Below are 72089 nucleotides of genomic sequence, written 5' to 3' on the forward strand. Positions count from 1 at the left end.
AAAGTTTCAAGCAGATAGCTTTAAAACTGAGGGACTAGTTTGCGTAGAAACGGACGGACGGATAGACGGACAGACGGACGGACAGACGGACGGACAGACGGACATGGCTTGATCGACTCTCCTGGTGATGCTCATCAAGAATATATATACTTTATAGGGTCGGAAATGTCTCCTTCAGTGCGTTGCAAACTTTTGACTGAAATTATAATACCCTCTGCAAGGGTATAAAAATGTTAAAAACTTGAAAAATTAAACTTAAGCATTTGGGCCATAGAATAACTATTGAGCGAAAAATCATCTTGATCGGAGCAGCGGTTTAGATTTTTTAAATCGAAAAGTTAATTTTAAATGTAGCCCCCAAATTATGGGGGATATCGAAATTTCTTTTAGATTTCTAATTAGGCCTTTTCAAAACCTAAAATTCGGAAAAAACCAAATATCGAAATTCCAACCACTTTAGAAGTTAAGCTTAAATACATCAACTTTTTTTTGCTCAGAATAATGGATGTTGGAGCTGTTTGGGGCCACTGGGGGGACATATAGGATCTTAGTGGGCGCCCACGCCCCCAATGGAATACTGTGAAAAAATTTGGCTGCTCTTGCTCTTACGGTTTGGGCTGTGGCCATATCCCCTTAAAAATCGGTCTTTCATTTTATAATCTTTAGGGATTAATTATTTTCGTTTCGATTTTCTACTTGGAGTCCGAACAGGGACTACCGAAAATTTTTGTTCAAGGACCGCTTAGCTGCTTGCGAATTTTGGGGCCAAGACTTGGTATTTTTTTTGCCTTTTGTATTTGCAATTTTCGGCGCCAACAATTGGAATTTTTCGGAAGTGGAAGTGGAACTGGAGCCAACATCTATGGACCGCAACCCCAACTAGAGGGAAGTGGACTCATCTGATGACCAGGTAACAGTGTCAAATCAATAGCTTATCGCTGCAAAAATAATAGTTGCAACTATTGCCTTGGCATTGGTCAAATAATAATAATAATTGGAAGCAAAACAATTTTCGTGCCTATATATTCCTAATAACCACAAATAAAAACCGCTACAAAATTGTGAGATAACCAATACAAAATTAATAAAACAAAAAATCAATAAATAAATTAAAGTGAACAACCACATAGTTTTGGCGCCGCCCTCGCGAAAGAGAATAACAAGCGTAACAGCGTCAGTGTCGGTGGAAAGTAACAGTTAGTTATCTCTGTGTCTGCCTTTTCGTTTCGATTTTGTTTTAGCTGTTTTAACTTCGGTATTTTGCAGACCGCTAAGCGCCAGGGCAACGAACTGCAACTGCTTGTGTTTTCTCTTTCGGGTGTTGGTGCACTCTCTTAATTACGTTCTCGTCTCTCATTTCTTTTGTTACGCCAACAAATTTATTCGAGCCACCCAGAAATAACTATTGTAAATAAATTAAATAATTTTTAATTAAAATGGCACCTACAAAAACCAAAAAGAATGATAGCGCATCGGAGACAGAAGGGGAGATGGAAGATAGCTGCTCCTCGGTGCAATTAACGAAATTATTTTCGCAGGTTGACAGGGTTACGATCACATCAGTGGGAGAATCAAATTCCATTGCCAGAAGCGAAGTCACAACTACGTTATATTCGCGGCTCAATGGACACGTTTTTACGTCTGAATTTTGGGTACTGGGAACCAAACTAGCAATCAGCCAGATAATATGCTTCCTGCAAGGCAGTGGAAAATTCCGGCCGGCGTAGACTTAGCCGATCCAGAGTTCCACAGGCCGCAAAGAATGGATATTTTGCTCGGAGCAGACTCCTTCTTTGATTTGTTGTGCAGTGGTCAAATCAAACTCACCAATGGAGGTCCATTGCTACAAAAAACACTATTTGGATGTGTTGTTTCTGAACGGTGTAAGCAACCACAAAAAGAAGCTACTTCTTGTATCGCCTTGTCGAAGGAAGACATGGTTTTAGGAGGACTTGTTGAAAGGCTTTGGGAGTTAGATACCGTCCCAGAAAATAAAGCACTTGCTAAATTTTCACCAGAACAAATTGCCTGCGAGGATCACTTCGTGAAAAACGTAGCCAATTCTAATTGTGGTCGTTTTTTAGTCCGTTTACCTTTTAAATCTGATCCGCTCGTGCTTGGATCCTCGTTCGATGTCGCTTAACGTAGATTTTTATCGTTAGAGCGTAGAAGCCTAAAAGACAGCTCACTTCGAGAAATGTACATCGCTTTTATGAAAGAATATTTGGAGCTGGGTCATATGTCTCCAACATGCAATAAGATTCCACCAGGACCGCACTACTTCATACCACATCAATGCGTTCTGAGGCCTGATAGTACCTCAACCAAACTTCGAGTCGTGTTTGATGCGTCTGCAAAGACAACTTCAGCGCAGTCATTAAATGACATTTTAATGGTGGGGCCCACTGTTCAGAGGGAACTGTTATTATCACTTGTAAGATTTCGTTTAAATCGATTCGCTTTAACAGCAGATATATCGAAAATGTATAGGCAAGTAAGTCTCGCTTGGAGTGCGTAATAGGGATAAGCATGAAATTGGTTCATACAAGTTATTTAGATTTGGTATTTGGTATTTAATTAATCCCTATTTCTTTATTATTTATTACTCCTAAACCTGTTAAGGTAGAGGATAAACAAGACTTGATTTACAAAACACAGCTAAGGCTGCGGAGTACAAATTTAGACTAACTTAAGGTCCCGGTCCGGCCGCGGCTCGAGGCTTTTGCCTGGTCGCAGCGCTGCCGCTAAAGTGCCGGGTCAGCACTTGGTAGCCGGCCGGTGGCGATCATCCGCTGAGTAAGTGTTCCCAGCGCCAGAAGTAAAGCGCCAGGTCAGCAGCAGATATCCGGCCGGTGGCGATCACTCGCTCCGCGAGTGCTCTGACCGGGCTCCGGGCAACTGCCCTCGGAGTGCAGAGTCGGCGGTTTCTTTACTGCGCGTGTTGGCCACCGGATATGGCCTGCAACTTGACAATTTGTCTTTGTGGGAACTGGGTGTGTTAACTTCTCCCTCTTTTAAGTGGTCGCCGTCCCGGTGACCTGCTGCTTCTACGTCACCGTTAGCCCCTGATTTGACGGGGCTCCTGGTCTTCAGATGGTGGTACCCGAGCCAAACAGTGGAACACAGTAGGAAGGAGGCGAGTAGGGTGATGGAGTAGCTGAGGAGGGAGCCCAAGGTAAGCTCCTCTCTAAGGGTCCCGATGTGGTGAAGGTTTCTCAGGCTCAGCTCGTGGAGAAATGGGAGACTTAGCCGGTTTTGGTGTGCCGTGATGTTGACAACGGCCATGGTCGATACGGCGGGTTTTTTCATCGAGTTTCCCAGCTGATTTATGAACCAAGTTCCGTTGAGACTTATTCTGTCGGAATAGGTTACCAGGTAGGTCCCAGATATTTTTTGGTCCCGTCCTTGGTCGTCGGTTATGGTCATGTTGGCCTCGTTCACTATGAGGGTGCCGTGATCTACTACCGTAACTGGATCCAGATGCCCTGGAAGCGTGGAGCAGTGCGCAGTGGCTCCGGAAACTAGTTGCTGGGCACAAGTACCATTTTGCAGCTCCCTGCAGAAGGTGGCGCCAACCGTCGTCTTGCAGTATCCGATGTTGAGATTTCGCCCTGGGCACTCGCGACTAGGTTTTCTTTTTCAAAGTCCAGTATTTTTTTGTTGTGCTGGACCGGGTAGACCATTATCTTTTTACATACGAACTTAGGATTAGGAAATTTAATAAGAAAATGGAGGATATCAAAATTTTGAAAAACACTTATACTAGATACTTCTAATATTTCTATTAAACTAATGTTAATAGGCTGCTTGTCCCTAAATTCGCCAATGTCGGAGCTATCTAGAATTGCCGGACATACAATATTTAATTTTGCTAGGGTTAAGCTCATTAGGATATTTTCCAGATCTGTAATAACGATTCTATTTTTTGCCAAAATGATTTCCAAGAGGTGTGTTTCTTTATTGGTTTCAAACTTCTGAATTTGATTCATTGCGCTCGCGAGTTCGTTCAAACGTTCCTGAAATTTAATATTTAATTCAGTTTGCCCCTCGTCTGCGTTCATTAGTTGCTCTTGATTGAATTTTATCTGTTCCCAATCATTGAAGTCGGGAGTGCCTGCAATGACCTTTAAAGCTGTCCCAATTAAGTTTATACTTCTAGCGGACCTATGATGGATTTTTAGGGTAGCTACCAACTTGCGAATGTGCTTAAGGTCTGTTGTTATAACCGGTATTATATGGTCGTCAGTAAAAGTCCTCGACAATGTTTCAGTCTGGTCGGCGTAGTCTTCGTAGGTCGTCATGTTCGTTGCGTGCTGTAAGTATCCGTAAGATTCCCAAACTACTCTGCTACCGTCCTCTATTAGGATATAGTCTGCGTTCGTATAGTCGTTCAGTTTTACTGTCGCGTCCGTCCTAACAGCCGTTAGTGCCAAAAGTAAAATGCACCTTCCTAACCTAGAGAAATATAAAGTTGTAAAAAAGGAATATAAGAATAAAAAGTAAAAAATATAAAAAGTATAAAAATGGGTCGGGAATCTAGCGAAGATGATTAGCGCAGATTGTCCTTGTGGACCACCCTCCCACTAATTAGGACCGTTGTCCCCAGGTCTGCTTCAATAACTTCTTCCGAACATAGCGGTGAGAGTTTATTTCCTAGGCGCTTGTTTGCTTTAAGAAAAACTTTTTCGCCGACCTGATAGTCCTTATAAGTCCTACCCTTGTTTGCGTGGTCAAGGCTCCTTTCTTGGGCTTGTTGAATTTTCCTACTAATTCCTCTCTCGAATTCTGTGGACTTTGAGTGAACTATTTCCATTGGTTTCCTGTCGGTTACTGAGTGAATTGAATTGTTATATTTGTTAGCTGCCAAAAGGATTAATTCGATAGTGTCGTTTAGTTTGTTTTCCAGTTTCAGGCATCTGGCTATTTCTGCCAGAGTACCATGAAACCTCTCCACTTGCCCGTTTGAGGTGCTATGTAGGGGTGGAGCATTGGAAATGGTTATATTGAAGTGGTTTAGAAAAATTGATTTAATGGTTTCAGAGTTTAGTGATCTTTCATTATCGCAATAGATCTTTTTTGTTTTTGGGAAAAAATTTATAACATGTAGTAAGTGGGCTTTAATGTCCACAATTGCCCTCGATGCGATGGCTTGCACTGTGGCGAATTTCGAGAATTTATCTACGCAAGTGAGGAAAAGTTTTCCGTCTGTTCCGATGTGTAGGATTTCTCCCACGGAAAAAGGAATAGGTGTTTTCGCTATCGCCTGCTTAGATGGATGGCGTTTGTATTTTGCCATAGAGCAGGTTCTGCAGTTTGAGGTGATTTCCGTTGCTAGCCGAAGCATTTTTGGGAAAAAGTAATCTCTAAGGATTTGCTTCACGTTTTCCTGTGCAGCTCGGTGAGCCCTGTTGTGTTCTGTTATGACGATCTCCCTCTGTTCGGTTGTGTCCGTTATGTCCTGAACAAAGCTCTTCGCGTACTTGAAGAAAGTGCTTGGGAACGACTCGACCAGCTGATGTTGAATAAATGCCAATGTTGGTAGGGAGCAGTGAATTGCGTTTACTACCTCAGGGTTTACGACATCTTGAAGGGCGTTTAGAAGGTTTTCCCGATTAGGTGTTCTAATTGTATGCCTCACCTTACTCTTAAACAAGATAAATGTGTCTACCGAGAAGCTGTTTCCGTCCTCAATTATTATTTGATTTCGGAAACAGTTTACTGGGTTGTCAGTTGTATCAATCGTGTACGTAAGCGACTGTTCGCTGTGTATTGTGGCTGCATCTGATTCCTGTCCGTCTTCTAAGGCGTTTATGTTCTGGCGGGATGATGCGTCCGCCACAAGGTTTTCCTTGCCTGGCTTATAAACTAGTTTTGCGCCATGATCATCAATAATCTCCTTCCAACGTTTTAGCTTCGCGTTGGGATTTTTGTCCGAGACAGCAAAGGTTAGTGGCTGGTGATCGGTAAAAATCAGTAAGCCTTTTACTCCGTAATGGTAATTCCGGAGGTTTTTTAGTGACCAAACAATGGCGAGGAGTTCCGTTCATTGGTCGCATAATTTTTTTCGCAATCACGTAGGGCACGTGAAATCATTGTGATTGGGCGGCCATCTTGGGATAGCACCGCCCCTAAGCCAAAGCCCGATGCATCCGTTGTTAAATCGAATGGTTTCTTAAAATCTGGATACGAGAGCAGAACATCTTCTGACGCCAAGATTTCCCTTAGTCTGTCAAAAGTTTCTCTCTGTTCTTTGGTGAAATCTATGTCAATTTTCCTTGAGTGGTATTTGCTGGCTTTCCCATTTTCTCCCTTTAGGATGTTTGTCAGGGGTCTTGCGATTGTCGCGAAGTTTTTCATAAAGCACCTGTAGTAGCTTTCTAACCCCAGGAAGGATCTGAGGTCGAAAAGTGTTTTTGGTTGGGGAAATTCCTTTATGGCTTTTACCTTTCCAGGTGAAGTTCTAAGCCCCCCTTGTGACACAATGAACCCCAAGTACTCAACGCTCTTTTTAAAGAACTTTGATTTTTCCTGGGATACTCTCATGCCTGCTTCCAGGAGTTTGGTTAGTACCCAATCCACGTCTTTAACGTGGTCCTCTTTTGTCTTAGAAAATATTATGACGTCATCTACGTACACGTAGCATAACTTCCTTCTCTAAGCACGTCGTCGATGGCCCTTTGAAATATGCTTGGGGCGTTTTTGAGTCCGAATGGCAATCTACAGAATTCGTACTTACCGTTGTTTATAGAGAAGGCAGTCTTTTCCCTGTCCTTCTCCGCCAGCTCTATCTGGTGAAAACCTGATTTGAGGTCGAGTGTCGTAAAGAATTGTGACTCGCCCATGTTCGACAGTATTGTCGAAATTGTAGGGATAGGGTATCTATCATCAACGGTTCCTTCATTCAACTTCCTAAAGTCGATAACCAATCGCTTCTTCTTAACGCCATTTTGGTCTGTGCCTTTTTTGTCTACAACCCAGGTAGGGTTGTTATATGGGGACTTGGATGGCCTTATTACGCGGTCCGCAAGAAGTTGTTTAACCTCTGCATTGACGAATTCGGTTACACCCATGGGATGCGGGTACGACTTGGAGTACACCGGCTCCCCGTCAGTTTTAATCGTGGCGATCGTGTTTATATTAAACGGCAATGCTTCGTCTGGGTCGGCGAAGGCCCTATGATTTTTTACAATCATTTTGTCAAAGGTGGCTTTAATTGCCAGGGGAACATCCTCATCATCGATTTTTATAAAGTTAACGTTTTCTGCTTTAGTAAACTGGATCTTTTCAGTTCCATTGTTTGTATGGGAGACTTAGCCGGTTTTGGTGTGCCGTGATGTTGACAACGGCCATGGTCGATACGGCGGGTTTTTTCATCGAGTTTCCCAGCTGATTTATGAACCAAGTTCCGTTGAGACTTATTCTGTCGGAATAGGTTACCAGGTAGGTCCCGGATATTTTTTGGTCCCGTCCTTGGTCGTCGGTTATGGTCATGTTGGCCTCGTTCACTATGAGGGTGCCGTGATCTACTACCGTAACTGGATCCAGATGCCCTGGAAGCGTGGAGCAGTGCGCAGTGGCTCCGGAAACTAGTTGCTGGGCACAAGTACCATTTTGCAGCTCCCTGCAGAAGGTGGCGCCAACCGTCGTCTTGCAGTATCCGATGTTGAGATTTCGCCCTGGGCACTCGCGACTAGGTTTTCTTTTTCAAAGTCCAGTATTTTTTTGTTGTGCTGGACCGGGTAGACCGTTATCTTTTTACATACGAACTTAGGATTAGGAAATTTAATAAGAAAATGGAGGATATCAAAATTTTGAAAAACACTTATACTAGATACTTCTAATATTTCTATTAAACTAATGTTAATAGGCTGCTTGTCCCTAAATTCGCCAATGTCGGAGCTATCTAGAATTGCCGGACATACAATATTTAATTTTGCTAGGGTTAAGCCCATTAGGATATTTTCCAGATCTGTAATAACGATTCTATTTTTTGCCAAAATGATTTCCAAGAGGTGTGTTTCTTTATTGGTTTCAAACTTCTGAATTTGATTCATTTCGCTCGCGAGTTCGTTCAAACGTTCCTGAAATTTAATATTTAATTCAGTTTGCCCCTCGTCTGCGTTCATTAGTTGCTCTTGATTGAATTTTATCTGTTCCCAATCATTGAAGTCGGGAGTGCCTGCAATGACCTTTAAAGCTGTCCCAATTAAGTTTATACTTCTAGCGGACCTATGATGGATTTTTAGGGTAGCTACCAACTTGCGAATGTGCTTAAGGTCTGTTGTTATAACCGGTATTCTATGGTCGTCAGTAAAAGTCCTCGACAATGTTTCAGTCTGGTCGGCGTAGTCTTCGTAGGTCATCATGTTCGTTGCGTGCTGTAAGTATCCGTAAGATTCCCAAACTACTATGCTACCGTCCTCTATTGGGATATAGTCTGCGTTCGTATAGTCGTTCAGTTTTACTGTCGCGTCCGTCCTTACAGCCGTTAGTGCCAAAAGTAAAATGCACCTTCCTAACCTAGAGAAATATAAAGTTGTAAAAAAGGAATATAAGAATAAAAAGTAAAAAATATAAAAAGTATAAAAATGGGTCGGGAATCTAGCGAAGATGATTAGCGCAGATTGTCCTTGTGGACCACCCTCCCACTAATTAGGACCGTTGTCCCCAGGTCTGCTTCAATAACTTCTTCCGAACATAGCGGTGAGAGTTTATTTCCTAGGCGCTTGTTTGCTTTAAGAAAAACTTTTTCGCCGACCTGATAGTCCTTATAAGTCCTACCCTTGTTTGCGTGGTCAAGGCTCCTTTCTTGGGCTTGTTGAATTTTCCTACTAATTCCTCTCTCGAATTCTGTGGACTTTGAGTGAACTATTTCCATTGGTTTCCTGTCGGTTACTGAGTGAATTGAATTGTTATATTTGTTAGCTGCCAAAAGGATTAATTCGATAGTGTCGTTTAGTTTGTTTTCCAGTTTCAGGCATCTGGCTATTTCTGCCAGAGTACCATGAAACCTCTCCACTTGCCCGTTTGAGGTGCTATGTAGGGGTGGAGCATTGGAAATGGTTATATTGAAGTGGTTTAGAAACATTTGATTTAATGGTTTCAGAGTTTAGTGATCTTTCATTATCGCAATAGATTGTTTTTGTTTTTGGGAAAAAATTTATAACATGTAGTAAGTGGGCTTTAATGTCCACAATTGCCCTCGATGCGATGGCTTGCACTGTGGCGAATTTCGAGAATTTATCTACGCAAGTGAGGAAAAGTTTTCCGTCTGTTCCGATGTGTAGGATTTCTCCCACGGAAAAAGGAATAGGTGTTTTCGCTATCGCCTGCTTAGATGGATGGCGTTTGTATTTTGCCATAGAGCAGGTTCTGCAGTTTGAGGTGATTTCCGTTGCTAGCCGAAGCATTTTTGGGAAAAAGTAATCTCTAAGGATTTGCTTCACGTTTTCCTGTGCAGCTCGGTGAGCCCTGTTGTGTTCTGTTATGACGATCTCCCTCTGTTCGGTTGTGTCCGTTATGTCCTGAACAAAGCTCTTCGCGTACTTGAAGGAAGTGCTTGGGAACGACTCGACCAGCTGATGTTGAATAAATGCCAATGTTGGTAGGGAGCAGTGAATTGCGTTTACTACCTCAGGGTTTACGACATCTTGTAGGGCGTTTAGAAGGTTTTCCCGATTAGGTGTTCTAATTGTATGCCTCACCTTACTCTTAAACAAGATAAATGTGTCTACCGAGAAGCTGTTTCCGTCCTCAATTATTATTTGATTTCGGAAACAGTTTACTGGGTTGTCAGTTGTATCAATCGTGTACGTAAGCGACTGTTCGCTGTGTATTGTGGCTGCATCTGATTCCTGTCCGTCTTCTAAGGCGTTTATGTTCTGGCGGGATAATGCGTCCGCCACAAGGTTTTCCTTGCCTGGCTTATAAACTAGTTTTGCGCCATGATCATCAATAATCTCCTTCCAACGTTTTAGCTTCGCGTTGGGATTTTTGTCCGAGACAGCAAAGGTTAGTGGCTGGTGATCGGTAAAAATCAGTAAGCCTTTACTCCGTAATGGTAATTCCGGAGGTTTTTTAGTGACCAAACAATGGCGAGGAGTTCCGTTCATTGGTCGCATAATTTTTTTCGCAATCACGTAGGGCACGTGAAATCATTGTGATTGGGCGGCCATCTTGGGATAGCACCGCCCCTAAGCCAAAGCCCGATGCATCCGTTGTTAAATCGAATGGTTTCTTAAAATCTGGATACGAGAGCAGAACATCTTCTGACGCCAAGATTTCCCTTAGTCTGTCAAAAGTTTCTCTCTGTTCTTTGGTGAAATCTATGTCAATTTTCCTTGACTGGTATTTGCTGGCTTTCCCATTTTCTCCCTTTAGGATGTTTGTCAGGGGTCTTGCGATTGTCGCGAAGTTTTTCATAAAGCACCTGTAGTAGCTTGCTAACCCCAGGAAGGATCTGAGGTCGAAAAGTGTTTTTGGTTGGGGAAATTCCTTTATGGCTTTTACCTTTTCAGGTGAAGTTCTAAGCCCCCCTTGTGACACAATGAACCCCAAGTACTCAACGCTCTTTTTAAAGAACTTTGATTTATCCTGGGATACTCTCATGCCTGCTTCCAGGAGTTTGGTTAGTACCCAATCCACGTCTTTAACGTGGTCCTCTTTTGTCTTAGAAAATATTATGACGTCATCTACGTACACGTAGCATAACTTCCTTCTCTAAGCACGTCGTCGATGGCCCTTTGAAATATGCTTGGGGCGTTTTTGAGTCCGAATGGCAATCTACAGAATTCGTACTTACCGTTGTTTATAGAGAAGGCAGTCTTTTCCCTGTCCTTCTCCGCCAGCTCTATCTGGTGAAAACCTGATTTGAGGTCGAGTGTCGTAAAGAATTGTGACTCGCCCATGCTCGACAGTATTGTCGAAATTGTAGGGATAGGGTATCTATCATCTACGGTTCTTTCATTCAACTTCCTAAAGTCGATAACCAATCGCTTCTTCTTAACGCCATTTTGGTCTGTGCCTTTTTTTGTCTACAACCCAGGTAGGGTTGTTATATGGGGACTTGGATGGCCTTATTACGCGGTCCGCAAGAAGTTGTTTAACCTCTGCATTGACGAATTCGGTTACACCCATGGGATGCGGGTACGACTTGGAGTACACCGGCTCCCCGTCAGTTTTAATCGTGGCGATCGTGTTTATATTAAACGGCAATGCTTCGTCTGGGTCGGCGAAGGCCCTATGATTTTTTACAATCATTTTGTCAAAGGTGGCTTTAATTGCCAGGGGAACATCCTCATCATCGATTTTTATAAAGTTAACGTTTTCTGCTTTAGTAAACTGGATCTTTTCAGTTCCATTGTTTGTAAGCAGGATATTGCCAGTAAAATCGAGTTTCGCATTCACTTGTTTAAGCAAGTCGAGCCCGATAATACCGTGAAAGTCTTTAAGGTTATTTAATATAAAAAAGGGTGTTTTTACGTTAAAAACTGAAACTAGACATTTTTTGTCCATTTTGGTGAAGCCATGTATTGATTTCACTATGAAAGGTTTCTCCGCCGCCACGATGCCTTTTAGCCCCGGGAGTGGAGTGATATAATTATTGGAAGTGCCTGTATCTAGTAGTAATTTTATTTCACTTCCAGCTACCTTACGCGTAATGTAGGGGAGCAGGGACTTTACCCTAAAAAATTACTCTGCGTCTAACTCGTCTTCCATCTCAGTAGCGCAGGCCTGGGCAATGGAGTCATAATCTTCGTCGTCGGGTTTTTCCTCCGGCATGAAGTTTATTTTTTGTTGAAACCGTGCCGACTGCCCGTTGTGGGCTGCCTAAATCTGGAGGAGGTATCAACCTCCATTGGCTCTGGTGTTGGCTGGCCCTGATTAATCCCTGTGCTATTATATGGCTTCTGACGGAAAGAACCATTTTGGTTGTTGGCTCCTTTCTGGGTCCTAACGAAGTGGGGGTTTTTTTTTATTTCCCCTTGATTTTGGTTCTGCTCATAATTTTTCAAACCTGCTTGTCGCTGGTTGCTCGGCTTAAATGATTTTTCTTCACTGTGCCGGGCGAAGGTAGCCGCAAATATGCTCCTTTCGTTACTTGATTCAGCCTCTTGCGCTAACGCTAATGCTGACGGCAAGTCCCGTGGCTGTGCCGGAAAAACGGCTATTTTCAGTGATTTTTTTAACCCAGATATGAACGCATGCAAAGCGTCTTCTCTGTGTTGTTCATTTAGGACGGCCGCTGCGGCTGCGTCGTGTGTCATGATAGTTTTTTTAGTTAGAAGCGTTAGCTTCCGTTCTATTTCATCGTAATACTTGAGCAGAGGTAGTTCCCCCTGCCTCGACAAGCTTAATTCTTGTTTAATTACGTGTGTCGGAGTTTTGTCCGCATACGTGAAGTCTAGGCGTGCCAGTATGGCATGAAAATTTAATACCGTGTTGAAAGAGGATAGCGCAGCAGCCGCTGTTCCCCTTACTTTGTTTTTCAGTATTCCGACAGCCTGATAATGTCGGCTGCTGCCTTCATAGCCCTCAAATACTTTGTAGGCTGCGGTGGCAGCTTGTCTCCACCAAACATAATTTTCTTGTTTACCGTCGAATTCTGGGACTGACTTGACCATGTCAAGAGGTTCATCACAACGTACTCTTTGTGGTTCTAATTTAATTTCTTCGAATGTTTGGATTCGTGAGACATTATCTTTAACTTTTAATGAGTTTAACTCCCCTACAATTGCGGCTAATTTTTCATCAAATAGCTGCTGTTGTTTTTGGAGTGCGCCAGCTATGGCGGCCTCCATATTTGCAATCTGTTCTGCTTGCATATCTTGTGCTTCTTGCTGGGTTTCTGGGTTTGTGACGTTGAGAACGCTGTCTCGAATGAATACTGCCCTACTGGCAGATGGGCAATCTGCTTTGGAATGTTGGTAATTTTTATTTTTTACGTTTGTATTTAAGAGTTTCCTATATTCCTCGAGAACCTCCTCGTCCCCTCGTTAACCCTATACATAGGTCCGTATTTCGAAATATTTCATGAGAATAATTTATTTTCAATATTTATTTTTTTCCACAACGACAGTAGAAGAGAGAAAAAAATTCAAATAAAAAGGTGTAGCACCAATTTCTATGGGTGCGACGAAATCCGATCAAGAGCTTTCTTGAATATTGTGTAAATGAGTTTTAATGTTTTCCTACTCCGACAATTAGATGTGAGAATGGTAATTTTTATTATAAGAAATCAATTCAAAAAAAAATTTTGAAATATATTATTTGTTTCAATTAATAATTCATTTTATTAATTGAAATAAATATTTAATGCACGGGGAATAGTAATGTTCCCACCGTTAAAAGATTTTATTATAATTTTAATATTTTCAAAAAAAACACTCCTTGTTTCACTTGGCAATTAATAATTAATTTGTTCAAAAATTACAAAAATTTGTGTGGGGAAAATAATAATGTGCGCCCACTGTACCGGAAATTCTACTTCTCCGAATACTTTATTATTTATTTATTAATTAAAAACAAGAGAGAACGCTATAGTCGGGTGCCCCGACTATCAGATACCCGTTACTCAGGTAAAGGGAGTGCGAGGGAAATGGAGATAGAAACTTTTATCACGCATAACTTTTTAACGAATGGTCCGATTTGAAAAATTGCTTCTACATTTCGATAGGTATTGATAAACACAATAAAACTGCATTTTTACTTTTCCGAAATATTTAAATTTTTAAAATCGTATATAAGCGATTGTGGGCGTTAAAGGGGGCGTGGAACCTTTTTGAAACAAACTTGCGCTGCGTAGGAACTCCTAGAATCTGCATGCAAAATGCCAATCTTCTAGCTTTTATAGTTTCCGAGATCTCAGCGCTCATACGGACAGACAGACGGACAGACAGACGGACAGACGGACATGGCTATATCGACTCGGCTATTGACCCTGATCAAGAATATATATACTTTATAGGGTCGGAAACGCTTCCTTCTAGCTGTTACATACTTTTGCACGAATACAATATACCCTTTTACTCTACGAGTAACGGGTATAATAAAAAAATTTGTGTGGGGAAAATAAAAATGTGTCCACTGTACCGGCAATTTTACTTCTCCGAATACTTTATTTATTGGCGAGCGAAAAAAAAGACAAGAAGCCTACTTACATTTCTTATGGTTACTCCGCCGTCGAGATTTTTTATTTGTTGGCTCTGAACGCGCAGCCTTCTCTGCCGCCTTTTCTGCTGCAGTCGTCTCTGCCGCCGCTGCAGTCGTCTCTGCCGCCGCTGCAGTTGTCTCTGCCGCCGCTGCAGTTGTCTGTGCCGTCGTTGTCGTTTCTCGGGTGGCGGGTGAGGGGTCTTGCGTTTCCCTTTATTTCTGAATTGCATATTTGAATTTATATTTGAATTGCAAATTACTTAAGGTCCCGGTCCGGCCGCGGCTCGAGGCTTTTGCCTGATCGCAGCGCTGCCGCTAAAGTGCCGGGCCAGCACTTGGTATCCGGCCGGTGGCGATCATCCGCTGAGTAAGTGTTCCCAGCTCCAGAAGTAAAGCGCCAGGTCAGCAGCAGATATCCGGCCGGTGGCGATCACTCGCTCCGCGAGTGCTCTGACTGGGCTCCGGGCAACTGCCATCGGAGTGCAGAGTCGGCGGTTTCTTTACTGCGCGTGTTGGCCACCGGATATGGCTTGCAACTTGACAATTTGTCATTGTGGGAACTGGGTGTGTTAACTTACATAATTTGCAACGACTTTTATGTGGATGACATGCTTACTGGAGCCGATGAAATTGACACCTTGAACGTGATGTGTAATCAAGTGTCAGAAATTCTCAATAGTGGCGGTTTCCAGCTGTCTAAATGGTTTTCAAACCATCCACAACTAGAAAAAGGGAACAACACTGAAAAATCCCTAAATTTCAATGATACCGATTCGACCAAAGTCTTGGGTATGCGGTGGACGCCACATCTTTCGATTTCATTTAGATGAGAGCTTAACAAAATTGACTCCCACAAAACGTACAATTCTTTCAGTAAGCGCGCGGCTTTTTGATTTCTTGGGATTGCTGTGCCCCATTGGGCTTACATCTAAAATTCTTCTTCAAAGCCTTTGTCAACTTCAACTGGAATGGGATAAATCCATTCCGATGTCGTTACATACGAGTTGGGAAAGGTTAAAGAAGAATCTACTTAATCTTCACGCAGTCACCATTCCTAGGTACACGTTTGCCAGTGGGTGCTCAGCCGTTTAAGTTCACGGTTTCGCAGATGCATCCAGCCAAGCTAACAGATGTTGCATTTACATTCGAGCAATCGAAAACGGTCAGGTTGATTGTCGATTGCTAGCAGCGAAATCGTGAGTGGCTCCACTAAAAACGAAAACCATACCAAGGCTTGAATTATGCGCCGCCACACTTTTGGCACAATTTTGGTGCTACGTCAAACAAGTTCTTGACAAATGTGAAATCGAGAGTGTTTATTTCTGGACAGACTCAGAAATAACCTTACATTGGATAAAGTCTCAACCTTCGTCACTTGCAGTTTTTGTTTCAAACAGGGTAGCCACAATTCAAGAGCTATCAGAAAATATATCCTGGCGACATGTCCCTTCGCAGTTTAATCCAGCAGACATTGCGTCCCGTGGCTGCGATGTAGGTGAATTGACTGAGTCCATCTGGTTCGAAGGTCCGAAATTTCTGTATGAAAATGAGTCATCATGGCCAGAAAACTCGAATTTTTCTATACCTTCCGAATTAAAAAACTCAGAGTTAAAAAGAGCTGCCCAAGTGTGTACAGCCGTCAAGCTATCAACTCCGTTTGAATTCATTACTCGTATGTCATCGTTTCCCAAACTCATTAGAATTCTTGGATACGTTTACAGATTTCTAAACCTAGCTAAATCACGAGAAAGATCAGTAAGTCTGACTGCTAGAGAGTTACAACTATCATTTTTTAAACTGATGGAAATCATCCAAAAACAAGAGAGAACGCTATAGTCGAGTGCCTCGACTATTAGATACCCGTTACTCAGCTAAACAACTTTAGATTTTGCATTAACATAATGTGAATTAGAATGACCACAGGAAAAAAGGACAAAAGGTTCAAATTATCAATTTGAATTAGGCGATCTCTTAGAGCTGGCAGCTTTACAGCACGAGCATCAGCACCAGCGCTGCTTTAGCGCAGGCAGCTTTTGTCCTGCACCAGCATACACACATAGGCCATTGTTTGACTCAGACCTCCAATTTGGCTAACTTGATTTGATTTGCATAGTTCTTGGGATATAGTTCGGTATTGACAAATGAAAACCATCGCAATTTCCTTTAATATAAATCCTTATCGAGAATTAACGTTGACTCTGTTGAGCACCTTGGCCAGCTGTTCCAAAGTCATCCGTTAGATGGCGCCATGAAAGGCGGAAATGTAGGCGCTAGCCAGGCTTAAGCGTTTAATGGGTTTTTGGGCGTTAGAGTGGGCGTGACAAAGTTTTATTAAGCCAATCGATAGGTATTGACGAAACAAATACATATCAATTAAAATTTTCATAATAGCATCAAAACTGTGGCCACAGCTTGTGGCTTGTGGGCGTCAGAGGGGGTGTGGCACCATTTTGAAACAAACTTGCGCTGCGTAGGAACTCCTAAAATCTACATGCAAAATGCCAATCTTCTAGCTTTTATAGTTTCCGAGATCTCAGCGTTCATACGGATAGACAGACGGACAGACAGACGGACAGGCGGACAGACGGACAGGCGGACAGACGGACAGGCGGACAGACGGACATGGCTAGATCGACTCGGCTAGTGATCCTGAACAAGAATATATATACTTTATAGGGTCGGGAACGCTTCCTTCTACCTGTTACATACTTTTGCACAAATACAATATACCCTTTTACTCTACGAGTAACGGGTATAAAAATATCATTTGAATAAATGTTTGGAAAAAAATGATGACCCCCTTATTTTAATCAAAAACCTTGGATATAGTGGTCAAATGTTCGAATGGCATACCTCGTTGAATTCGTTACAAAATTTCCAAGAAAGTGGCATTTACAGAAAAAAAATATCATTTGAACAAATTTTTGGGATGTAGTGGAAAAATCACCTCGATTTTCGGTATTTTAATCAAAACCCTTGGATATAGTGGTCGAATGTTCGAATGGCATACCTCGTTGAATTCGTTTCAAAATTTCCAACAAAGTGTCATTTACAGAAAAAATGGAGTGGCATACCTCGTTGAATGCGTTACCAAAATTTCAAACCAAGAGTCATTTACAGAAAAAAACAAGAGAGAACGCTATAGTCGAGTGCCTCGACTATTAGATACCCGTTACTCAGCTAAAAAAGTTCAAATTATCAATTTGAATTCGGCGATCTCTTAGAGCTGGCAGCTTTACAGCACGAGCATCAGCACCAGTGCTGCTTTAGCGCAGGCAGCTTTTGTCCCGCACCAGCAGCTGTGTTTATATTTATGTTTTTGAGTGCAATAAATTGACTAGAAATATTAAACATACATACTTATATTGGCTAAACACATACATTCTTAAATAGTATTATGTATATTAAAGTCTAAATGTTTGCACAACACGACTAACGGGTATAGCGAATAGCTTTCTTTAAAAGGAGTTATCTTTGCCGGGCAATTACAACTGTGTACAATATAAATACATGCATATGTATATGCTTACATACATACACACATGCGCCATTGTTTGACTCAGACCTCCAATTTGGCTAACTTGATTTGATTTGCATAGCTCTTGGGATATAGTTCGGTATTGACAAATGAAAACCATCGTAATTTCATTTAATAGAAATCCTTATCGAGAATTAACTTTGACTCTGTTGAGCACCTTGGCCAGCTGTTCCAAAGTCCTCCGTTAGACGGACATGGCTAGATCGACTCGGCTAGTGATCCTGAAGAAGAATATATATACTTTATAGGGTCGGAAACACTTCCTTCTACCTGTTACATACTTTTTCACGAATACAATATACCTTTTACTCTACGAGTAACGGGTATAAATATCATTTGAACACATTTTTGGAAAAAGAGTGTGACCCCCTTAGGACAACGCCAAAATCCGAAGAAAATCACCTCGATTTTCGGTATTTTAAGCAAAACCCTTGGATATATTGGTCGAGTGTTCGAATGGAATACCTCGTTGAATTCGTTACAAAACTACCAACAAAGTGGCATTTACAGAAAAAAAATATCATTTGAAAAATTTTTTCGAAAAGAAATCATCTCGCCCACCCCATTATAACAAGGCCCAAATCCGGATAATATCAGCTCGATTTTTCGGTTTTTTAATCAAAACCCTGGGAAATAGTTGTCGAATGTTGGAATGGCATACCTCGTTGAATTCGATACAAAACTTCCAACAAAGTGGCATTTACAGAAAAAAAATATCATTTGAACAAATTTTTGGAAAAAATGATGACGCTTAGGATAACGCCAAAATCTGAAGAAAATCAGCTTTATATTCGGTATTTTAATCAAAACCCTTGGATATATTGGTCGAATGTGCGAATGGCATACCTCGTTGAATTCGTTACAAAATTTCCAAGAAAGCGGCATTTAAAAAAAAAAAAATATATCACTTGAACAAATTTTTGGGATGTAGTGGAAAAACATCACCTAGATTTTCTGTATTTTAATCAAAACCCTTGGATATATTGGTCGAATGTTCGAATGGCATATATCGTTGAATTCGTTACAAAATTTCCAACAAAGTGGCATTTACAGAAAAAAAAATCATTTGAACAAATTTTTGGGATATAGTGGAAAAAAATCACCTCGATTTTCGGTATTTTAATCAAAACCCTTGGATATAGTGGTCGAATGTTCAAATGGCATACCTCGTTGAATTCGTTTCAAAATTTTCAACAAAGTGCGTGCCTCGACTATCAGATACCCGTTACTCAGCTAAACAACTTTAGATTTTGCATTAACATAATGTGAATTAGAATGACCACAGGAAAAAAGAACAAAAAGTTCAAATTATCAATTTGAATTAGGCGATCTCTTAGAGCTGGCAGCTTTACAGCACGAGCATCAGCACTGCTTTAGCGCAGGCAACTTTTGTCCTGCACCAGCATACACACATAGGCCATTGTTTGACTCAGACCTTAAATTTGGCTAACTTGATTTGATTTGCATAGCTCTTGGGATATATTTCGGTATTGACAAATGAAAACCATCGCAATTTCCTTTAATATAAATCCTTATCGAGAATTAACGTTGACTCTGTTGAGCACCTTGGCCAGCTGTTCCAAAGTTATCCGTTAGATGGCGCCATGAAAGGCGGAAATGTAGGCGCTAGCCAGGCTTAAGCGTTTAATGAGTTTTTGGGCGTTAGAGTGGGCGTTGCAAACTTTTATTAGGCCAATCGATAGGTATTGACGAAACAAATACATATCAATTAAAATTTTCATAATAGCATCAAAACTGTGGCCACAGCTTGTGGCTTGTGGGCGTCAGAGGGGGTGTGGCACCATTTTGAAACAAACTTGCGCTGCGTAGGAACTCCTAAAATCTACATGCAAAATGCCAATCTTCTAGCTTTTATAATTTCCGAGATCTCAGCGTTCATACAGACGAAGAGACGGACAGACGGACATGGCTAGATCGACTCGGCTAATGATCCTGAACAAGAATATATATACTTTATAGGGTCGGAAACGCTTCCTTCTACCTGTTACATACTTTTGCACGAAAACAATATACCCTTTTACTCTACGAGTAACGGGTATAAAAATGTCTTTATAGAAGAGTACAAGAAAATTAAAAAAGGACACGTTTTACAACCAAGTTTGCAGATCATGACGCCTTTCCTACAAAAGTTTTCTGAAGCTGGTAGAAGATTTTCGCTAATTTGGGTGGGAGGCAGACTCTTGCATGCACCTATTTCAGAAAATGCTAAATTTCCGATATTACTCCCTGGTAAGAACCAAATTGTTGATTTGTATCTCCGAAATTTGCATTTGAGAAATTGTCACGCAAATGCAAAAACGATGATCGGTCTTCTTCGGCAAGAAATCTGGGTAATAAATGCTCGCAGAGAATGCACTCGGGTGGTTCGAAAATGCATCCATTGTTTTATATATAAGCCTGTTCTGATGAACCAAATTATGGGAAATCTGCCTGCGGATAAGTTCGAATCCGTAAGGTCATTTCATATTTGTGGCGTAGATTTGTTTGGTCCTATTAATGTATCGTTGCGTATTCGAGGACGGCCCCCATTAAGATGTATATTGCTGTATTTGTCTGTTTTGCTTCCAAGGCTGTTCACCTGGAACTCGTTACAAATTTGTCGACTGACTCTTTTCTTTTGGCCTTTAAAAGCTTCATCGCAAGACGTGGCGTACCGCATCGAGTACATTCCGACAACGCGACGAACTTTGTGGGAGCCAGGAACGACCTGAGAAGTCTTCAGAGGGCCCTCGAGGATCAGCAGTCGCAGTTTCAACTGTTCGTCGTGGAGAAGGGCGTCGAGTGGAGGTTCATCCCACCACGAGCACCGCACTTCGGTGGTTTGTGGGAGGCGGACGTGAAGTCAGCGAAAGAAATTCTCGTGCGTCAAGTCGCAGACGCGTCCCTAACCGAAGCCGAGGTCAGGGCTTATCTGGCGGACACCGAGGCCGTGCTCAATTCCCGGCCTCTAACTCCAACCAGCACCGATCCCAACGAGGGGGAGGCGCTCACTCCAGGGCACCTGCTAGTCGGGCAGGCACTTTGTTCGCTGCCGCAAGGATTAGAGCCAGACGCACCGACCAGAGGTTTGAGGTTCTCAAAGAGGTGGCAACTGCTATCCACGCTCAGACAGCGGTTTTGGCAGGCGTGGTCCAAGGAATATGTCCACAGCCTTCAGCGCAAAACCAAGTGGCAAACTACATCGCCCAATCTGGAGGTCGGAGCCTTGGTAATCATCCACGAGGACAACACTCCACCCCAGCGTTGGATTACCGGCAGGGTCGTCAGCGTGGTGGCAGGGGCCGATGGAAAAATTCGAGTGGCCGAAATCAAGACCGCAACAGGCGTATTTAAGCGTCCTATCCAGAAGCTGGCTGCACTCCCATTATATTGAAGGCAGGTCCTTCAAGGTGGCCGGACTGTTGAACCGCAGAACGCAAATTATGAAGTTTATGTTAAGATAGACATAAGTAACAGCTTAAGAGAGCCCAACTGCGTTATGCTCAGCGCCAATGCTAAAATCAAATTCAGCGGGACTGCAAAGGCTCTCACAAAACTGCTCTGCTGGGCACAATAAAGTAGTGGAATTTTGAAGATCGAATCGGCCAGTCTTGTGTTTTCTCCTTCCCCCAAATTTTGCAGCAGCCAAGCCAAGTCTTTTAACTTTTCGGCATTCTCAATTATTAATATATAATTATTTTCGTTTCGATTTTCTACAGACACTTTGTTGTAAATTTTGTAACGAATTCAACAAGGTATGCCATTCTAACATTCGACCACTATTTCCCAGGGTTTTGATTAAAAAACCGAAAAATCGAGGTGATTTTCTTCGGATTTTGGCTTTGTCATAAAGCTGGGGTCATGTTTTTTTTCGAAAAAATTTTTCAAATGATTTTTGTTTTCTTTAAATGACATTTTGTTAAAAAATTTTGTAACGAATTCATCGAGGTATGCCATTCCAACATTCGACCACTATTTCCCAGGGGTTTGATTAAAAAACCGAAAAATCGAGGTGATTTTCTTCGGATTTTGGCTTTGTCATAGGGGTGGGGTCATGTTTTTTTTTCGAAAAAAATTTTCAAATGATTTTTATTTCTGTAAATGACACTTTGTTGGAAATTTTGTAACGAATTCAACTAGGTAAGCCATTTCAATATCTGACCACAATTTCCCAGGGTTTTGATTAAAAACCTGAAAAATCGAGGTGATTATACCCGTTACTCGTAGAGTAAAAGGGTATATTGTATTCGTGCAAAAGTATGTAACAGCTAGAAGGAAGCGTTTCCGACCCTATAAAGTATATATATTCTTGATCAGGGTCACTAGCCGAGTCGATATAGCCATGTCCGTCTGTCCGTCTGTCCGTCTGTCTGTCCGTCTGTCTGTCTGTCCGTATGAACGCTGAGATCTCGGAAACTATAAAAGCTAGAAGATTGACATTTTGCATGTAGATTTTAGGAGTTCCTACGCAGCGCAAGTTTGTTTCAAAAAGGTGCCACGCCCCCTTTAACGCCCACAATCGCTTATATACGATTTTAAAAATTTAAATATTTCGGAAAAGTAAAAATGCAGTTTTATTGTGTTTATCAATACCTATCGAAATGTAGAAGAAATTCTTTAAATCGGACCATTCGTTAAAAAGTTATGCGTGATCAAAGTTTCTATCTCCATCTCCCTCGCACTCCCTTTACCTTAGTAACGGGTATCTGATAGTCGGGGCACCCGACTATAGCGTTCTCTCTTGTTTTCTTTGGATTTGAGCCTTGTCATAAGGGTGGGAGACATGGTTTTTTTTCGAAAAAGTTTTTCAAATAATTTTTTTTTCTGTATATGACACTTTGTTGAAAATTTTGTAACGAGTTCAACAAGGTATGCCATTTCAACATTCGACCACTATTTCCCAGGGTTTGATTAAAAACCAAAAAATCGAGGTGATTTTCTTCGGTTTTTGGCTATGTCATAGAGGTAGCGATCATGTTTTTTTTTTCGAAAAAATTTTTCAAATAATTTTTTTTTCTTTAAATGACACTTTTTTGGAAATTTTGTAACGAATTTTGTAACGAATTCATGGATGTATGCCATTCCAAAATTCGACCACTATTTCCCAGAGTTTTGATTAAAAAACCGAAAAATCGGATTTTGGCGTTGTCATAAGGGTGGGGGTCATAATTTTTTTTCAAAAAAAATTTTTAGAATGATATTATTTTCTGGAAATGCCACATTGTTGGAAATTTTGTAACGAACTCAACGAGGTATGCCATTCCAACATCTGACCACTATTTCCAAGGGTTTTGATTAAAAACCGGAAAAATCGAGGTGATTTTCTTTTGATTTGAGCTGATAAGGGTGGGGGTCATGTTTTTTTTTCTCGAAACAATTTTTCAATTGATTTTTTCTGTATGTAACGAATTCAACGAGGTATGCCATTCCAATATCTGACCACTATTTCCCAGGGTTTTGATTAAAAAGTTTCAAAATGGTGCCACACCCCCTCTGACGCCCACAAGCCACAAGCTGTGGCCACAGTTTTGATGCTATTATGAAAATTTTAATTGATATGTATTTGTTTAGACAATACATATCGATTGGCCTAATAAAGGTTTGCCACGCCCACTCAAACGCCCAAAAACTCATTAAACGCTTAAGCCTGGCTAGCGCCTACATTTCCGCCTTTCATGGCGCCATCTAACGGATAACTTTGGAACAGCTGGCCAAGGTGCTCAAGAGAGTCAACGTTAATTCTCGATAAGGATTTCTATTAAAGGAAATTGCGATGGTTTTCATTTGTCAATACCGAACTATATCCCAAGAACTATGCAAATCAAATTAAGGGGTTATCCGGGTCTTGACACTTCAAAAAATTCATTTTTTTCAAACTTTTTTATATAATAGTACAAAGTTTCAGGAATGTTGTCTGAAAATTTCAAGTCGATCGAAGCAAAACTGTAGGAATGGGAGAAATTTTGACCAGCGCGTCGAACGTCACAACGGGCCATTCGGGCTCTGGCGTCGGGCAGATGCGGCACTTTAAACGCGTTTTTCTCAAAACCACTTTTTTGAAGTCGGTAGTCACGATTTCTCAAAAACTATTGCACCGATCAACTTCTGCTTTTGCACGCTTCTTTTAGACATAATTCTCTTGTCCTTAACGGAGGGATTTTTTAAATTTTTAATTACAACTCATTTTATAAGCCAAAATATGGCCAAAATTTACGTAAAAAATGACACTTTTTATGAAAAGCGCTACAAAAAATTCAATTTTTAATTTAAAAAAAAAATGGCTCGGAGAGGACAAGCGAGACACATACACTATCAGAATAATTTTGGTTTTTTGATTTCAGACAAAAATTGGCGGAGATATTTTGCCTACCGCAAGGACACAATTTTTTATGAGGTCAAGTTCAAGCCTGCCTCAACGGCTCAATTTTAAAAATATTTAGTTCAAATTTTTACACAATGTTGGTCAAACCATAAACATTAATGTACAATAAATGAAATTTGTGAAATTGTCATAAGATCTTTAAAAAAAATTTACGAAAATAGGCTTTTTTTTGTGCTCCAAGACCCGGATAACCCCTTAAGTTAGCCAAATTGAGTCAAACAACGGCGTATGTGTGTATGCTGATACAGGACAAAAGCTGCCTGCGCTAAAGCAGCGCTTGTGCTGATGCTCGTGCTGTAAAGCTGCCAGCTCTAAGAGATCGCCTAATTCAAATTGATAATTTGAACTTTTTGTCCTTTTTTCCTGTGGTCACTCTAATTCACATTATGTTAATGCAAAATCTAAAGTTGTTAAGCTGAGTAACGGGTATCTTATAATCGAGGCACTCGACTATAGCGTTCTCTCTTGTTTTTTCTGTAAATGACACTTTGTTGGAAATTTTGTAACGAATTCAACTAGATATGCCATTCCAACATCTGACCACTATTTCCCAGGGTTTTGATTAAAAACTTGAAAAATCGTAGTGATTTTCTTTGGATTTGAATTGATAAAATTTTTCAAATGATTTTTTTTCTGTAATTGTAACGAATTCAACGAGGAATGCCATTCCAACATTAATTGATATTATCCGGATCCGGATCATAATGGGGTGGGGAACATGATTTCTTGTCGAAAAAATTTTTCAAATCATTTTTTTTCATTAATGACACTGTTGAAGTGCAGAACGCATATTATGAAGTTTATGTTAAGATAGACATAAGTAACAGCTTAAGCCCAACTGCGTTATGCTCAGCGCCAATGCTAAAATCAAATTCAGCGGACCTGCAAAGGCTCTCACAAAACTGCTCTGCTGGGCACAATAAAGTAGTGGAATTTTGAAGATCGAATCGGCCAGTCTTGTGTTTTCTCCTTTCCCCAAATTTCGCAGCAGCCAAGCCAAGTCTTTTCACTTTTCGGCATTCTCAATTATTAATAATTAATTATTTTCGTTTTGATTTTCTACATGGCGCCCGAACAGGGACTACCGAAAAGTTTTGTTAGGATTAGATTAATTACGTTCTCGTCTCCCATTTCTTTTGTTACGCCAACAAATTTATTCGAGCCACCCAGAAATAACTATTGTAAATAAATTAAATAATTTTTAATTAAAATGGCACTTACAAAAACCAAAAGGAATGATGGCGCATCGGAGACAGAAGGGGAGATGGAAGATAGCTGCTCCTCGGTGCAATTAACGAAATTATTTTCGCAGGTAGACAGGGTTTGGGTAAGATATTACAAGAATGAGAGGAGAATACAATTTCGTTTGATCCGCTTCAAATTCAATGTCGACTGGAAATTTTAAATTCATATATTGCAAAAGCCATGGCATTGCAGTCGGAAATTTATATAATAGATCCAGATAACCGGAATAGGTCGGCATTAGAAGAAAATTGCGTAATTACCAAGGCATTATATATGTCAGCTGCTAGTACAGGTGAAAATCATAAACAGCAAGCTTTAGTCATGGGCAGTTCACATTCAAATCTGCCAAAAATGAAGTTACCAAAATTTAGCGGCAAACATTCAGAGTATAAACAATTTATTGGAATTTTTGAGCAATTGGTTGACTCTGTTAGCCTGCCTTTCTGACGAGGCATTGGGAACAATAAAAGCTCTTCAAGTCTCAGATGCAAATTATAAAAAGGCATTAGCGAGTTTAAAGAGAGTCTATGACAACAAGTGTTTAATATTCTTTGAAACTCTAGCGCAGCTGTATGAAATCCCTTCAATAACAAAACCTTCTGCGTCTGCCTTGAGGTTAATAATTGATACAGTAAGTGCAATTTTCGATTCGCTTATGTCCCTAGGGGACGAAAAAGATATTGTCAATGCGGAGATAGATATAGATATAGTTCTTTCAAAGGTAGATCCGTACACCAAATCCAAGTATGAGGAACAGTTTAATTATGATGAACTGCCAAAATGGTCTGATTGCGTAAAGGTTTTAGATCGACGATATCAACATGTGTCAGCCGAGGAAGCGTCGAGGGTAAAGGGGAAAAGTTTTTCGGAAATGCCCTCTGGAATCAAAAAAAGTACTAGGAATTCATATACTGGCTCCAGGGTCAATAACACAAGTGATCCAAAATGTTTATATTGCGGTTCTAATCATTTTATAGGTAATTGCCAGGGATTTAGCGGAATGCCAGTTTTAGACCGTTTTAACTTTGCCAAAATGAAGCAATTATGTATTAATTGTCTACATGAGGGACATAGAGTATTTAAATGCGTAGCATCCAAATGTCGGGTATGCTCACACGCACATCATACTCTACTACATCGATACCAAAACTCGAGTGAGCCACATCAAGGTAGAATCTGGCAGGACCAGCTAGGGCAAGGTACTTCTACTTCTCAGGCTTCTACTCATACAGCTCAGGTTCTTCAAGACACTTCGGAAATTAATCAAGTAATTCCATTGCCAGAAGCGAAGTCACAACTACGTTATATTCGCGGCTCAATGGACACGTTTTTACGTCTGAATTTTGGCTACTGGGAACCATAACTAGCAATCAGCCAGATAATATGCTTCCTGCAAGGCAGTGGAAAATTCCGGCTGGCAAAGAATTGATATTTTGCTCGGAGCAGACCCCTTCTTTGATTTGTTCTGCAGTGGTCAAACCAAACTCACCAATGGAGGTCCATTGCTACAAAAAACACTATTGGGATGGGTTGTTTCTGGACGGTGTAAGCAACAACAAAAAGAAGCTACTTCTTGTATCGCCTTGTCGAAGGAAGACATGGTTTTAGGAGGACTTGTTGAAAGGCTTTGGGAGTTAGATACCGTCCCAGAAAATAAAGCACTTGCTAAATTTTCACCAGAACAAATTGCCTGCGAGGATCACTTCGTGAAAAACGAAGCCAATTCTAATTGCGGTCGTTTTTTAGTCCGTTTACCTTTTAAATCTGATCCGCTCGTGCTTGGATCCTCGTTCGATGTCGCTTAACGTAGATTTTTATCGTTAGAGCGTAGAAGCCTACAAGACAGCTCACTTCGAGAAATGTACATCGCTTTTATGAAAGAATATTTGGAGCTGGGTCATATGTCTCCAACATGCAATAAGATTCCACCAGGACCGCACTACTTCATACCACATCAATGCGTTCTGAGGCCTGATAGTACCTCAACCAAACTTCGAGTCGTGTTTGATGCGTCTGCAAAGACAACTTCAGCGCAGTCATTAAATGACATTTTAATGGTGGGGCCCACTGTTCAGAGGGAACTGTTATTATCACTTGTAAGATTTCGTTTAAATCGATTCGCTTTAACAGCAGATATATCGAAAATGTATAGGCAAGTAAGTCTCGCAGAAGAAGATCGTAACTATCAACTGATAGTATGGCGCGAGAATCCATCTGATGAGCTCCAAATATTTCGTCTTAATACAGTCACCTACGGAACGTCTTCAGCTCCATTTTTAGCCATTTGTAGCTTACAAGAACTTGGAGTGCGTAATAGGGATAAGCATGAAATTGGTTCATACATAATTTGCAACGACTTTTATGTGGATGACATGCTTACTGGAGCCGATGATATTGACACCTTGAACGTGATGTGTAATCAAGTGTCAGAAATTCTCAATAGTGGCAGTTTCCAGCTGTCTAAATGGTTTTCAAACCATCCACAACTAGAATTTCAATGATACCGATTCAACCAAAGCCTTGGGTATGCGGTGGATGCCACACACAGACACATTTCGATTTCATTTAGATGAGAGCTTTACAAAATTGAATCCCACAAAACGTACAATTCTTTCAGTAAGCGCGCGGCTTTTTGATCCCTTGGGATTGCTATGCCCCATTGGCCTTACATCTAAAATTCTTCTTCAAAGCCTTTGGCAACTTCAACTGGAATGGGATGAATCCATTCCGATGTCGTTAAATACGAGTTGGGAAAGGTTAAAGAAGAATCTACTTAATCTTCACGCAGTCACCATTCCTAGGTACACGTTTGCCAGTGGGTGCTCAGCCGTTCAAGTTCACGGTTTCCCAGATGCATCCAGCCAAGCTAACAGATGTTGCATTTACATTCGAGCAATCGATGGTCAGGTTCATTGTCGATTGCTAGCAGCAAAAAACGAAAACCATACCAAGGCTTGAATTATGCGCCGCCACACTTTGGGCACAATTTTGGTGCTACGTCAAACAAGTTCTTGACAATGTGAAATCGAGAGTGTTTATTTCTGGACAGACTCAGAAATAACCTTACATTGGATAAAGTCTCAACCTTCGTCTCTTGCAGTTTTTGTTTCAAACAGGGTAGCCACAATTCAAGAGCTATCAGAAAATATATCCTGGCGACATGTCCCTTCGCAGTTTAATCCAGCAGACATTGCGTCCCGTGGCTGCGATGTAGGTGAATTGACTGAGTCCATCTGGTTCGAAGGTCCGAAATTTCTGTATGAAAATGAGTCATCATGGCCAGAAAACTCGCATTTTGTGTGTACAGCCGTCAAGCTATCAACTCCGTTTGAATTCATTACTCGTATCTCATAATTTCCCAAACTCATTAGAATTCTTGGATACGTTTACAGATTTCTAAACCTAGCTAAATCACGAGAAAGATCAGAAAGTCTGACTGCTAGAGAGTTACAACTATCATTTTTTAAACTGATGGAAATCATCCAAAAAATATGTCTTTATAGAAGAGTACAAGAAAATTAAAAAAGGACATGTTTTACAACCAAGTTTGCAGATTGCTGGTAGAAGATTTTCGCTAATTCGGGTGGGAGGTAGACTCTTGCATGCACCTATTTCGGAAAATGCTAAATTTCCGATATTACTCCCTGGTAAGAACCAAATTGTTGATTTGTATCTCCGAAATTTGCATTTGAGAAATTGTCACGCAAATGCAAAAACGATGATCGGTCTTCTTCGGCAAGAAATCTGGGTAATAAATTCGAAAATGCATCCATTGTTTTAGATAAGCCTTTTCTGATGAACCAAATTATGGGAAATCTGCCTGCGGATAAGTTCGAATCCGTAAGGCCATTTCATATTTGTGGCGTAGATTTGTTTGGTCCTATCAATGTATCGTTGCGTATTCGAGGACGGCGCCCATTAAGCTGTATATTGCTGTATTTGTCTGTTTTGCTTCCAAGGCTGTTCACCTGGAACTCGTTACAAATTTGTCGACTGACTCTTTTCTTTTGGCCTTTAAAAGCTTCATCGCAAGACGTGGCGTACCGCATCGAGTAAAAAAACCGAAAAATCGAGCTGATATTATCCGGATCTGGGCCTTGTCACAATGGGGTGGGGGACTGATTTCTTGTCGAAAAAATTTTTCAAATCATTTTTATACCCGTTACTCGTAGAGTAAAAGGGTATATTGTATTCGTGCAAAAGTATGTAACAGGTAGAAGACCCTATAAAGTATATATATTCTTGTTCAGGATCACTAGCCGAGTCGATCTAGCCATGTCCGTCTGTCCGTCTGTCTGTCCGTCCGTGTGAACGCTGAGATCTCGGAAACTATAAAAGCTAGAAGATTGGCATTTTGCATTTAGATTTTAGGAGTTCCTACGCAGCGCAAGTTTCAAAATGGTGCCACACCCCCTCTGACGCCCACAAGCCACAAGCTGTGGCCACAGTTTTGATGCTATTATGAAAATTTTAGTTGATATGTATTTGTTTAGACAATACATATCGATTGGCCTAATAAAAGTTTTCCACGCCCACTCAAACGCCCAAAAACTCATTAAACGCTTAAGCCTGGCTAGCGCGCCTACATTTCCGCCTTTCATGGCCAGTGGTACCAATGTCTTGGGGTAGATGGCGCAATACAATAGCGCCATGTAACGGATGGCTTTTAAACAGCTGCCAAAGGGCTCAAAAAAAACCACATTTTTTTTAAAAAAAAAAAAAGAAACGCCCCAAAAAAAAAGACGTCTTCATTTGTTGAGTTACTATTTCAAAACTGATTTCTTTATTAATATTTAACTCTTACGTAGCTAACATGAGAATCTTATTTTACTCTTATCTTATGACCCACGCAGACATACCTGCTTATCGTTGGGTTTTTATAGTGCACATCTGTTATCTCTTATGTGCCTAGGATATTCGACCCTTCTCTGGGCATCCCATATTCGGGTTACAATTTATGACCTCATTGTAAGATACGGTCTACACAAATACATATGTAAAAACATGTTCATGTTTGAACATTCTGCCAAGGGCCAGCAAGATTAGGTGTGTCGTTTTAAACTTTGACTTATAACCTATACAATTTGATAATATGCTAACATTTTTTAATTAAACATTAATATTTTAAACATCTTGCAAGCGGCCTCCGAACGTTATGGCTTGCAGTTTCCTGCTTAAGTTACATTTTTGTATGGCATATATTATTAGAATTACAATAATTACGATACTTAAGGCAGGCTTGCACCTTGTGAGGTCAAAAAAATAAATTTTTTTTTTTTTGCAGTTTCGGATACATACATGTTTCAATTTTACTCTCCTAAAATTTCAAGTCGAAATCTCTTGAATTACGAAAGTTATCGAGCGTTTGGTGGACCGGTGTCAAGCGCGTTGCCATTATAGTGCAAATTTTCAAACACGGTTTTTCTCGAAACCATGTTTTCCGAGTTGGCGGAAGTCGTACAAGCCGCAAAAATTGAGCAATCGTCATGAAATTTTTTATACATGTTCCTCAGAAGTATGTGCATGGAATAGACTAGGATCTTTTGAAAATATTAAAAATTGTTTATTTAAAAAAATAATAAGTGACGAAAAAATGAGGAAAAACCGTTTTTTTTCAAAAGCTCATAATTTTTGCATTTTTCATGTTTTTTCAATAATCCTAGTTCAAGCCATGCGAACAAGTGTACAGATTAAGAATATATTCGTTTATTGCGTTTCAGATTATTTCTTAAAATTCCAAAAATCCGCCATGAGGACGAGTTTTTCGCGGACATGCCGCCATTGTTGGGTACTCCCCCTCCCCCTTCGCTTGGATCGCACTCAAAAAATTGTGTAGCTTCAATAAACTGTACCCTACAACTGGCTAAAATTTTATTCCCATACCTACCATACTTTCCAAGAAATAAATTCCAGAAAAAAATCAGGTTTTGGGCGCCAACAAGGTGCAAGCCTGCCTTAAAATCAAAGAGGTATGACCAGATATGTGATGTACATTTAACCCCTTTAATTCTATATGAATTCCTTTCAAATGTGCTAATTCCTTTGTAAGTCTATCAATTTCGGCACTATGGTTTTTTGTGTGATTTTCAAATGGACTCCAAACGATTTTCGGAACATCCGTGATATCACCTACATACGCTGATGATAATGTGTCTTGCCTCTCTGAGTTTATATTATATTGCGCTACTAATATCTTATCGTCAGTGCGAGCTGTGCAATCCGACCTTAGTGTTAAAATTCCTTCTTCTGGCAAATTAACTACATCCATTTTGGTGTTTTGACATTGAATTCTTACTTTGGCGTTAAAACGCACTTTAAATAGCCAAGTGCTTTTTGCCTCTAATTCAACCCAGTATGAACTTGAATCTAAAATGCGCTTGTATACGCAATTAGCTGGTCTACCTGGTTTTAGCGGTCTCAATTCACATGCCAAATCGTTGGCATTACTCCATGGGCAATTTCCTTCACAAACTCTTCTTTGGGCCTGCCACTTTTGACATTTGTTCAAGGTGGTCTCCGTCATTAAATGATATGAATCAACCCCAAAATTGTACACTAAGTACTCTGAATTTAAGCTGGCTATCAGCAAACTCTCTTCTGACCAAACTGGCACTGGTATTACTTTATATAATTTCGATGTGTGTCTGCTAAACAATGGTATCTTAGCATTGATTATCAATTTTTTGTCTACAAACAAGACCCTATCTGTTAAAAGCGTATATACCTCTTTTAACTCTGTTCCAGTACCTTTTCCTGGTAATACTAGTGTCTCAGATAGACTTTCCTTGATTTTCGATATGACCCATGATTTATATCAATTAACAAACTAATTATACCTGCTTGTGTCCTTTCACAATCTTCAATTAAACTAGTCAACTGCTTTGTGACCATAAAGAAATTTATAGACTCCTTATAAACGTAATAACTTTCTTGTAGTACCGCCGTCATATTCTCTATACGTTCATTCATGTATTTGAAATTATTATTAACTTCCTCATTTGTCTTTTTAAGGATATTAGCCGTCGAATCCACGATAGACAGTTGCTTTTTTCCTAGATCGTTTAGGCTGTGTTGGTTATCTAACAAGTTTTTCATATTTTGCTCCATTTGTACCCTATCATCCTCATCCATAATCCCAAACAGTATGTGATACAAGGACCCCATGAACTCAAATGGAGCACGTTTCGTTCTTTGCTTACTATGCGCCATGAATAATTTATTATTTTCTTCTAATTCAGTTAGTTGTTTAAAAGTAAGTATAATCAAAGACCCTGGATATAAATCCCGTAAGAAGAATTGTTTCGAAAATTAAATATGAGCCGATTTCATCCCAAACTTGCACCTACTAGATCTTCCCGGAATGATTCCCTAATTAACGTAATGATTAAGTTTGACTTATTGTTGCTATATCATAAAAGAAAAAAAAAAAAAGTATTGTCTAGAACAAGGTTACATTGATCCTCGAAACTATGAAGTTTCTCACACACCCGTCTCATCTTGTTCACTAGAGCGCTTCCTTTGCTTATCATTTCAAAATAAGCATCCATATTATAGAAAACAACCAAATTCCAAGAGGATGAGACAATTTCTACTTCGCCCATTGGATCCAAATATATGGCTGCCGTTTTATTTATTTTTTCAATTTGATACTTAGGCGTATTTTCGACGGTGAGTGATGCATTTGATAGTTGACAAAACAACATCAACATTAGCATACTCATTATTAACCCAAGCTTGGATATCCTAGATCCACCCCTAGTTATCCTTTTGGGTTGAGATTCTTCTTCATTATCTTCGACAGCCTTGATTCCTAGAAGAGGGCAAACTTTGGTAATCGGCCGGGAAATGCATGCGTCCTGCATCTTGACTTTTGCTACCCGAACTTTCTCATCTTTACCCTTATGCACTTCTTGGACTTTTCCTAACGGCCATCTTGATGGGTGACAATTTTCATCCTTTATTAGAACTACCTGTCCCTTTTCTATATTGGGGCTATTCCTTTTCCATTTATACCTCTGTTGTAGGGTATGCAAGTAGTCATCTTTCCATTTTATCCAAAAATCTCTTTTAATTTTTTGGATTAATTTCCACCTATCCATATCTTCATTTATAGGCTCAATCACATCCAACGGTGGCCGTCCTATCAGAAAGTGTCCAGGTGTAAGTACTTCATTTTCCTCTATATCATTATCGGATAAATATAGGGGTCGTGAATTCAACACTCCTTCTATTTGGCATAATAGTGTTGACATCTCTTCGTATGTCAAGTTTCCGTCACCAATAACTCGTTTTAGATGGTATTTCATGGATTTTACGCCGGCCTCCCAGATACCTCCAAAGTGAGGTCCTGCCGGGGGGATAAAATGCCACTCAATCCCTTCTTCTCCGAGTTGTTTTGCCACCGCGGAATTTTCTTTAATTGCTTCCAACTCTTCGTCTAATTTTCTTGCTGCGCCTACAAAATTTGTTCCATTATCGGAATAAATAGCCGCACACTTCCCTCTTCTTGCGATAAACCTTCTAAGCGCAGCTAGAAACGCGTCAGAAGTTAAATCGCTTACTACTTCTAAGTGTATTGCCTTTGTTACCATACACACAAAGACAGCTATATACCCTTTGTATGTTTTTTGACCTCTATTCTTAGAACATCTTATATAATAGGGTCCTGCGTAATCAATACCTGTATTTAGAAATGGTTACGACATTGTTACCCTATTCTTGGGTAGATTTCCCATTACTTTTTGTGCCGTGACCTGTCGATATCTTGCACATTTTGTACACTCATTTAATTTTTTCTTTAATGAATTTCTCAATCCAAATATCCAATATTTTCTTTGAATGTATGTTCTCATCAAATTTATTCTACCATGTAAGGTTTAGTTATGAGCATCCTCTATAATTAATGAAGAAATATGCCCTTTGTCGAGAATAATTTGATGTTTTATCTCGAATCTAGCATTGTAATTTTGTAATCTACCGCCTACTCTGATAATTTTATCCTGATCAATAAATGGATGTAAACTTAGAATTTTTGAAGAAATTTTAACTTCTTTATTATTATTTAAACTGTTTAGCTCTGGACCAAATTGATATGCCTGCTCCTTTTTTATTATTATTTGTTCTGCATATCTCATTTCCTTAACCGATAAATAACACGGATAAGATATTTTCTTTGTTTTCATATTAATAAATCGAACGATGTAGCATATCACTCTTTTTAATTTTTGTATGCTTGAATATTTTTCTAAGAGATTATAAATAATATCCCTATCAGCAGTCAGCACGGTATGGACACCTGTTTCTTCCTCAGCTTTTAACTGAGACGGCCAATTCTCTTTTGATTCTTTTAACCAATTTGGTCCATTCCACCAAAGATCAAAATTTATCAGTTCACTCGAAGAAATTCCCCTTGACGCCGCGTCCGCTGGATTATCTTCTGATTTGACGTGATTCCATTCTACTTCTGTATATCTAGGAATATAATCTGTCCTATGTTTAATAAATTTGACTTTGCTTTGACCACTTTTAATCCAAGCCAACGTTATAGTCGAATCACTCCATGCGTATATTTTAGATGCGTTATTAATAGATTCTTTGACCTTTTGTATTAATTTACTCAACAGATGAGCTGCACACAGTTCTAATTTTGGGATTGTTTTCCTATTTTTGATTGGATTTACCCTGCTTTTGCTAGCTATTATTGTAATCAATCTTCCTACTTTAGCATATACTACTGCCGCGTATGCTTTTTCAGGCGCGTCTGCAAACCCATGCAGTTCAACAATCGAATTTAAATTACTTTGGATCCATCTAGGTATTCTGATTTTTTCCAATAGTAAAAGTTTTTCTTTATAGGCCGTCCATTCTTGGGCATTATCTTTTGATAACTCTTTTGATAACTCTTGATCCCAGCTATTTTCAGACAGCCAAAGTTTCTGCACAAACAGCTTTCCTGTGATAGTTACTGGAGCTAACCATCCTAACGGATCAAAAATTTTAGATAAAGTGGAAAGTACTGTTCGTTTATTTTCTTTTTAGCATTCCCTAAATTAAAGTTGAATTTAAACTCATCCTTTTGGGGTTCCCATTGAAGTCCCAATGTTTTCACGAACCCATTTTCTTTGATACTTATTATCTTGTTGTCGCCAGTATCTTCTACTACCTTTATTATTTCTTTCTTATTCGAAATCCATTTCTGTAAATTCAGATTAACTTTTATAAATTCGCTAGAAATCTGCTCTATAATGTTTATGGCACTTTCCACTGAATTGAATCCTGTCATGAAATCATCCATGTAGAAATCATTTCTAATTATTCTTCCAATTTCATCATTCTTACAATTATCTGCTATATCCACTAGAACTCTAGTAGCTAAATATGGAGCTGATGCGGTCCCATAAGTTATTGTTTTTAATTTGTAAGATTTTATTTTGTCTTCAGGAGAGTCTCTCCATAATATATATTGGTATTCTTGATCTTTTTCATCAATGAATATTTGTCGGTACATTTTTTCTATGTCCGCTGATATGACGTATTCCCATTTACGCCAACTCAAAATTATATCAAAAATTTCTTTCTGAACTCTAGGCCCAACCCACATGATATCATTTAGGCTTTTGTTGTTACTCGTTTTTGCTGAGGCATCAAACACTACTCTTAGCTTTGTAGTTAGACTGGAATCTCTAAGTACGGCTTGATGGGGTAGGTAGTATTTTCCTTCCCTTTTCGACTCAACCTTTTCGTCCAAGATCAATATATTCTTTCATAAACGTTTTATAGGCATTTCTAAGTTTTTCATTTCGCTGAAACTTCTTCTCCATGTTTATCAATCGAGCCATTGCTTGTGGCTTTGATTCCCCTAAGGATGTATCGTCCTTAAATGGAATTCGAACAATATACCTACCATTTGAAATAGAGGTGGTTTTCATAAAATTGTCTTCACAAACTTCGGTTTCTACATCATTTTTATCTTCATTTTCTAACTCCCAAAAACGTTCTAAATCTTGCACTTCGATAGTAGTTGCCACTATCGAATGAGTACCCTTTGATTTAGTGCACCCAGAAATGATCCAACCGAAATTTGTATTCTGGCCTAATAGACCATTAATTTTTGCTATACCCTTTTTAAAATTTGTGTATATAGATCGGCTCCAATAATTACATCAACTCGGCCTGGCTTATTAAAGTCCGGGTCAGCTAATGAATAATTTTGCCATTTTGTCTTATCTATATTTACTTCTTTAATCGGTAAAGCTTTCATTAATTTGGGCAATATTATTGCCTCAGTCACTAACGCCTTCTTCGAGTTAGGGGGTTTAATTGTCATTTTAATTTTATATTTGGATACACAAGTATCTGTAGAAGATATCCCACTAATTTCCGTCTTAGTTTTAATTTTTGGCAGTTTTAGTATTTGTGCTGCCTCCTCTGATATGATAGTGCTTTGCGATCCACTATCAATGACAGCTATTAAACTTTCGAAATCGCCGTTGGCAGATTTCACTTGAATTTTTGCTGTTGCAAGTAATGCCTGAGTGGCAGTCACACAAGTGTTGACTTTTTCCCGTTTTTGAATGTTTATATGAAGCACCGTATGATGCGATTTATTGCACAAGGAACATAAATATTCGCTTGAGCATTTTTGATTAGAAGAATGTTTTAGGCATCTTGTACATAGTTGCATTTTTTTGCGATTTCCATTCGCTCTGCGGGATTCATTCTTCTAAATCTGTGGCATTGAGTTGTGAAATGCCCCATCATTTTGCAGATCGGACATTTTTCTCCCCAATTTGAATAACTAACTTGTTTAAAGTTGAAACTATTTGCCACATTTGACATTTTTTTAACAGGTTTTTCTTCCTGAAAAGAGCAAGTCGCACATAATCGCTGCTCCAAAAAATCCATAACATCAGATAGTTTCTGTATGTCTTTGGTTTTTTTAATATGACTTTCATATAATTGAAGAGTCTGCGTATTGAATTTTCTGAGCACCATATGAGCAAATAACACATCAACTTCGTCGGTCAGATTGGCCTTCAGCTTTACGTTGTATATTGCTTCATTTGCTGTATCAATAAAATGCTTTATTTGCTTGACAGAATCAATATTTAAACCCGTCAAGTCCATCAAGCGATTCAATTGCTCCGAGAAAATTTTTCGATGATTTTCGTACCGCTTGGTCAGAAGCTCCCAAGCGGCATCATAATTTTCCGCAGAACCTAATAATAGGTGTGGTACCACCTTTCCATCTTCACCTTTTAGGGCGGACTTTAAATAATTGAATTTCAGGGAGGTAGTCAGACCTTCCCTTGTATGTATCAATTCCACATACAATTCCTGAAAAAGGTCCCAGTCTTTAGCATCTCCGCTAAATGTGGGTACCTCAATTTTAGGTAGACTTGGTAAGTATTCAATTTTACCCATAGCCTCCATTTTACTCGAATCTCGTTCTATTATCTTCTCATTTATTTCAACAGAAATATTTTGAACGTCAAATTCTACTTCGCTAAGAGTTAATTCTTGGTTGAAACTACAACTACCAATATCTAGTTTTATGTTCGAGATAGTTTGCCACAGAAAATGTATCCTGTTCTTTCTAACATGTACCATGTTCAGCTTACCGTCCCGCATTTCTATATAAATCTCATTCAAATATTCTCTAAGTTCAATAATTTTTTTATTTAATGAAGCTCCTTTTTCTTCTTTTTTCTCACTAGGTTGTTTTTTTAACTCTTCATATTCAAATTTTAGTTGACTTATTGTACTTAAAACCTGATCATACCTCTTTCTTGTAAAGTATTCATGATCTATAACACCTGCCTTAATTAAACTTGCATGGTTGGACCGAAATTCACTCTCCAATTCGTTTATAAAACGTAATTCTTCGGTAGTGAAATTTCGTCCACCTTTCTCGCTAATTTCCCTGCAGTTCTTATTTATCTCGGCCTGCCTTTTGAGCACGCTTAAATATTGCTCGGACACCATTTTTTTTTATAATATATATTAAATATAGAAAAATAAATTATCTTAAATATCTTATCTGTTGTCCGTAGCTGCTGCTGTTTTTAGGCGATCCTGTAGTTGTAGTTGCCGGCGCTATAGTTGTAGTTGCCGATGTTGTAGTTGCAGTTGCCGAAGCTGTAGTTGTAGCTGCTGATGTTGTAGTTGCAGTTGCCGAAGCTGTAGTCGCCGTTGCTGATGTACTCTCTGCTACCGTAGTTGTTGCTCCAGTATTTGCTGCTGCTGTAGATGCTGCTGCCACTGTAGACGCTGACGTAGCCTCGTATACTTCAAAATATATATCTATATTTTTTTTTTACCGCACCAAAATGTTATAATTTTGTTTCGAAAATACCGGATTTTGTCGATTTAGCATTTTTTTTTTAACGCACATATACCGATAACCGTATCGCTGATGTTTAGGCCTCAAGCACGCCTTACCGCACTTTTTTTTTTAAATGGGTATATATATTTTTTGAAACAGCCTTTGGCTATATTTTAAGCCTAACAGAATATTTATGTTTATTTGTATTATTTATTTTTCTCTGTTCCTTACCACGGGTGGGGGGTAACAAGAGATTTTATTTCGCAACCTTAGATTTTTAAGGTGCTGGCTTATAACTCTAAGTCTCTTACCACTGGTGGGGGATGACTTTTAGAGCTCCTCGAAGGACCAAAATGAATAGAGCGACCCGAAATAAGGACGTCTTCATTTGTTGAGTTACTATTTCAAACTGATTTCTTTATTAATATTCAACTCTTACGTAGCTAACATGAGAATCTTATTTTACTCTTATCTTATGACCCACGCAGACATACCTGCTTATCGTTGGGTTTTTATAGTGCACATCTGTTATCGCTTATGTGCCTAGGATATTCGACCCTTCTCTGGGCATCCCATATTCGGGTTACAATTTATGACCTCATTGTAAGATATGGTCTACACAAATACATCTGTAAACACGTGTTCATGTTTGAACAATAAGGATTTCTATTAAAGGAAATTGCGATGGTTTTCATTTGTCAGTACCGAACTATATCCCAAGAACTATGCAAATCAAAATAAGTTAGCCAAATTGGAGGTCTGAGTCAAACAACGGCGTATGTGTGTATGCTGGTACAGGACAAAAGCTGCCTGCGTGAAAGCAGCGCTTGTGCTGATGCTCGTGCTGTAAAGCTGCCAGCTCTAAGAGATTTCCTAATTCAAATTGATAATTTGAACTTTTTGTCCTTTTTAACTGTGGTCACTCTAATTCACATTATGTTAATGCAAAATCTAAAGTTGTTTAGCTGAGTAACGGGTATCTAATAGTCGAGGTACTCGACTATAGCGTTCTTTCTTGTTTTTTCTGTAAATGACACTTTTTTGGAAGTTTTGTAACGAATTCAACAAGGTATGCCATTCCAACATTCGACCACTATTTCCCAGGGTTTTGATTAAAAAACCGAAAAATCGAGGTGATTTTCTTCGGATTTTGGCTTTGTCATTAAGGTGGGGGTCATGTTTTTTTCGAAACAAATGTTTAAAATGATTTTTTTTCTGTAAATGACACTTTGTTGGAAAATTTGTAACGAATTCAATTAAAAAACCGAAAAATCGAGCTGATATTATCCGTATTTGGGCCTTGTCATAATGGGGTGGGGTACATGATTTCTTAAAAAAAAAAAATTTTTATATAGATATTTTTTTCTGGAAACGCCACTTTGTTAGAAGTTTTGTAACGAATTCAAAAAGGTATGCCATTCCAACATTCGACCACTATTTCCTAGGGTTTTGATTAAAAACCCGAAAAATCGTAGTTATTTTCTTTGGATTTGAGCTGATAAAATTTTTCAAATGATTTTTTTTCTGTAATTGTAACGAATTCAACGAGGAATGCCATTCCAACATTAATTGATATTATCCGGATCCGGATCATAATGGGGTGGGGAACATGATTTCTTGTCGAAAAAATTTTTCAAATCATTTTTTTTCATTAATGACACTGTTGAAGTGCAGAACGCAAATTATGAAGTTTATGTTAAGATAGACATAAGTAACAGCTTAAGCCCAACTGCGTTATGCTCAGCGCCAATGCTAAAATCAAATTCAGCGGACCTGCAAAGGCTCTCACAAAACTGCTCTGCTGGGCACAATAAAGTAGTGGAATTTTGAAGATCGAATCGGCCAGTCTTGTGTTTTCTCCTTCCCCCAAATTTTGCAGCAGCCAAGCCAAGTCTTTTCACTTTTCGGCATTCTCAATTATTAATAATTAATTATTTTCGTTTTGATTTTCTACATGGCGCCCGAACAGGGACTACCGAAAAGTTTTGTTAGGATTAGATTAATTACGTTCTCGTCTCCCATTTCTTTTGTTACGCCAACAAATTTATTCGAGCCACCCAGGAATAACTATTGTAAATAAATTAAATAATTTTTAATTAAAATGGCACCTACAAAAACCAATTTATTGGAATTTTTGAGCAATTGGTTGACTCTGATAATTCGTTATCTAACATCGAAAAATTTAACCATTTGTTAGCCTGCCTTTCTGACGAGGCATTGGGAACAATAAAAGCTCTTCAAGTCTCAGATGCAAATTATAAAAAGGCATTAAAAGGCAAAAGGCAGTTAAAAGAGAGTCTATGCCAACAAGTGTTTAATTTTCTTTGAAACTCTAGCGCAGCTGTTTGAAATTCCTTCAATAACAAAACCTTCTGCGTCTACCTTGAGGTTAATAATTGATACTGTTGGGGCGGGTCCGTGCCAAGAACACTTCCAAAGTTTCTCCCAAAGAAAGATATAAAAAATGCGGGGTTGTGACGAGCTTCGTTTTCACTTGTGATCCGTTTCACCTTTTATTTCGTAATGACTTGTAATATAACGTAAGCTTAGTCTAGAGGCCACCGATTCGGTTGCCAGTGATGCCGAACCAGCTATCTTCGAACCAGCTAACTTCTTGTTCGACATGAACATTCTCCCCCCCCTCGCAATGGGGAGAGTGGCAGGTCACGAAAGGGAGCAAGTGCCTGAAAGGAGCCACCCCAAGGCTGAGTTTTGCGGCATGGGCAGTCCGTTCTGACTCGGGAGGATACCCGGCAGAATTAATTCCGCATATACGTCAGCTCCCAAGACGGCCGACACCAAGGAAGGGTGGAACCATCTGTCATCAGACAGAGTGATGTTTGGAAAGGCATCCCGGACCTTCGGATCCAGGGGCTTGGCCGGAGTTCGGGTCTGCATCTGGTCATCAACCAGCATTATCAGCTGTCATGTCATCTTTGACGACTTTGAGCGGATTTCGGTGGTGCACACCCGCTCATCGCCCACGCGGGTGACGGAAAGGTTGAGGGCCTTTGTCAAAGAAACGTGAATGCGACTCACGGGGCAGCAAGGATCCACCAATGCTCGGACGTCAAACCGTTTCTTTTCAGACCCCACCAAAATGGATGCCGTTGGCAAGATGCTCACACTCGTGCGCTGCACGATAGCGGCGCACGATGGGCCCGTAACAGGGCTTCGGGTCGGGGAGGTCTCCTTTGGTGACGATGAGCGCAACGGCGTCGACGACGCTCTTTTCTGCTGCCGTCGGTCTTGGGGTCGTGACGAGCGTGGCGATGTGGACTCTTGGAAGTGCAAAAGGGTGTGGTGATTTCCACTGCAGACGTGGCACTTGGCATTGCTGCGACAGGATTGACCTGAATGCTCGTGAGCAAGGCAGTTCGCACAGTACTGATTAATGAGGACTGCGCGGAGCCGCTTCACCGCCGGGAGCCGAAGGAAACGTTGGCATTTCCTCAGCGCGTGCACCCCTCGGCAAACTCGGCACCTGTACCCGTTGGTTGCGCGTGGCCGAGCGTGCTGGATTGTGGTTGGCGCCATCGTGAACAATCTGTGGAAGCAAGTAAACAAAGGTTAGGGGTTATGGATGATGTGAATGATCGTGACATGTATGAGGACTGACGACACAGGATGACATGAGGTTAGGACTAGTAGGATTGGATGTTAGCCGCTAACTCAAGAAAAAAAAAGGAAAAGGCAGAATCACTCGGAGCTGGAGGCCTCCATCGGAAGGCGGATCATCTTTGCGATTGGTCGTCGGATAATGTCACGTGCGGTAAGAACATCTGCCACTCGGGTCTTGCCATCCGCGCCTGGGCACACCAGTTGGATCCGCCCAAGCCGCCATTCATTTGGTGGTAAATTCTCCTCTTTTAGCACCACCATGTCCCCCGTTTGAATGTCTCGCGTTGGAAATTGCCATTTGGTCCTTTTATGGAGCTCCTTTAGGTACTCTTCTTTCCAACGTAAGCAAATTGCTGATGCAGGGCCTTTAGCCGCTGCCATCGGCTTAAAATGGAAATCGGGTTTTCTTTAATCTCGGGCTCAGTCACGGAAAGGAGTGGCCCGCCGACTAGGAAATGTCCGGGGCTAAGAGCTACGAGGTCTGCGGGGTCTGCGGACATTGGAGAAATAGGCCTCGAGTTTAAACAGGCCTCAATTTTGGATAGGAGGGTAACTAACTCTTCAAAGATGTACTTCCCGCCAGCTGTTTGCTTGTAGAAGTGTGTCTTAAAGCTTTTGACACCGGCCTCCCATAGCCCTCCCATATGAGGCGCGCCAGGAGGGTTGAAGTGCCAGGTCACATTTTGAAGACTGTACTTGGACAGGATCAAAGACCTCGTAGCTTCAATGAAATCCTTAAATAGGGACGTGGAGGCTCCGACAAATGTTTTCCCGTTGTCAGAGTATATGTGGTGCGGACAGCCACGTCGTGCGGAGAAACGCGAGAAGGCTGCCAGAAACTTGTCAGTGGTCAAGTCTGATGTACCTTCTAGATGGATGGCTCGGGTACTAAAACACACAAAAACGCAGACATACCCCTTAGTTATCTTACACCCCCGACCGAGATAGTTTTTTATGTCAAATGCCCAAAGCAAAGTCAACGCCCGTGTGGGTAAAGGCCCTGGAAAAGGTAGATCTTGCGCAGGGCAAGTCTCCCATCAGCTGAGTTTGCAGCTTTTGCCTGTGGATGGTGCACACTCGACAGGAATGAATGGTGTCTCTTGCAAGATTTCTCAGCTTAGGTATCCAATACTTGGAGCGAATCAGTCGGATCATCAATTGATTACCCCCGTGCAAGGATATGCGATGGGTAAAGAGGGCCAAAAGTTTGGCAAAAGTGCACCTTGCCGGAATGATGATTGGATGTTTCTCATCATAGCTTAGCATCTCAGATGCTCGTAGACGGCCGCTGGCTCTTAAGAAACCGTGGCTGTCGATAAAGGGGTTTAGATTGAAGATCGTGCTGGAGACTGGAATATGTTGCTTTTTGCCTAAGGCCTTGCATTCTATTGGATACTCATTGAGTTGGGTGAGCACAATCAGCCTCTCTTGGACATCAGACAACTCTGCGGCAGTGAGTTCTGCCTTTATGTTAACGTTTTGCTTGCGACACATTCTTGCAAACCGGAATACGTAAGCGAGAACGCGTAAAGCCCTCTCGAATGCTGAAAAACGCTCCAGAATGTCATTTTCGGGGGCGCTGTGGCGACGTTACACCTTATTGGGCGCTGTTCGAGCTCGGTTTCGAGCGGGACCGACGAATTGAGTGGCCACTGCTCCTGGTTGTGACGCAGCCACTCAGGCCCATGCCACCAGAGGTTGCTGTCCTTGAGCTCATGGACTGAGACTTGCCAGATCAGCCGGGTTATCTTCCGATTTCACATGAAACCACTGTTCTCTGTTGGTGAGCTGATCAACTTTCGCGACTCTGTTGGCAACGAATGTAGTCCAAGTGCATGCTGGCTTGCTTAGCCATGCCAGCACTATCGTGGAGTCTGTCCAATAATACGTATCATACTGAGTAGGAGGCATTTCGGAGAGAACTGCTGCGGCGAGTTCGGAGAGAAGCACCGCACCGCACAGCTCTAATCGCGGTATGGAAAGGGACTTTACTGAAGCAACTCGGGTTTTGGACAAAAGCAAGTGGGTGAAGCAGCCATCAGTCGTTTCGACGCGAACAAAGATGGCAGCACCATAGGCGCTCTGCGACGCATCGCAAAACCCGTGGTACTGCAGTTTTGCTGCTGGATGAAATCTTACCCATCTTGGGATGCGAACTTCTTTCAAAGTCTGATACCCTTCAAGAAAATTACGCCACCTTGTGACAAGGTCAGTCGTAAGAGGCTGGTCCCAGCTTAACTCCCGCAACCAAATTTCTTGCATGAGCATTTTTGCCCGAACAATAAATGGCGATAACCATCCTGCTGGGTCAAACAGTTTGGCTATCTGGGATAAAACCTCTCGTTTGGTTGTTTGGAGAGAAATATCCATCGGCAGGAAGAGGAAACTGTCCGATGTCGCATGCCAACGGATTCCCAGAGTTTTTGCCATACTGGCGTCTTCCAATTCCAGAAAGTCGGCCCTAATCAAGTGTTTCTTTGGAATGCCCTGTAAAAGTTTCTTCTCGTTTGAGGTCCACTTGCGCAGTGGAAAGCCCGCACTCTCTAGGGCACCGCGGAGCTCTTTGATGGCTGAAATAGCGGACTGCTGCGTGTGGGTGCCGGCTAAAACATCATCGACATACATAAAACTAGAAATTATGTCACTTGCCAAAGGATATTGGTCACGTACATCATGAGCCAGTTGTTTAAGCACGCGTATGGCCAAAAAAGGGGCACAGTTAACGCCGAAAGTGACAGTGTTGAGCTCATAATCACAGAGTTTCCCCTCTTTATCGCGGAACAGGATTCTTTGGAAACGTGTATGATCGGAATGGACGAGAATCTGCCGATACATCTTAGTGATGTCAGCATTGAAGACGTATTTAAAGAAACGCCATTTGAGGATCTGGGTGGTTAAATCAGATTGCAGTACCGGACCTGTATGAAGGATATCATTTAGGCTGTACCCGTTTGACGATTTATTTATTTTTTTTTTTTTTTTTTCGCGCGGAGTCCCACGGCCCACTTACCCGCCCAACCGACCGAGGGGCGCAGCCGTGTATCGTACGGCACGATTCGCGATAGGATAGACGCGAGATAGGAAAATAAAGGTAAAGGTCCGGGGAAAAAAGTAATAGTTAGATCAATCTTGTGCCAATGAAGCAAGTATTAATCGTTTTAGGAGCGGCAGAGAGTCAAGATTTGATATTACAGGAAAAAGTCTATTATAGTCAGAACATAATACTCTGAAAGGCTCATGCAAGGCATAGTTAGATCTACAATGATTTAAAATTAGGGGAATATAATTTCTAGTTAATCTACTTGGCACAGAAAGTTTAGCCGACTTAACAAGTCGGGGCAGTCAATATCACCATGTATAAGGTTATAAATAAAGATAGTACCAAGCATCGTTCTACGGTTGGCTAGGGATGGTAAATTAATCAAAAGAAGTCTACTAGAATAAGAAGGTAAGATAAGATTTGCATCCCAGTTTAGGCGCCGTAAAGCAAAAAGAAGGAAGTTTTTTTGTACAGATTCAATACGACCAATATGTATTCCATATTGTGGACTCCAGACGGGAGACCCATACTCCAGAATCGGACGGACTAGCGAAATAAATAAAGTTTTAGTCAAATAAGGATCATCGAATTCTTTTGACCACCTTTTAATAAATCCAAGCACACCTCTGGCTTTATTAACCATGGACGAAATGTGATTAGAAAATTTTAGTTTAGGGTCCAAGAGAACGCCAAGATCGTTTACAAGAGTTATTCTATCCAAAGAGCTGCCACTTAACGTGTAAGTCGCGTATATCGGATTGGCCCGATAAAAAGTCATCAGCTTGCACTTGGAGCCGTTTAAATTTAGTAAATTATCTCGGCACCAGTTTTGAAAATTATCTAGATCGGATTGCAAGTCTAAATGGCCGGAAATGTCCTTATACTGCAGGCACAACTTAACATCATCTGCGTACATAAGTACGCGAGAATGACTTATAATTGAGGGAAGATCGTTAATAAATAATGTAAAAAGTAACGGACCCAGATGGCTCCCTTGTGGGACACCGGAGGTAACACGGAGAATTTCAGAAATTGAATTTTTTAAAAAGGACCCTTTGTGACCTGTCATTTAGATAACTTGAAATCCATTTAAGCAGATCAACTGGAAAACCTAAAAGGTCAAGTTTATGAATAAGAAGTAAGTGATTTACAGAGTCAAATGCTTTACTAAAGTCAGTGTAAATGACATCTGTTTGAAAACTATTATTGAAGCCTTTTATCACAAATGTAGTGAGCTCTAGAAGGTTTGTAATTGTGGATCTACGTTTAATAAATCCGTGTTGACACGGAGAAATAATTGATCTGCAAAAGTGCTGCAAATGAGGAGTAATAATTTTTTCAAAAGCTTAGGAATAGCTGACAACTTAGAAATACCTCTGTAGTTACTGGCTTCTAACTTGTTACCTTTTTTGAAAAGAGGAATAACAAATGATTCCTTCCAAATATTTGGGAATTGGGACGTTTCTAGAGATAAGGTAAACAACTTGTGAAGAGGTTTGCACAGGGCCTTAGCGCAATACCTAAGCACGCACCCAGGAATACCATCGGGCCCTGGCGAATAAACAGGCTTAATACGAAGAAGATCCAAAAGAAGAGAGCTTTCTGTTAAAGTGGGACAGAATATGAGGTTTGACTTGGGCATGGTGTAAGAATAAGGCTGAGATGAATAATCTAAAGTAGAGTAAGTCGTTTGAAAAAATTGGGCAAATATATCGGCTATTGCCTGATCTGTGGTTCCCGTCATGTTTTCGAACGACAGCGAGGAAGGAAAAGAATTAGATTTACGCTTGGTGTTAACAAAATTATAAAACTGTTTCGGGTCCTGAGAGAACTGGACCTTACAACGGTTTAAGTAACTATTATAACACTGAGCATTAAGCACGGTAAATCTTGACCGAGCACTTAGATATCTAGTAAAAACAGATTGAGAACCGGTATTTTTATATTTCCTAAAAAGTCTGGACTTTACATTTCTTAAGTGTGTCAACTCTTTGCTAAACCAAGGTGATTTATTGGAAGTTGTCGGATAGTACCACGGAACACAGGAATTAAAAAATGAGTTTATTGCAGTATAAAAAACATTAACTGCATCGGACATATTATTGCATAAGTAAAGATCAGACCAATTAAAGCCAGAAATAAAATTATTAAGCCTCAGAAAGTCTGCCTTGCGAAAACAATGTATTCGTTTGGATTTTTCTGATTTTTCTTCTATAACTCTACCCGTATCAAATGAAAGTTCGATTGTTGGGTGATATGGCGTTAAACACCACGCGAACCTTTGTGGTCGTACTGTCTGGCTTGAAAACCGCGTGGTGCGGCAAGTAAAAATTGCTGGAGTCGTCATTTGGAGAGACTAGGTGCATATGACCTAAATCTAAATATTCCTGAATAACTGAGTTATACTGCTTTCTCAAAAGAGCGTTTTTACTCAACCGTACTTCATTTCTAAGAAATTGCGCCAGTGCGATGGACCGTGAATGCCCCAGGTTTATTTTGTTAGGTTCTTTAAAGGGCAGAGAAACAACATACCTTCCTTCTTTATCCCTTGTGGTGGTTTGCTGGAAATTATTTTCACACACCGAGCTGGATTCCTTACCCGGCTTCACTGGAACATCCTCCACCTCCCAGAACTTGGTGAGGATACCGTCTAGTTGAGATTCGGTGACAGACAACCGTGCTGAGGAGGAAGATATTCTGTTAGTGGGATTCTTCGCGATTGGGCCGCAAAGAATCCACCCGAATATGGTCTCTTGGCCAAGGAGTGTTCCGCAAACATTTGAGTGGAAGCCGCCTAAAATGATCGACGGAAGGATATCGGCGCCTATGAGCACGTCAATTTGCGAACTCTGGTAGAAATTCGGATCTGCTAATTGGATGGGAGGGAGGTCCCTCAACGACCCTTCGGGTTTCGTATAGGATGAAAGATTTCCGGCTAAATGTGGTAGCACATATGCAGACGCTTCGATTTGGATTTGTGGCTTAATGGGGGAGCCTATATGGAATTGGCAGCGCTTACGTGGTTGAGCAGCAACAGTTTGGTTTACTCCCGAAACTTAAGGTTGTATGGATTCGTAGGGGAACTTAATTAGGTTGAATAACCGTTCTGAAATAAAGGTCGCCTCGGATCCGGAGTCAATTAAGGCACGTGCTGAGTACCTAATGCCCAAGTGGCAGATTTCTATGAGCGCGGTACTCAGGAGGACCCCTTGCGTGTTCACGGCGAGGTACGTTTGGACGTTCGACGGAGTGGACTGTATTTCTGGCTGGAGGTCAGGTTCAGATGCTGACTGGAGTTGTGGAGGGCCGCCGCGATGGAGGAGAGTATTGTGGCGACCTTTGCACGTGTAGCAATTGTGCGTACTCGTGCAGTCTCTCAACATGTGGGTTCTTGCAAAACAGTTCAGACAGAGTTTATGTTGTTTAATACACTGTTCCCTGACGGCAACCGACATATTCAAAAACTGGGGACACAGACGGCTCGGATGGTTCTCCCTTGGACAAAGTTTACACGACTGTGGATTTACGGTGACCCTATTTTCAAAATTATGGATAATCCGCGGCCCACCTTCAGGACGTGGGGCTCTGGATTGAGTGGTCAAAGTAGATTTAAATTCTTCAATTGCCTCCAGGGTTCGATGACGACCTTGTAAGAAGGTCTTGAATTCTTCCCACCCTGGAATCTCGGATGGGTTGAGGAGGGACTGTTCCCACAGAGCCAACGTCAGCTTCGGCAGCTTTGAGGAGCACAGGAAGACGAGAAGACAGTCCCAGTTTGATATGTCTACTTTTGCTATTTTCAGGGCTGTCAAACAACCTTGAACAGTGCTCTCCAGGTGCTTAAGGGAATTGCCACACTCTTGGGAAACAGTGGGGAGACTAAACAGGATCTTTAGCTGGCTGTTGACGAGCAGTCGCTTGTTTTCGAAACGAGTCTGCAGATTTTCCCATGCGGACGCAAAACCTTCGTTAGTCAATGGTGATAATGCCACAATAGACTTTGCTTCTCCACTCGTTTTCGAGTTGAGGTGGAACAACTTTTCAACGCCTGAAAGCCTCGGATTTTGGACATAGATGGCGGAAAAAAGGTCTCGAAACGTCGGCCAATGAACATAGTCGCCACTGAAAATTTCACAGTCTATTGGAGGGACGCGGCATCCACTAGGCAGAGGCACCGGTGTGGGCGGTTCATGAATCGGTTGAACGCTAGCTCTTTCAATCGTTTCGTTTAGTGTTGCAGCGCATCTTTCAAAAACAGAGTAGCAGTAGTCATACTTGGCTGACTTCCATCGTGTCTGTACTATCTACTAAGGAAAGAACCTCAGAGCACGTCTCGTACTCTTTCTCTACCTTGTCCCAAAGAGCTTGTATCTGATGAAGTCTGACCTTGTTAGTGTGAACAGACGGAGGTGAGTCTGTTGGGGTATTGACCCTGGCTTCGAACTGACTGACCCTATCGGTCACAGCCATAAACTTTGTCAGGGCAGCCTTTGCTTCAGCGTCAGCCATTTTCGCAGTTGATCTCGTGACTTGTAGGGACAAAACTGACTGTGACGCAGTTTTTCTCACAGGTTTTGAAGGGGCTAAGGACTTTTCGCTTGTTTTCCTGGAAGTACGGCTGATCCTTATGGATGGAGTTAAGCTTTTGCTAGGTCCTGCCTTTTTGGTGGGTACTGACGACTCGCTTTTAGCTCTTGCCCGGCTGGGTGTTCTGACTGATGGGACGGTTAACTGAACTTTAGGTTCCTCACCTTCACCAATCGGCATAGTAGGCTCGAGTGGGAGCCTGAACTTACACTGACGGGACAAGAATAGGGACGTCTCGGCTTAACGATTTGGAAGCTGGTCAGAGAACCATACCACGGATCAATATAACACAAAAATGTAAGTGGGCACAATATAATTTGGATGGAATGTGAAATGGGTGTATGTCTTGGAGAATATATGACTGCACCAGAAGGAATGGATGCGGAACGCGTGGAATCGGATCGCTGTTGTATGATTTACTTATTTTTGGATGAAATTTATTATTATTTATTTATTTATTTTTAATTTTGTAAAGTTAATCCAATTTATTGCAACATATGACTGCACCAGAAGGAATGGATGCGGAACTCGTGGAATCGGATCGCTTTTAGATGACTTTGTTTATTTTTGGAAGAAATTTATTATTTTTATTTATTTATTTCTAATTTCTTAAAGTTAATACAATTTATTGCTACATATGACTGCACCAGAAGGAATGGATGCGGAACTCGTGGAATCGGATCGCTGTTGGATGACTTTGTTTATTTTTGGAAGAAATTTATTATTTTTATTTATTTATTTCTAATTTTGGAAAGTTAATCGAATTTATTGCTAAGTCCCAAATCCAATGCAGTGTGAACGGGCTATTATACGATGCGTTGCAGTACGGAATGCCCCGAACACCCTGTGTGACGGCACACACACCAATGTGCAATGTAAATAATAGAAAAAACAAACACCTAATAATTAAAACTACTGAAATGTCAGCTAGATAATTATTGGGTTGTGGTTTTTATTCGGGATGCCGCGGAGATCAGGAACCCAATAAAAAACGCCACCCTTCGATTCGCCGGTCCGACAAATATGCCAAGTAGGTGGTTCTGCAGCAGTGTTCGTAAGCCGGGTTTGTTATTGTTTTGTGTGTTTAGTTAAAAAAAATAATGCTGGTACAAGTGTTTTAGTTTGCAAAGTGTTTTAGTTTAAAGACAAATGTGGAAAAATTGACCTTTGCACGGTGTATGGATTCTGTGTGTATATGTGTATGCGTATGGATATGTGTGATTTTATTTAATTTTTTGTGTTTTAATTGGTTTGGAGTTGCAAAGGAGATATATAAATATAAATATTTCCCCACAAAATAGAGCGGGATTGTGTGGAAAATATATATATATGTATATAGATATTGCTAGTGGAAAAGAAACCTTTGGAATTTCTAAGCTGTGTGTATGTGTATGGATATGTGTGATTTAATTTAATTTTTGTGTTTTAATTTTGTGGAGTTGCACGGAATGTGCCACTGGAGATCAAAGTAGATATATATAAATATATATATTTTCCCACAAAATGGAGACCTTAACGGTGGAGCGGGGTTGTGTGGAAAAGAAATATATATATATATATATATTGCTACTGGAAAAATAAACTTTGGAATTACTTAGCTTGCGGAGAACGATGAAAATAAATCCGGCTCGAAGGACCAAATGTTGGGGCGGGTCCGTGCCAAGAACACTTCCAAAGTTTCTCCCAAAGAAAGATATAAAAATGCGGGGTTGTGACGAGCTTCGTTTTCACTTGTGATCCGTTTCACCTTTTATTTCGTAATGACTTGTAATATAACGTAAGCTTAGTCTAGAGGCCACCGATTCGGTTGCCAGTGATGCCGAACCAGCTATCTTCGAACCAGCTAACTTCTTGTTCGACATGAACAGATACAGTAAGTACAATTTTCGATTCGCTTATGTCCCGAGGGGACGAAAAAGATATCAATGCGGTGATTATAGTTCTTTCAAAGGTAGATCCGTACACCAAATCCAAGTATGAGGAACAGCTTAATTAAGATGAACTGCCAAAATGGTCTGATTGCGTAAAGGTTTTAGATCGACGATATCAACATGTGTCAGCCGAGGAAGCGTCGATGGTAAAGGGGAAAAGTTTTTCGGAAATGCCCTCTGGAATCAAAAAAAATACTAGGAATTCACATACTTGCTCCAGGGTCAATAACACAAGTGATCCAAAATGTTTATATTGCGGTTCTAATCATTTTATAGGTAATTGCCAGGGATTTTGCGGAATGCCAGTTTTATACCGTTTTAACTTTGCCAAAATGAAGCAATTATGTATTAATTGTCTACATGAGGGACATAGAGTATTTAAATGCACAGCATCCAAATGTCGGGTATGCTCACACGCACATTATACTCTACTACATCGATACCAAAACTCGAGTGAGCCACATCAAGGTAGAAGCTGGCAGGACCAGCTAGGGCAAGGTACTTCTACTTCTCAGGCTTCTACTCATTCGGCTCAGGTTCTTCAAGACACTTCGGAAATTAATCAAGTAATTCAATAATTAATCAAGTTATATTCGCGGCTCAATGGACACGTTTTTACGTGTGAATTTTGGCTACTGGGAACCATAACTAGCAATTAGCCAGATAATATGCTTCCTGCAAGGCAGTGGAAAATTTCGGCCGGCGTAGACTTAGCCGATCCAGAGTTCCACAAGCCGCAAAGAATTGATATTTTGCTCGGAGCAGAATCCTTCTTTGATTTGTTGTGCAGTGGTCAAATCAAACTCACCAATGGAGGTCCATTGCTACAAAAAACACTATTGGGATGGGTTGTTTCTGGACGGTGTAAGCAACAACAAAAAGAAGCTACTTCTTGTATCGCCTTGTCGAAGGAAGACATGGTTTTAGGAGGACTTGTTGAAGGGCTTTGGGAGTTAGATACCGTCTCAGAAAATAAAGCACTTGCTAAATTTTCACCAGAACAAATTGCCCGCGAGGATCACTTCGTGAAAAACGTAGCCAATTCTAATTGTGGTCGTTTTTTAGTCCGTTTACCTTTTAAATCTGATCCGCTCGTGCTTGGATCCTCGTTCGATGTCGCTTAAACGTAGATATTTATCGTTAGAGCGTAGAAGCCTAAAAGACATTTTCACTTCGCGAAATGTACATCGCTTTTATGAAAGAATATTTGGAGCTGGGTCATATGTCTCCAACATGCAATAAGATTCCACTAGGACCGCACTACTTCATACCACATCAATGCGTTCTGAGCCCTGATAGTACCTCAACCAAACTTCGACTCGTGTTTGATGCGTCTGCAAAGACAACTTCAGCGCAGTCATTAAATGACATTTTAATGGTGGGGCCCACTATTCAGAGTGTTGTAGGGGGGCGATCCTTCCACAAAAAGATTTGGTTGGCAGAAATAATTTCCACGGCGCAAACGCAAAGGAAGACGAAAAAAATGAAGAAGTCGGGGGCGTCGTGGTGTAATTCAGTGTGCTTTATTCAGCTGCATACATGAGACTAATTAAAACTAAAACCGCGCTCCCTCCCGTTTTACTCCGCTGAAGCGAGAGCGAGAGATCGGCAGCGGCCGTCCGAGGAGTTCGGATGCGAAACCCGAAGCTCGCACTCTGGAGCGCGGACGTTGCGAGAAGCGAGCGAGGGAGCGCAAGAGGGGCGAGAGCGAAAGCTCGGAGAGCTCAGTGAACAGCCCCAATGCAGTGGGCCACTGACCTAAGCATTCCGCCCCCCTTGCAACTACTCGGGTTGCAACATAGCCTGGTTGCTCTTCTCACGGCTGGTGGCAGGCTCCGGACACGACCCACCCAAACACGGTGCTCTGGGCTACTGGCAGTCCATCCTGAATTTTCAGGAAGCCCGGTCGCATCACGCTCGGATATATATCCGCGCCCAGGATGATGGAGATCGTCGCGGGGAGATAAAACTGCTCATCAGCCAGCGTAAAGTCCCGGAAGTGGGTCCTTACCGCGTCGTTCAGCTCCCGGATTGGCGTGCGGATGCGCAGTGTCGAAGACTCGACTCCCGGTCTCTAAACGCACCAAAGCCGTCGGTAGGAGGTTGACGCTGTGCCGCTGTAGGAGGGACGTTAAGGACGGAGCGGTGACCGCGGCCTGCGTGGCACGCCGACGAGTAGCAGAAAATTGCCGCGGGGTGTCGGATGAGTGCCGTGGGGTGGCGGACGAGGGCCGAGGAGCGGCGAAAGAATGCCGTGGAGTGGCGGACGAGGGCCGAGGAGCTGCTGAAGGGTGCCGTGGAGTGACGGACGAGGGCCGAGGAGCGGCTGAGGAGTGTTGTGGAGTGGCAACGGATCTCCGCGACCGGCGTGCTGCCGGGCGGGACTGCCGTGATGCCATCGGTGGTTCCGAGAGATGAAGGAGAGTGTGGTGATCCTGGCCGCACGTTTTGCAGCGATCACCTCGCCGACACGCTCCGTCGGAGTGCTCGTGGGCCAAACAGCGGTGGCACTACCGGTTGGCAAGGACACCCCGGAGCCTCTTCTCGGCACTCAGACGGAGGAACCGACGACACTTCCGAAGTGGATGGATCCCGCTACAGACTCGGCAACGGTAGGATTGCATACCTCGAGTTCGTCTGTGTTCCAATGCCATGGCGCTGCGCGGACGTGGAGACATCGTGTGAGATCTGATTGGCGGAATAGGACAAAATAAAAATTTGGATCAGTAGTGATAAGAACTACGAATTGGAACTACGGGTTGAAACTATTAATTGACGCTACGAATCGGAGTGATGAATTGAAACACCGGAGTGAAGGGTCGACTGGTTATTGCGGGCAGGCGGACTCTTCCGTTGGAAGAAGGACGACCTTCGCTATGGGACGCCTAATGAGTCCCCGTGCAGTGCGGATGTCGACCACACGAACATGGCCATCGGATCCTGGAAACACCGCGTCGATTCTGCCTAGTCGCCACTCATTGGACGGAAGGTTGTCTTCCTTGACTACCACCATGTCCCCGGAACGGAGATTTCTTGTAGGGGTTCGCCACTTATTCCGCTTATGGAGTTTCTTGAGGTACTCCTCCTTCCATCGTAGACGAAATTGTTGATGAAGACCCTTCAGGTGCTGCCAGCGGTTTATAATAGATGTGGTGTCCCCCTTTATCTCGGGTTCGACCATGGCGAGGAGGGGCCTTCCAACAAGAAAGTGCTCAGGCGTAAGTGCCAGCAGGTCAGTGGGGTCTTCGGACATCGGCGCGAATTCAGGCATGCTTCGATTCTAGCTAGAAGCGTGGACAGCTCTTCGAACGTATATTTCCGCGTCGCCGTAGACTTGTAGAGCAGGGTCTTGAAGCTCTTAACACCTGCTTCCCACAAGCCCCCATGTGGGGTGCTCCCGGAGGAATGAATTGCCAGAGCAGCTGCTGGTGACTATAGGCACCTGTCACAGCTTCCTAGAGAGCTTGGAGAAACTCGCGGGAGAGTAGGGCAGCCGCACCCACAAAGGTCTTCTCATTGTCCGACTGAACTTGACGGGGGCTTCCTCTTCGGGACACGAAACGGGCAAAGGCGGCGAGAAACTTCTCAGTCGTAAGGTCGGAAGTAGGCTCTAAATGGATGGCCTTAGTGGCGAAGCACACGAACACCAGCACATACCCTTTCGTAATGAGACAGGCTCGTCCCATGTAGTTTTTGATGTCGAAGGGACCGGCATAGTCCACACCGGTATATGTGAAAGGGCGCGAGAAGGACGTTCGTTCTTTGGGTAAGTATCCCATCAGTTGCGTTTGCAACCTGTTTTTGTGGATGATGCAGACCTTGCATGAATATATGACGGACTTGATCAAATTCCTCACCCTCGGGATCCAGAACTTGGAACGGATCAGACGGATCATCAGCTGATTGCCACCGTGCAGCGTTATGCGATGCGTAAAATGGTCGAGGAGTCGAGACACATGGCAGTCGTATGGAAGGATGACACGATGCCGTTCATCATACTGGAGAAGTTCGGAGGCCGTGACTCGGCCGCATGCTCTCATGAGCCCTTGGGAATCAGTTCATTGATTTCAGGTTTTGGACAAGGCTGGATGCTGGCACTGGCCGTTTTTGGCTTAAGCAGCCAATCTCATGGGCAAAGTGCCTGCGTTGCGTGACGGAAATCAGGAGCCGCTCGGCCGACGCAATTTCAGGAGCTGTCAAGGGATCCTCAAACGGGGACATGAGCTTTCGCGAACGCTGGATGAACCGTTGAGCGTAAGCGAGGACTCGCAACGCCTTGTCGAGTGTGGAAAAACGCTCCAGAATGTCTTCAGGGGGGGCCTTCGCAACATGGACCTTGACTGCTCGCTTCTCGAGTTCAGTCACAGGGGGTTCATAGCCTTGAGTGGGCCACTCGCAGCGAGGCCACTGCAGCCAGGCAGGACCACGCCACCACAGCTGGCTGTCCGCAAGGTCTTGAAGCGCCACCCACCGGCTAGCGAGATCTGCCGGGTTATGCTCGGAGCGGACGTGTGCCCATTTCTCCACCTCGGTGAGCTGGGTGATCTTGGTCACACGATTTGCCACGAACGTTGTCCAGTGGCACGCTGGCTTATGCAACCAGGCGAGAACAATCGTAGAGTCCGTCCAACAGTGCAGGGCGGACGCCTGCCCGGGCATCTTCGGAAGAACGGCGTTGGCCATTTCGGACAATAACAAGGCTCCGCACAACTCGAGCCGCGGGAGCGACACCGTTTTTACTGGCGCCACCCGCGTCTTTGCCGTGAGCAAGTTCGCCATTACCGCGGACCCAGCCTCAACTCGGACGTAGATGGCTTCGTGGTACGCCTTCTGCGAGGCGTCGCAGAACCCATGATGCTCAATTTTCAAATGTGGTCGGAAAGCGACCCATCGGGGAATGTGGATCTGATCGAGAGCGGAGTAATTTTCCAGGAAGTCAACCCATCTTTGGCAAAAGTCTCGAGGGAGGGCATCGTCAAATCCTAGATTTTGGAGCCAAATGTCCTGCATGAACATCTTTGCCCGGACTATGAAGGGGGCGAGCCAACCCGCTGGATCAAATAGTTTGGCGATTTGGGATAGGACTTGACGCTTTGTGAACGTTGAACCCAAGGAGATGTTCACTCTGGATGTTGGCCAAAATCGCCTTGCTATTGGATGTCCATTTTCTAAGGGGGAATCCTGCTGAATCCAGGGCCCCTGGAGCTCGCGGATAGCCGCTTGCGCTTCGGTTTTGGAGTCTGCCCCCGCGAGTACGTCGTCGACGTACATGTACTGTCGGATAATCCGACTCGCCTGCGGATACCTCAACTCTTCGTCGTCGGCGAGCTGTTGCAGGACACGGATCGCTAGGAACGGGGCACAATTGACCCCGAAGGTGACTGTCTTCAACTCGTAGTCGCGGATTTCCCCATCGGAATTGCGGAATAGAATACGCTGCAAGGGAGTATGCTGGGGTTCTACCCAAATTTGCCGATACATCTTTTCGATGTCGGCGTTGAAAACGAACCTAAAGTATCGCCACTTCAGGATTTGAATCGTGAGGTCGGATTGTAAGACCGGGCCCGCGTAAAGTATGTCATTCAGACTGGTGGTTGAAAACCACCCGCACTTTAGTGGTTGTGCTCTCGGGCTTAAGAACGGCGTGATGTGGAAGGTAGTACATGGCGGAACTGCTCGTCAAAGGGACCTCGGCCATGTGACCTAAGTCGAGGTATTCTTGGATCACAGAATCATACCGGGCCTTCAGGGGAGGATCTCTTTTTAGGCGCTGCTCGTTACGCAGAAATTTAGCCAGAGCAAAGGATCGTGAAGATGCGAGCTCGGAACCACTATGCTCGGGATCGCGCAAGGGGAGCATCACAACGTATTTGCCACGATTGTCCCTTCTTGTAGTCTGGACAAAATTGTGTTCACAGACGGAATCAGACTCCCAGAATTTGGTTAGGAGATTATCCAACGAGTCGTCGAGTCCGCAGGTAATTCGAGTGGAGAAGGCGGACAAATTGCGGGGGCCGCTGGAGATATGGGGACTGTCAACACCCATCCAAAAATGGTTTCCTGGCCGAGAAGTGAACCGCAAATGTTAGCCCTGGCGTTGCCGAGGAGGATGAACGGAAGAATGTCGGCTCCTATCAAGACATCGATTTGGGAGCTCTCGAAGAACTTGGGATCCGCAAGGGGGATGTCAGGAATTTCCTTAAGGAGATCTCGAGGGACTGGATACGAAGGCAGATTCCCGGCTAGCTGCGGAAGAACGTAAGCTGAAGTTTCTAAATGCAGTCCGGGTCTGGAAGGCGATCGAATAGAAAAATGACAGAGTTTCGTGGACTAAGCGGCAACGGTTTGATTAAGACCAGAGACTTGGGCCTGGATAGTCTTGAATGGAAGTTTGACGAGGTTCAAAAGTCTCTCCGTAATAAAGGTTACCTCGGAACCAGAGTCGATCAGGGCTCGCGCCTGGAAATTGCACCCTAAATGGCAAATGTTAAGAGGGCTGTGCCCAGTAAGACGGCTTTTGAGCCGGAAGCGAAGCACACTTGCACATCAGAGTGATCCTCTGTGGGACTCGTGCCTCTTGTAGTAGGAGCGGGTCGAGACCTGGATGGCGCAGACGGACTTGGAGCGGCCGCGAATGGATTACCGCGGTGCAGGAGGGTGTGATGACGGCTGTGGCACGTGAAGCAGCTATGGCGCTAGTGCAATCCCGTTGCAGGTGCCCTCGTGCAAAACAGTTTAGGCAAAGCTGCTTTTTCTTAATGTAGTCGGAGCGACCATTTACATCCATCTCAAGGAAGCGCGGGCATAAGCGAACAGGATGATTCTCTCTGGAGCAGAGATCGCACCCTCTTGGGTGCCAGTCACTCTGGCCTTGTGGGAATTAAGCCTACGCGCTGGGGCGCTCGCAGGTGTCGACCTTGGCGGAAACTGACCCGAACTGCTAGGCCTGATGTCATCTCTCAAGAACGAGTCTAACTCATTCCATGTTGGAATCTCAGCCTTGTTGTGAATGGATTGCTCCCATAACGAAAGCGTGATTTTGGAAAGCTTTAAAGAAACCATGTACACCAGGAGACAATCCCAAGTCTCGACTTGAATAGAGGACATCTCTAAGGCTGTCAGGCAACTTTGGATTGTACCTTGCAGCTCTTTCAGAGCGGCTCCGGACTCTTGGGGTACTGCCTGAATGTTGAAGAGGATTTTCAACTGGCTATTGACTAATAACCGCCGATTTTCGAAGCGGGTGAGGGTTCGCCACGCGGAGATAAACCCTTCGTTGGTCAGCGGGGCTTTAGAAACAATGGCGTGCGGATCGCCACTTGTTTTGGACAGTAGGTGGAACAACCTCTCTACCGGTGTAAGACGCGAGTTGTGGATGTATATCGCGGTAAAAAGATCTCTGAAGGTGGGCCAACGCAGGTAATCACCAGCGAAAACTTCGGATTCGACTGGTGGCAAACGACAGCCCGTAGACGGCGGCGTTGGAACACTGACAGCAGCCTGAATGGACTGGGAGGCGGCCTTGTCTATTATGTCCTGAAGCTGGACCAAACATCTCGAATATACGGAGTAGCAGTAACTGTACTTGGATTCAAGCGCTGTCGAGGTGGCCGTACTGTCGGTGGACGCGGAAAGAAGATCGGAGCAACTTTCATAGCTCTTCTCCACCTTTTCCCACAAGGCCCGTATTTGGTCCTTGGCACATGCCAGGGGAAAGTCGTTCTGGTTCAGCGGCGCTCGGAGTATGAATATCCGCTTGAAATTGGCTAACCCGGTCTGTTGTGGCAATAAACTTTTTGAATGCGATGTCTATCGCAGTTTGAGCCATCTTGGACACCGACCGAGAAAGCCTTGACGGGGGACCGGAGATAGTCTCGACGGACTCGTCGCTTTTTGCCCTCGGAATGGCAGCCTTTGGTGTTAATTGAGACGGCCGCGGATAGATGGGATCGACCTCGGTTTCTTGTCGTCTCCCGTGGGCATTCTCGGACTCGAACTTTGCGGATCAGCTCTTGTCGACTGACCTGAGCAAGGGGCGTTTCGTTCAGAACGTAAGGATATTCACCGTTAAGCTCTCGGCGCGATCTGAGTCGCCAACGAGTTGGTCGTCGCTGCAAATGAACGCACGCAAAAGAAAAGAAAGCCACAGAGTACGGTCACACTGTTAATTTGTGCGGAGTAGAAAATACAGTTCCATAAACAACGAGAAGAATCGGAAGAAACTATTTGGAAATCGATGAAACTGTATTGATTGTTTATATATATGCATATCTTGTTACTCCCTTTGTTGACTTCTGTTTTTTTTGTTTATTTTAATTTTTGCCTTAGTTATTGTTGCCAAATAATTTTATTGTATTTAGTTATTTATTTATTTTTTTTTTTGGTTTGGAAAATATCTTTGACCGCAAAAAAAAAACCGGAAAAACGCAATAAAAATAAATGAATTAATCCATTAAATAAATAAATTACTTTGCCGGAAATAATTAAATAATATTTATAATTAAATAGTAATTATAATTATTGTGACGATCCCGCCTGACGGCTAGGCCGCCACAATATATATTTAAACAATATTTATCTAAGTGTTACATTATTACCATTAGTATGTAAGAGATATAAAATGAAGTATTATAATTTAGTAATGGTTAAGCGATCTTATGGATTTTTGGGTATAAAACCAAAAAAGGTCTAGTTTGGTTACGCACCACCCGCCCGAGGTGGCAACCATAGAGAAAAATACTGGAAAATAGAGAGAATACCAAACCTTCCTGGGTGAGAAAGGTCCAAAAGGATGAGAGGGTCACACGGCGGTTTCCGGGACGGCTCGGCTCTTGGACTTCGAAACGATCGGTCGCGCACGCGGACAAAGTAAATAAAGAAAACACGTGTGAAAGAGAACGCGGTCGGTAGGAAATAAGGTTAGTGAATCAGTGTAATCGGCGCAGTGAAACACAGAGACGTTTTTAAAAACAAAGAATTAAACTGAGTGAACTCGTACGAAAAGAAACGTCAAGCCGGATTGTTATGCATTTTATTTTTACCCCGTACCCCTTTGTTCCCCGAGTGATTCAGGCCGTTGGCGACTGATGACCCAATTGGAAGCGGTAAATTATTTGCACCATATACATACACGTTATCCTGATCTACTGAATTTCACCCACTAACCTGCCTGCGTAGTGAGGCGGAATATCCCCTCATTCTCCTACTTAATCCCCCTCCCCGCGAAGTGGCAGATCCCTTCGTGCCCTACTAACCCCCGCGGCGAGACGGAAGATCCTCTCACGCATCCTCTCCTCATATCCTACCGCGAAGTGGCAGATCCCTTCGTATCCTATTAACTCCGACGGTGAGACGGAATATCCTCTCACCGGCCCCCTATTAATCCCACATCTTAACGGAAAGGCCAATCCTTCCGACTAATCAAACTTGCTTCCAGCCGGTCAACCACGATAGAATCCGGCTGCGGCCTCGCCCGAAGGTCCAGCCCGTGGGATTCTTGACCCCTCGAACCACGCGTCTCGGCCAACCACAATAGAATCCGGCTGCGGCCTCGCCCGAAGGTCCAGCCCGTGGATTCTTGACCCCTCGATCCACGCGTCTCGGCCAACCACAATAGAATCCGGCTGCGGCCTCGCCCGAAGGTCCAGCCCGTGGGATTCTTGACCCCTAGCACCACACATCTCGGCCAACCACGATATAATCCGGATGCGGCTTCGCCCGAAGGTCCATCCCGTGGAATTTTCCGTCCCGGAAGGACTTGGTGTTCTGATGTTATCGTACCCTCGAAGGTCCTGGAACACTTCGGGATAATTGATCAAAAATCGTCGTTCGCCGCGCGAACATTACTCTCTAGCCCTATGTCTCAGTGACCGACTGAGAGTTGTATCCTGGCCAGAGAGCATCCTTACATTATGAATTAATAATTTTTATAATTAAATAATAATTATAATTATAAATACTTATTTTTGAGCGGAGCCGGAACGGTGGAATTAAAAACCTTGGCTTTGGTTCGGGAGAAATGTTCAGTGGGTTATGTCGTCGGCAGCGCAGTGCATGCTTGAGGGACGCGGGAGAGAGAGCGAAGGGAAAAAAATCAGCAACAATAATAACACAGCCGATGGGGCGGTTAATTGCGGCAATTTGGAGAAAAAACAATCACGGTCGCACCCGTGTGGATTTGAATTTATTTTATTTTATGTTCCTGTATGTGGAGGCAGAAAATATATTTATGTAGATATGGGCATGCATGCGTTTATGTATGTTCCACAAAAAGATTTGGTTGGCAGAAATAATTCACACGGCGCAAACGCAAAGGAAGACGAAAAAAATGAAGAAGTCGGGGGCGTCGTGGTGTAATTCAGTGTGCTTTATTCAGCTGCATACATGAGACTAATTAAAACTAAAACCGCGCTCCCGCCCGCTTTACTCCGCTGAAGCGAGAGCGAGAGATCGGCAGCGGCCGTCCGAGGAGTTCGGATGGGAAACCCGAAGCTCGCACTCTGGAGCGCGGACGTTGCGAGAAGCGAGCGAGTGAGCGCAAGAAAGGCGGGAGCGAAAGCTCGGAGAGCTCAGTGAACAGCCCCGATGCAGTGGGCCACTGAAACACAGAGGGAACTGTTATTATCACTTGTTAGATTTCGTTTAAATCGATTCGCTTTAACAGCAGATATATCGAAAATGTATAGGCAAGTAAGTCTCGCAGAAGAAGATCGTAACTATCAACTGATAGTATAGCGCGAGAATCCATCTGATGAGCTCCAAAAATTTCGTCTTAATACAGTCACCTACGGAACGTCTTCAGCTCCATTTTTAGCCATCCGTAGCTTACAAGAACTTGGAGTGCGTAATAGGGATAAGCATGAAATTGGTTCATACAAATTATTTAGATTTGGTATTTGGTATTTAATTAATCCCTATTTCTCCTAAACCTGTTAAGGCAGAGGATAATAAAGACACGGTGCGATATTAAGTTTATTATTTATTACTCCTAAACCTGTTAAGGTAGAGGATAAACAAGACTTGATTTACAAAACACAGCTAAGGCTAAATTTAGACTAACTTAAGGTCCCGGTCCGGCCGCGGCTCGAGACTTTTGTCTGGTCGCAGCGCTGCCGCTAAAGTGCCGGGCCAGCACTTGGTATCCGGCCGGTGGCGATCATCCGCTGAGTAAGTGTTCCCAGCGCCAGAAGTAAAGCGCCAGGTCAGCAGCAGATATCCGGCCGGTGGCGATCACTCGCTCCGCGAGTGCTCTCACCGGGCTCCGGGCAACTGCCCTCGGAGTTCAGAGTCGGCGGTTTCTTTACTGCGCGTGTTGGCCACCGGATATGGCTTGCAACTTGACAATTTGTCTTTGTGGGAACTGGGTGTGTTAACTTACATAATTTGCAACGACTTTTATGTGGATGACATGCTTACTGGAGCCGATGAAATTGACACCTTGAACGTGATGTGTAATCAAGTGTCAGAAATTCTCAATAGTGGCGGTTTCCAGCTGTCTAAATGGTTTTCAAACCATCCACAACTAGAAAAAGGGAACAACACTGAAAAATCCCTAAATTTCAATGATACCGATTCGACCAAAGTCTTGGGTATGCGGTGGACGCCACATCTTTCGATTTCATTTATATGAGAGCTTAACAAAATTGACTCCCACAAAACGTACAATTCTTTCAGTAAGCGCGCGGCTTTCCTTGGGATTGCTGTGCCCCATTGGCCTTACATCTAAAATTCTTCTTCAAAGCCTTTGGCAACTTCAACTGGAATGGGATGAATCCATTCCGATGTCGTTAAATACGAGTTGGGAAAGGTTAAAGAAGAATCTACTTAATCTTCACGCAGTCACCATTCCTAGGTACACGTTTGCCAGTGGGTGCTCAGCCGTTCAAGTTCACGGTTTCGCAGATGCATCCAGCCAAGCTTACGGATGTTGCATTTACATTCGAGCAATCGAAAACGGTCACGTTCATTGTCGATTGCTAGCAGCGAAATCGAGAGTGGCTCCACTAAAAACGAAAACCATACCAAGGCTTGAATTATGCGCCGCCACACTCTTGGTGCTACGTCAAAAAAGTTCTTGACAAATGTGAAATCGAGAGTGTTTATTTCTGGACAGACTCAGAAATAACCTTACATTAACCGATGGGGCGGTTAATTGCGGCAATTTGGAGAAAAAACAATCACGGTCGCACCCGTGTGGATTTGAATTTATTTTATTTTATGTTTCTGTATGTAGTTATGTAGATATGGGCATGCATGCGTTTATGTATGTTCCACAAAAAGATTTGGTTGGCAGAAATAATTCACACGGCGCAAACGCAAAGGAAGACGAAAAAATGAAGAAGTCGGGGGCGTCGTGGTGTAATTCAGTGTGCTTTATTCAGCTGCATACATGAGACTAATTAAAACTAAAACCGCGCTCCCGCCCGCTTTACTCCGCTGAAGCGAGAGCGAGAGATCGGCAGCGGCCGTCCGAGGAGTTCGGATGGGAAACCCGAAGCTCGCACTCTGGAGCGCGGACGTTGCGAGAAGCGAGCGAGTGAGCGCAAGAAAGGCGGGAGCGAAAGCTCGGAGAGCTCAGTGAACAGCCCCGATGCAGTGGGCCACTGAAACACAGAGGGAACTGTTATTATCACTTGTTAGATTTCGTTTAAATCGATTCGCTTTAACAGCAGATATATCGAAAATGTATAGGCAAGTAAGTCTCGCAGAAGAAGATCGTAACTATCAACTGATAGTATAGCGCGAGAATCCATCTGATGAGCTCCAAAAATTTCGTCTTAATACAGTCACCTACGGAACGTCTTCAGCTCCATTTTTAGCCATCCGTAGCTTACAAGAACTTGGAGTGCGTAATAGGGATAAGCATGAAATTGGTTCATACAAATTATTTAGATTTGGTATTTGGTATTTAATTAATCCCTATTTCTCCTAAACCTGTTAAGGCAGAGGATAATAAAGACACGGTGCGATATTAAGTTTATTATTTATTACTCCTAAACCTGTTAAGGTAGAGGATAAACAAGACTTGATTTACAAAACACAGCTAAGGCTAAATTTAGACTAACTTAAGGTCCCGGTCCGGCCGCGGCTCGAGGCTTTTGTCTGGTCGCAGCGCTGCCGCTAAAGTGCCGGGCCAGCACTTGGTATCCGGCCGGTGGCGATCATCCGCTGAGTAAGTGTTCCCAGCGCCAGAAGTAAAGCGCCAGGTCAGCAGCAGATATCCGGCCGGTGGCGATCACTCGCTCCGCGAGTGCTCTCACCGGGCTCCGGGCAACTGCCCTCGGAGTGCAGAGTCGGCGGTTTCTTTACTGCGCGTGTTGGCCACCGGATATGGCTTGCAACTTGACAATTTGTCTTTGTGGGAACTGGGTGTGTTAACTTACATAATTTGCAACGACTTTTATGTGGATGACATGCTTACTGGAGCCGATGAAATTGACACCTTGAACGTGATGTGTAATCAAGTGTCAGAAATTCTCAATAGTGGCGGTTTCCAGCTGTCTAAATGGTTTTCAAACCATCCACAACTAGAAAAAGGGAACAACACTGAAAAATCCCTAAATTTCAATGATACCGATTCGACCAAAGTCTTGGGTATGCGGTGGACGCCACATCTTTCGATTTCATTTATATGAGAGCTTAACAAAATTGACTCCCACAAAACGTACAATTCTTTCAGTAAGCGCGCGGCTTTCCTTGGGATTGCTGTGCCCCATTGGCCTTACATCTAAAATTCTTCTTCAAAGCTTTTGGCAACTTCAACTGGAATGGGATGAATCCATTCCGATGTCGTTAAATACGAGTTGGGAAAGGTTAAAGAAGAATCTACTTAATCTTCACGCAGTCACCATTCCTAGGTACACGTTTGCCAGTGGGTGCTCAGCCGTTCAAGTTCACGGTTTCGCAGATGCATCCAGCCAAGCTTACGGATGTTGCATTTACATTCGAGCAATCGAAAACGGTCAGGTTCATTGTCGATTGCTAGCAGCGAAATCGAGAGTGGCTCCACTAAAAACGAAAACCATACCAAGGCTTGAATTATGCGCCGCCACACTCTTGGTGCTACGTCAAACAAGTTCTTGACAAATGTGAAATCGAGAGTGTTTATTTCTGGACAGACTCAGAAATAACCTTACATTGGATAAAGTCTCAACCTTCGTCACTTGCAGTTTTTGTTTCAAACAGGGTAGCCACAATTCAAGATCTATCAGAAAATATATCCTGGCGACATGTCCCTTCGCAGTTTAATCCAGCAGACATTGCGTCCCGTGGCTGCGATGTAGGTGAATTGACTGAGTCCATCTGGTTCAAAGGTCACAAATTTCTGTATGAAAATGAGTCATCATGGCCAGAAAACTCGCATTTTTCTATACCTTCCGAATTAAAAAACTCAGAGTTAAAAAGAGCTGCCCAACTGTGTACAGCCGTCAAGCTATCAACTCCGTTTGAATTCATTACTCGTATCTCATCGTTTCCCAAACTCATTCTTGGATACGTTTACAGATTTCTAAACCTAGCTTAATCACGAGAAAGATCAGTTAGTCTGACTGCTAGAGAGTTACAACTATCATTTTTAAACTGATGGAAATCATCCAAAACAAGAGAGAACGCTATAGTCGAGTGCTTCGACTATCAGATACCCGTTACTCAGCTAAACAACTTAATATTATAATTGCCGGGCAATTGCAACTGTGTACAATGTAAATACATATGCTTACATACATACACACATACGCCATTGTTTGACTCAGACCTCCAATTTGGCTAACTTGATTTGATTTGCATAGTTCATGGGATATAGTTCGGTATTGACAAATGAAAACCATCGCAATTTTCTTTAATAGAAATCCTTATCGAGAATTAACGTTGACTCTCTTGAGCACCTTGGCCAGCTGTTCCAAAATCATCCGATAGATGGCGCTATTGTATTCCGCCATCTTCCCCATGTAGAAACAAACAAACTTGCGCTGCGTAGGAACTCCTAAAATCTACATGCAAAATGCCAATCTTCTAGCTTTTATAGTTTCCGAGATCTCAGCGTTCATACGGACAGACAGACGGACAGACAGACAGACAGACGGACAGACGGACATGGCTAGATCGACTCGGCTAGTGATCCTGAACAAGAATATATATACTTTATAGGGTCGGAAACGCTTCCTTCTACCTGTTACATACTTTTGCACGAAAACAATATACCCTTTTACTCTACGAGTAACGGGTATAAAAATGTCTTTATAGAAGAGTACAAGAAAATTAAAAAAGGACACGTTTTACAACCAAGTTTGCAGATCATGACGCCCTTCATACAAAAGTTTTCTGAAGCTGGTAGACGATTTTCGCTAATTTGGGTGGGAGGTAGACTCTTGCATGCACCTATTTCAGAAAATGATAAATTTTCGATATTACTCCCTGGTAAGAACCAAATTGTTGATTTGTATCTCCGAAATTTGCATTTGAGAAATTTTCACGCAAATGCAAAAACGATGATCGGTCTTCTTCGGCAAGAAATCCGGGTAATAAATGCTCGCAGAGAATGCACTCGGGTGGTTCGAAAATGCATCCATTGTTTTAGATATAAGCCTGTTCTGATGAACCAAATTATGGGAAATCTGCCTGCGGATAAGTTCGAATCCGTAAGGCCATTTCATATTTGGGGCGTAGATTTGTTTGGTCCTATCAATGTATCGTTGCGTATTCGAGGACGGCCCCCATTAAGATGTATATTGCTGTATTTGTCTGTTTTGCTTCCAAGGCTGTTCAGCTGGAATTCGTTACAAATTTGTCGACTGACTCTTTTCTTTTGGCCTTTAAAAGCTTCATCGCAAGACGTGGCGTACCGCATCGAGTACATTCCGACAACACGACGAACTTCGTGGGAGCCAGGAACGAGCTGAGAAGTCTTCAGAGGGCCCTCGAGAATCAGCAGTCGCAGTTTCAACTGTTCGTCGTGGAGAAGGGCGTCGAGTGGAGGTTTATCCCACCACGAGCACCGCACTTCGGCGGTTTGTGGGAGGTGGCCGTGAAGTCAGCGAAAGAAATTCTCGTGCGTCAAGTCGCAGACGCGTCCCTAACCGAAGCCGAGGTCGTGGCTTATCTGGCGGACACCGAGGCCGTGGTCACCGTGAAGAGCGACGGGCGGTTCATCATCATTTCCCGGTAGGAAAGGGGGGGTGTGACGATCCCGCCTGACGGCTAGGCCGCCACAATATATATTTAAACAATAGTTATCTAAGTGTCACATTATTACCATTAGTATGTAAGAGATATAAAATGAAGTATTATAATTTAGTAATGGTTAAGCGATCTTATGGATTTTTGGGTATAAGACCAAAATAGGTCTAGTTTGGTTACGCACCACCCGCCCGAGGTGGCAACCATAGAGAAAAATACTGGAAAATAGAGAGAATACCAAACCTTCCTGGGTGAGAAAGGTCCAAAAGGATGAGAGGGTCACACGGCGGTTTCCGGGACGGCTCGGCTCTTGGACTTCGAAACGATCGGTCGCGCACGCGGACAAAGTAAATAAAGAAAACACGTGTGAAAGAGAACGCGGTCGGTAGGAAATAAGGTTAGTGAATCAGTGTAATCGGCGCAGTGAAACACAGGGACGTTTTTAAAAACAAAGAATTAAACTGAGTGAACTCGTACGAAAAGAAACGTCAAGCCGGATTGTTATGCATTTTATTTTTACCCCGTACCCCTTTGTTCCCCGTGTGATTCAGGCCGTTGGCGACTGATGACCCAATTGGAAGCGGTAAATTATTTGCACCATATACATACACGTTATCCTGATCTACTGAATTTCACCCACTAACCTGCCTGCGTAGTGAGGCGGAAGATCCCCTCATTCTCCTACTTAATCCCCATCCCCGCGAAGTGGCAGATCCCTTCGTGCCCTACTAACCCCCGCGGCGAGACGGAAGATCCTCTCACGCATCCTCTCCTCATATCCTACCGCGAAGTGGCAGATCCCTTCGTATCCTATTAACTCCGACGGTGAGACGGAATATCCTCTCACCGGCCCCCTATTAATACCACATCTTAACGGAAAGGCCAATCCTTCCGACTAATCAAACTTGCTTCCAGCCGGTCAACTACGATAGAATCCGGCTGCGGCCTCGCCCGAAGGTCCAGCCCGTGGGATTCTTGACCCCTCGAACCACGCGTCTCGGCCAACCACAATAGAATCCGGCTGCGGCCTCGCCCGAAGGTCCAGCCCGTGGATTCTTGACCCCTCGATCCACGCGTCTCGGCCAACCACAATAGAATCCGGCTGCGGCCTCGCCCGAAGGTCCAGCCCGTGGGATTCTTGACCCCTAGCACCACACATCTCGGCCAACCACGATATAATCCGGCTGCGGCCTCGCCCGAAGGTCCATCCCGTGGAATTTTCCGTCCCGGAAGGACTTGGTGTTCTGATGTTATCGTAACCTCGAAGGTCCTGGAACACTTCGGGATAATTGATCAAAAATCGTCGTTCGCCGCGCGAACATTACTCTCTAGCCCTATGTCTCAGTGACCGACTGAGAGTTGTATCCTGGCCAGAGAGCATCCTTACATTATGAATTAATAATTTTTATAATTAAATAATAATTATAATTATAAATACTTATTTTTGAGCGGAGCCGGAACGGTGGAATTAAAAACCTTGGCTTTGGTTCGGGAGAAATGTTCAGTGGGTTATGTCGTCGGCAGCGCAGTGCATGCTTGAGGGACGCGGGAGAGAGAGCGAAGGGAAAAAAATCAGCAACAATAATAACACAGCCGATGGGGCGGTTAATTGCGGCAATTTGGAGAAAAAACAATCACGGTCGCACCCGTGTGGATTTGAATTTATTTTATTTTATGTTCCTGTATGTGGAGGCAGAAAATATATTTATTGAGATATGGGCATGCATGCGTTTATGTATGTTCCACAAAAAGATTTGGTTGGCAGAAATAATTCACACGGCGCAAACGCAAAGGAAGACGAAAAAAATGAAGAAGTCGGGGGCGTCGTGGTGTAATTCAGTGTGCTTTATTCAGCTGCATACATGAGACTAATTAAAACTAAAACCGCGCTCCCGCCCGCTTTACTCCGCTGAAGCGAGAGCGAGAGATCGGCAGCGGCCGTCCGAGGAGTTCGGATGGGAAACCCGAAGCTCGCACTCTGGAGCGCGGACGTTGCGAGAAGCGAGCGAGTGAGCGCAAGAAAGGCGGGAGCGAAAGCTCGGAGAGCTCAGTGAACAGCCCCGATGCAGTGGGCCACTGAAACACAGAGGGAACTGTTATTATCACTTGTTAGATTTCGTTTAAATCGATTCGCTTTAACAGCAGATATATCGAAAATGTATAGGCAAGTAAGTCTCGCAGAAGAAGATCGTAACTATCAACTGATAGTATAGCGCGAGAATCCATCTGATGAGCTCCAAAAATTTCGTCTTAATACAGTCACCTACGGAACGTCTTCAGCTCCATTTTTAGCCATCCGTAGCTTACAAGAACTTGGAGTGCGTAATAGGGATAAGCATGAAATTGGTTCATACAAATTATTTAGATTTGGTATTTGGTATTTAATTAATCCCTATTTCTCCTAAACCTGTTAAGGCAGAGGATAATAAAGACACGGTGCGATATTAAGTTTATTATTTATTACTCCTAAACCTGTTAAGGTAGAGGATAAACAAGACTTGATTTACAAAACACAGCTAAGGCTAAATTTAGACTAACTTAAGGTCCCGGTCCGGCCGCGGCTCGAGGCTTTTGTCTGGTCGCAGCGCTGCCGCTAAAGTGCCGGGCCAGCACTTGGTATCCGGCCGGTGGCGATCATCCGCTGAGTAAGTGTTCCCAGCGCCAGAAGTAAAGCGCCAGGTCAGCAGCAGATATCCGGCCGGTGGCGATCACTCGCTCCGCGAGTGCTCTCACCGGGCTCCGGGCAACTGCCCTCGGAGTGCAGAGTCGGCGGTTTCTTTACTGCGCGTGTTGGCCACCGGATATGGCTTGCAACTTGACAATTTGTCATTGTGGGAACTGGGTGTGTTAACTTACATAATTTGCAACGACTTTTATGTGGATGACATGCTTACTGGAGCCGATGAAATTGACACCTTGAACGTGATGTGTAATCAAGTGTCAGAAATTCTCAATAGTGGCGGTTTCCAGCTGTCTAAATGGTTTTCAAACAATCCACAACTAGAAAAAGGGAACAACACTGAAAAATCCCTAAATTTCAATGATACCGATTCGACCAAAGTCTTGGGTATGCGGTGGATGCCACATCTTTCGATTTCATTTAGATGAGAGCTTAACAAAATTGACTCCCACAAAACGTACAATTCTTTCAGTAAGCGCGCGGCTTTTTGATTCCTTGGGATTGCTGTGCCCCATTGGCCTTACATCTAAAATTCTTCTTCAAAGCCTTTGGCAACTTCAACTGGAATGGGATGAATCCATTCCGATGTCGTTAAATACGAGTTGGGAAAGCTTAAAGAAGAATCTACTTAATCTTCACGCAGTCACCATTCCTAGGTACACGTTTGCCAGTGGGTGCTCAGCCGTTCAAGTTTCGCAGATGCATCCAGCCAAGCTTACGGATGTTGCATTTACATTCGAGCAATCGAAAACGGTCAGGTTCATTGTCGATTGCTAGCAGCGAAATCGAGAGTGGCTCCACTAAAAACGAAAACCATACCAAGGCTTGAATTATGCGCCGCCACACTCTTGGTGCTACGTCAAACAAGTTCTTGACAAATGTGAAATCGAGAGTGTTTATTTCTGGACAGACTCAGAAATAACCTTACATTGGATAAAGTCTCAACCTTCGTCACTTGCAGTTTTTGTTTCAAACAGGGTAGCCACAATTCAAGATCTATCAGAAAATATATCCTGGCGACATGTCCCTTCGCAGTTTAATCCAGCAGACATTGCGTCCCGTGGCTGCGATGTAGGTGAATTGACTGAGTCCATCTGGTTCAAAGGTCCCAAATTTCTGTACGAAAATGTGTCATCAGAAAACTCGCATTTTTCTATACCTTCCGAATTAAAAAACTCAGAGTTAAAAAGAGCTGCCCAAGTGTGTACAGCCGTCAAGCTATCAACTCCGTTTGAATTCATTACTCGTATCTCATCGTTTCCCAAACTCATTCTTGGATACGTTTACAGATTTCTAAACCTAGCTTAATCACGAGAAAGATCAGTTAGTCTGACTGCTAGAGAGTTACAACTATCATTTTTAAACTGATGGAAATCATCCAAAACAAGAGAGAACGCTATAGTCGAGTGCTTCGACT

The 72089-nt window shown here is 42.7% G+C and overlaps 2 protein-coding genes across 2 annotated transcripts in view; both read left to right on the plus strand.

Annotated features, from left to right (window-relative positions):
* The first annotated feature begins 20243 nt into the window (after positions 1–20243).
* LOC123038126 lies at positions 20244–21083 on the plus strand. The gene has a single exon (XM_044461818.1). The coding sequence runs from the start codon at positions 20244–20246 to the stop codon at positions 21081–21083; it is 840 nt and encodes a 279-aa protein (XP_044317753.1).
* Positions 21084–71693: 50610 nt separating this feature from the next.
* The window catches only part of LOC123038127, a 6894-nt gene continuing 6498 nt past the window's right edge, over positions 71694–72089 (plus strand). The window contains exon 1 of the mRNA XM_044461819.1: positions 71694–71743. Within this exon, the coding sequence (XP_044317754.1) occupies positions 71694–71743 (50 nt within the window). The remainder of the gene's footprint in view (positions 71744–72089) is intronic.

This window comes from Drosophila rhopaloa, unplaced genomic scaffold, assembly GCF_018152115.1.
Source record: "Drosophila rhopaloa isolate 14029-0021.01 unplaced genomic scaffold, ASM1815211v1 contig_80, whole genome shotgun sequence".
Taxonomy (NCBI): Eukaryota; Metazoa; Arthropoda; class Insecta; order Diptera; family Drosophilidae; genus Drosophila; species Drosophila rhopaloa.

Coding starts and splice junctions, on each gene's coding strand:
- LOC123038126 (XM_044461818.1), top strand. CDS start 20,244: ATGTATATTGCTGTATTTGTCTGTTTTGCTTCCAAGGCTGTTCACCTG.